Consider the following 66,455-nt stretch of genomic DNA (forward strand, 5'->3'; position numbering starts at 1 on the left):
ACGCTGAAGGAATGCGTGCCCGTCCGCATGTCCTCGAGTGCCCACCGCCCTGGTGGGGTCGTCAAAAGGGCCTTTCTGTGTGGAGTTTGCATGTTCTCCCCGTGCCTCCCGGGGGTTTCCTTCATATAGGAACCCCCTTCACCAAAAACATGCAATATCCTGGTTGCTAATGTGGTTCCTCCTCTGGTCGTTAAGGGCACCTGTTCAGAGGGAGGGGAACTGGTTGGAATAGTGTGAACCTCCCACGTGCTATGTCCTACCGGTGAAGCTTCCCCTGTCAGGTGAAAAGAAGCGGCTGGCTAACTGCCCATGTCTCGGAGGAAGCATGGAGCCAGTTTCGGCTCTCCCCAGATCGGCAGAGGGTGGAGTAGCAACCAGGATAAAGAAATTACGTTAGCACTAATGGGGGATAAAAATGGGATAAAAAATCGGGGAGGGGGAATATATAAAAAAGAAAAAGAAAACTTTGTTTGAGGTTATCAACGTTATTCACTAGTCTAAAGATAGTTCTACCATCAAGAACATCAAAAACAAAAACAATTTTTATTTGCAGAAGTCATCATTGATATTTGGTGTTAGCTAACGTTAGGTAACGTTATTATTTTTAGCTAAAGTTAATGTTATCTGTCTCCACAATTCTGTCAACTGACATATGCATTTGCTTTTGAAAATAAACAGCGTATAACAGCAATATAATATAACAGTAATATAATAGCGAGTTGCTTTCCCTCCCAATGAAAGACAAAGCACACAATGTCCTATGAATGTGTCCTAAAATGTGACAAGCCTTGCAAGCCCACCGATACAATAAATCAAGGCAAATGGGACAGCTTACAATTAAAAGCCCAAGACTGGTCAGGACTTGATAAATTTGATGATGTTTACACCACTACCTCCTGGGAAGATGGGGCAACCAATCGGTACATGCATTCATCATGTTATATTTCTATTTAATCTTCAGTTATGCTTAAGCAAGCCAGGCTGTTTATTTTCAAAAGCAAATGCATATGTCAGTTGACAGAAGTGTGGAGACAGATAACATTAACTTTAGCTAAAAATAATAACGTTACCTAACGTTAGCTAACACCAAATATCAATGATGACTTCTGCAAATAAAAATTGTTTTTGCTTTTGTTTTATATGTTCTTGATGGTAGAACTACCTTTAGACTAGTGAATAACGTTGATATCCTCAAAGAAAGTCTCTTAAAGTGTGTAATGTTAACATTAGTTAGAGAAAAAGCGAGCTCGCGCAAGTGCTGACACTGACTGCTTCACAGACTGACTGAGCTAATCTGAAAATGCTTGACTGAAAAAGGGCCGTTGCCTACCAACAAGGTCAAGATTAAAAGTCCATACTCTTAACAAAAACAAAAACTTCACTGAAAAGGGACATTGCACAACAGGGATTAGGACTAGACAGTCAGCTGAGTTCAAAGACAAGTTTCCTTTACTGTGTGCTGATGAAATTTAGTAGCCTAGGATTCAGTTTTAATTTCAAAGTTAATTTCATTGTTTGTTTTGAGTTGACCTTTAAATTCAGCTCAAGCAACTAACCTTGCTAGCTTTGCATACAGAATACTATTTTATGTTAGGCTATAGTGTAAAATTGTTTTTGGTTCATTATGAAAATGTGATGGGATGAACTGGACACCATATTCTCAGTAGCCTACCCTATTTAATGGGAAACCGCAAATCAGCAACTGTTGTTTACACAAAAACATTGACTTTATTGACCTCAGAGATTACTTCTGTGTACTTATACTGTATATTATTCAACTCATCATGAGAAGACCTGTCATTCAAGCCTAATATGAAGGCTCTATGACGATTTTGAAAAAACTGCCTCAAAATTGGCAGCCATCTTGGATTTGAAGGTCAAAAATAAGTCAAATCATTATATAAACACCAAATATGTATTCCTTGACCAGAATAAGCTCTGAAACCATGTATTGTGCATCATTGTAGGTCAAACCATTAAAAAGTTCATTTCCACGGCAGACATTTTGGATTTTGGTCTCTCAAATATTTTCCCCGCCTTTTTTAAAAATACACCCCGGCTAAATTTGTTTATTAACCCTCCTAGATGACAAATCCATTGAGAAACGGACCTTCGCTCTCCACGGTCACGGAAGTGCCACAGATGACCCTACTAACGGGTCAGTGCTGAGTCTTGATTCTGCTACTTGCTGTCAACACCATGGATCCTCACCACCTCCCGTCTCCAGCAGTTAAACCGACAACCTCAGTCTGTTTCAGTGACCAATTGACTTTTTTGGTCTCCTAAATTCCTCACAAACTTAAATGAAGATTATTTTTCAGAGGTCATACATACGCTGTAACAACAGAATAGCTACCCAGTAGTTACAAAAATAGCTACGATATAACAACAGAATAGGTTATATGTTATTTATACGTCCTCGATTTGTTACCCCCTTATTTCATAAATTCAGATTTTGTTACCCTGTACCTACCCTGTAATTGCGGTCTGTATTCTAAAGCATTACCATAACATCTAAACATGGACTGTGACAACAAACATCTCACACTTTGCTGCCACAGCTCTAATCTCTCTGCCTATCTTATACTGTATGGAGAGAGCTTAACAGCAGAAGGACGACTGGCAGCTCTCGTTGCATAAAGGGAAACTGACAAGACAAAGACAATAAATCAGAAGCAGCATCTTCGTCCTTGTTGCTCTGTTTTAGAGTCAGAATGAAAGCAATCACTAACAGGCGACTGGCTATGCAGCAATGCATAGGCTGCACTCGACCTCTCCAACTATGAGGGAGGCTTTTCTGCTCTGGCTTAAAGGATTCATTTGGTGTGTGCCACTCCAGTGTCCCCCAGGCCGACCTGTAAACAGGTTTCTCTGCCTCTGTCGCCCGGCGCCCCGTCTGCAACAGTGCCGAGCCAAGCGTCACCCATGTCACGCTCCGATAGCTCAATTTAAATGGAAATTGGATGAACTGCTTGGAAGTGATCCAGCCATCCAGAACAATTAACCCATATTACTGGCAGGCCTTGAAGGAGTAATTTGACTTTGAATGAGTATGGTAGGGGTGGAGGTGAGGGGGTGGGGGTAGTGGTATTTAATACCACTGGAAACACAATAGCCCCAAGTGCAGAGAACATATGATTTGCTGCCTGGGCTATCAGAGATTTAATGTCAAACTTTCTCTCCAAAATCTCTCTCTCCTTTTTTTTTAAAATCATGCTAACATTAATCCACTGTTAACGCAACAGTAAATAACAAATAAGATTTAGATATATGGGAATATTTATTTTCACTCATTCTACTTTGGCACGAATTGGTCAACACAGACTTCTGAACATTCTTTTCTTTATGGCATCACACATAGTGTGTGCATAGTACGTTATATAACTATTTTCTATCAATCTATTTCTAATCTTATTTCTATCACTATCAATCAAATGGCTCTTATCACCACTACATTAGCACAATGGATAGATGGTAATGGGATCGGATCGGATGCTTATCTACAGACACTACTGTCTGTAATTTACAACCACTAGAAGGGAGCAGTGCTTGAGGTAGTGCAGACAGTGCTTGACGGAGACCTTTGTCTCGGCTGATTTTACAGATAGACACGCCAGCATGTGCCATGAGAAAGTCGCCTGTGACCCACCAAGCTCAATCCATTCAGAATCAATAAACATCATACAAACTTGCAAGAAACTTGAGAGTTTCAAAGAGAAGTGTAGTGTATTGAGGCTACAGCTCAGGGCATCCTGACAGGCTGTGGTAATATATTTTAGAAATGGCAGCAGAGGAATATGACAGGACCTTCGTATTAACTCAACCCCAAGAGAAAATAGAGTCACCCATAGTGACTGAGATGTGATGATCCATAGCTCAGATTCGTTTCAGTTCGAATGCTGTTGAAATTCAAGCACCAAAGCAAATCTAAAGTTTTGTGGATACTGCTGCTTAGGCAACAGTTACTGGAAGTTTCAGCAAGAAGATGTTAGATCTTTGTATGAGAGCTGGCCTGAATATAGCAGTTTTGTGTCTCCATGGCTACTTATTTAAATCTGTCTGCAATACTTTTTCCTGCTCCCATCTCTTTACATTGCTTGTACGCACATTGTGGCCATATAATGTAGGCCCCTTTCACATTGTCATGGTAACAGCTTCCGCATTGAGAAACAGGTGCATTACAATTTCCTCTTGCCAGCTCTGGCCTTCGCTAAAACCCCCCACAACCTGCCCAAAATTAACACAGGTGAAGTGCAAAGACTATTTTTGTTGACTCGTGGTCGTGGATATAAACTAGAAAAATGCTACAAGTTCTTCACCTAAAGTTACCTCTTCTATTACATTATCTAGTAACCATGACAATGTTATTTGCGTGTTGGATTGAAGTGTCAATAAGTCGCAAAAAGAAAGTTGCCACAGGAAGTTGGAAGGCACCGGTTTCTCAATATGGAAGCTGTTACCGTGACGATGCATCGAGACTGCATAGAATTCTAATCACATCATTAGAACATGAAGCCTGTCAAATCTGCTTTTGAAGATCAGATACTGCAGCAATGGGGGGCAAAATCTGATTTGTGTGCATCCAGATCTAATGCGACTCGGCACGATCGGGTGATTAAAGTAGCATTGAAACGAGTGTGGCGTTAGAAAGCCAGTTTGTGGGATTTCACACACAAGCACACAAATGGAAGAACCATACTGGCAGGCACATGTAGTGAAGCACATACCAACTAACTCATTCCTACACACAGCACATCCCGTCGTCATTTCCGGGTGAAGAAGCACTAAGTATTCACTGTGGAGCTTGATATGGAGGCTGGAGATTGTCCTCCCTTGTCCTCCTGCAGTGTTGACAAGAGAGAGCCGGGGCAGGGAAAGGGCAGGAGAGAATGGCGAAGGAAGCTGAAATCACTACACTTTGTATGCAGGGGACTGAAGCGTGTTGGGCTTGTGAGTCAGTCAGGTAATGGGTGAAATTGTGTCTGCTGCACAGCTTCTAAATGGCAGTGGTGGCAGTATTTATCTATGTCTCAGACAATCCTGCTGGGAGATGGGAACGGTGAAATGAGAATCAACAGCCTGCTTCTCCTCCCGTCAGGTCATTTCATCTCGCCCCACCTCTCCACTGCTGCAACATGTGAAGAGAAACGGATAAATATAAAGCAACTTAAGAGCTGCCTGCCTCTGCTGCCCCCTGCATTTCACCACAATTCCTCGGGGTCATTTATATGTCTTTTGTCACCATAATGGAAAGGGACCTCACCTCAAGGTCACCTCAGGGATAAAGGGCCTAAGCTGCATCTCCATGCAAAGATTTGGTATGATAAATATTCATTCTTCTTCATTTTTAGACGAGTCCCTGTGACTCTGTCCACCACAACCACTTTAAAGGCCAATCAGCACTAATCCTCCACCACACGTCCGGTCAGATCTTGCACATTTCCTCGTTCCTCCCCCAATCAGAGGTTTTACACTCTGGTGACAGCAGCACTGTAATAAGGGGACAGGACAGGAGCTATTCATAGTCTCCCATCCTCGACAATTACCCGTTGGCTTTGTCTCTGACGGTCACACCCTGTTACCACATCTCCTGAGGACAGAGCGGATGGGACAGGCCAGGGCTGGAGCACAGGATGGAAAGAGATGGAGAGAGGATGGAACTCGGGGAGGTAACAATAACACACCATTTCAGGCTTCATTGTAATTCCACTCTCATCTCAGTCCCGAGTGACAAGCAGCGAGCCGCCCAGGATTCTAATCATTCCTGTTGTCAGATTGGGACCCCGAGTGAGATCGAGTTGATTGCTTGAACAAATTTGCAAAGTAACGACGCAATTTGCTGTCGTATGCCTTGGGTTTGTAGGTGATGTCAGATTGGTGGGTTCTATGGGGGAAGGGGGAAGGGGGGGGCTGACTGGAGACTGGGACCCTGCCGTGTTCTCAGGGGGAATTGTCTTCAGCTAAATTAATCTCAGTGTTAATGACGACACCTGTAAACCAATCAACAAGTGATTTATTCATGCATGGACTCCGTTTGACGACAGCAGCACTGCGATGAATGAGAGCTCATTTGAAATGGTTTATTTGAATGAAGAGCTGTACTCAAATGAGTGTGTGTGGAGCAAACTATTGGGAATGTTTCATCCTCAAATATAACGAGACATGTCATTTTCACTCACTCTAATCACTGGACATTACAGCCTGACAATGCCACTGACCAGGCAGTATGAATAGGATTTGTGTTCGGTCTGTCTGTCATCTCAGGTTTGATGATTAAAGATTCTAGTGACGTGGTAGTGCGCCAAATAAAGACAATTCATTTCCTGCTCGACAGTTGCTATTCTTCATAGCAATTTCTCTATTATGGGTTTTGACAATATTTAATGGAAATGACTGATTGGAGGAGGGGGGTGGGGACCAAGGTGCACAAGATAAGTATATTTGTCTTTGAATAAAAGGACTTTTTCTGATTCAGAAGAGATCCTTGCAGCAGGCTCTGAGGCTTTACCATTCATGCATTCTCTGGAAATGGCAGTTTGCAAGCGGGTGAATGACAAACCCAATAGAGATGCATTTGATGGTAAGTGGTAAAAAGATAAAGAGCACATTTGTCAAAGGCCACATTTGTTTGTAAAATGCACCTCCCCATTTATTTTTATTTGGAGGGGGGTAGGTATTGGCAGGGCCGATTTTACACTTCATGGGCCCTGGGGCTATTCATCTCTGCAGGGCCCCCCCCCTCAAGCGGAAGGGAGTGTTTTTTTTAAACCTTTTTTAGCCGTATTTAAAGGAATATCTCATTTTAAATCAACATTAGGATTATACTGTTGTGATGTCATTATTCAGTATCTTCTCCTTTTCTCACTAACTTTCATGTCACCACCTGCTCTCCTGTCAGCATTCTAACTTACAAACACAAACTGTAGGTTTAGCCATCATGTTCTTTCATAAACAGCCTGATTGGAAAGAAAACATTGCCACTGAGATGTCACAACAAGCACTTTTATTATTATTATTTAGTATTTATTATTGCTGTTATTATTACAGTGCACACACACATGGTTATTCAATTATTGCACAAATCAATCAAGCAGTATTCAAGTCTGTTCGTACCTGAAATGTCTTCTTCCTGACTTTTGCCGTGGCAAAGCGTTTGACTAGAGTGGTGAAGTCCAATGTTCTAACAATGTCACAATGTCAATTATTTTTTATTTATTTATTTTTTGGGCCCCTTGATGTCCCGGGCCCCGGGGCTTCAGCCCCGGTAAGCCCGTTGGTAAAATCGGCCCTGGGTATTGGGTAAGTTGAAAGATGGCAGTTTTCCATTTCAAAACATAGCTATAGTGAAATGGACAATATAAAGGCAGCAATCTCTGTCTGTATGCATGTCTGGATATCTGTGTTTACCACATACCTCGACAACCGTTAAGTCCGATTGACTTCATATTGGCGGGTGTGTTGCTGGGGACCCAAGGATGTGCAGTGTTGGATTTGGTGCATGGGGGTGGCAAAATGGCTCAATCATGCTCCCTACAACATTTCAACGAAGTAGCCAGGTTTCACCTGCATGTACGAAATGTGGTAGGCACATAGGTTACTACATGTATGATGTCCCCTTAAACAAAACAAAAACAGGGGTCTCTTGGTACCATGACCTAAACCCAACAGGAAGTCAGCCATTTTTAATTAATTGACATTTTTGTGTCATACTTTAACAGACTCCTCCTAGGAGGTTAATCAGATCCACCTCAAGACATGATCAAATCTGCCCCAAACTTCACGTTTTATGAGTCCTGGCCTGACATATACATGCCAATGTACTTCGGTTGTAGTCATAGCGCCACCTACTGGCAACAGGAAATAACATCTTTCATACTTTGATGTACTCCTCCGGCTGCTAGCGGGTTGCTAGGGTCTCCTAGCAGAAATGTTCATAGTGTGGTCTACTCTTGATACTGGACCATGAGACATACTTAGTGTGTGTTCTCTAGCACTAAACTTTGATACTGGACCATGAGACATACTTAGTGTGTGTTCTCTAGCACTAAACTTTGATACTGGACCATGAGACATACTTAGTGTGTGTTCTCTAGCACTAAACTTTGATACTGGACCATGAGACATACTTAGTGTGTGTTCTCTAGCACTAAACTTTGATACTGGACCATGAGACATACTTAGTGTGTGTTCTCTAGCACTAAACTTTGATACTGGACCATGAGACATACTTAGTGTGTGTTCTCTAGCACTAAACTTTGATACTGGACCATGAGACATACTTAGTGTGTGTTCTCTAGCACTAAACTTTGATACTGGACCATGAGACATACTTAGTGTGTGTTCTCTAGCACTAAACTTTGATAATGGACCATGAGACATACTTAGTGTGTGTTCTCTAGCACTAAACTTTGATACTGGACCATGAGACATACTTAGTGTGTGTTCTCTAGCACTAAACTTTGATACTGGACCATGAGACATACTTAGTGTGTGTTCTCTAGCACTAAACTTTGATACTGGACCATGAGACATACTTAGTGTGTGTTCTCTAGCACTAAACTTTGATACTGGACCATGAGACATACTTAGTGTGTGTTCTCTAGCACTAAACTTTGATACTGGACCATGAGACATACTTAGTGTGTGTTCTCTAGCACTAAACTTTGATACTGGACCATGAGACATACTTAGTGTGTGTTCTCTAGCACTAAACTTTGATACTGGACCATGAGACATACTTAGTGTGTGTTCTCTAGCACTAAACTTTGATACTGGACCATGAGACATACTTAGTGTGTGTTCTCTAGCACTAAACTTTGATACTGGACCATGAGACATACTTAGTGTGTGTTCTCTAGCACTAAACTTTGATACTGGACCATGAGACATACTTAGTGTGTGTTCTCTAGCACTAAACTTTGATACTGGACCATGAGACATACTTAGTGTGTGTTCTCTAGCACTAAACTTTGATACTGGACCATGAGACATACTTAGTGTGTGTTCTCTAGCACTAAACTTTGATACTGGACCATGAGACATACTTAGTGTGTGTTCTCTAGCACTAAACTTTGATACTGGACCATGAGACATACTTAGTGTGTGTTCTCTAGCACTAAACTTTGATACTGGACCATGAGACATACTTAGTGTGTGTTCTCTAGCACTAAACTTTGATACTGGACCATGAGACATACTTAGTGTGTGTTCTCTAGCACTAAACTTTGATACTGGACCATGAGACATACTTAGTGTGTGTTCTCTAGCACTAAACTTTGATACTGGACCATGAGACATACTTAGTGTGTGTGCTCTAGCACTAAACTTTGATACTGGACCATGAGACATACTTAGTGTGTGTGCTCTAGCACTAAACTTTGCGAGGCAGCTGGATTTGTAAGATCACGATCACATGAGTAATGCCGTGCTGCTAGATATGCGTTAGACTCCACAGCACCAGTGCTCTGTGCAGCAGAGCAGGGCGAAGGGGCACTGCACTCATAGTCTTAACTTGTCTACATAACTTGCAGCCTTTAGCCCATAGCTGCATAAATTAAACAGATTACTGGTATTATAATATGTCATTTTTGACATTTCAGTGAGGGGATGAGTATCAAAGAAGTACAAGCTGAAAATATATCCACAATGCTGTGCACTACTGCATATTATTTTAATGTTCACATACTGCAGGTTTCCAGAACAGCAGAGTAGACACAGGACTGTTAGCTTTGTGTATTTAACAGTTTTCAGACATGGCGAGTGGGCAGGCTGTCGCTGAACCGCCACTGGAGGCCCATTGGAGAAAGCATTATCAAGACACACCACTGGGCTGCTGGCTGCTCTGCTCCCACTGGCAGGGCAATAACTGTTATTTGGGGATAGAATGAATTACAGAACATTTTGAGATTAGACAGTTTAATCCCTAAATGAATAGGTCAGGGCATTAATACAGACTGTTTACAATTTTGTGTTTTGCCTTGTGCTTCATTCTGTAATCATGTCATTCCATGTTTTAATGTATGTTTAATTATTATGAATTACTAGTTTCACAGGACTATGTAAAGATAATTGTTTCCCCCTGAAATAGAATAAATCTCTTCATCCGGGTTCCCTTAGTAGTTGATGCAATGCAGCTGTCTCCACACATTTCCTGTGGCCATGTTTGATTTGCTGTGACCGGACGCCACAGTATCTTATAGTTACCTGGTTACCAAGAAGCACAGATCTCTCTCTGCACAACCCAGGAGGCAGGAAAACAAAAAGCAGCGGAAATGTAATGGGCTACCGCTGTTTGAAATAATGTCTCAAATCCTTCTACAAAGAGCTGTATTCCTGCAATATGAATCAGCAGCAGCAGCGATGTCCTGCAGGGATTTGTATCATCTCCCTCAGACCTTGATAGCAGGCTTGAGATGATGCTCACACCGGCTCCTTTTCTCCAGCCTGTTCTAGTGTAGATTGGTGATTAGATTGAAGAACCCAGTAGAGGAGATAGAAGTCCTCTCCTCCATACTGAGAGGAAACGCAATGTTCCACAAGACTACACATTCATTACTCAAAATAAATCCCCATTAAACAAATTCCGTATGCATAATTAGGCTATAGGAATAATTATAATTGTGATTAGTTTCTCCATGGGCTGAACTATCTAAATCGTGATTGACACGCAGCAAATGTGGAAGACTTTCATGCAATGGTGGAATGAATACATCTGGCTTCAAAGATAGAGACACTTATTGTTGTCAATGTGCAACAGCACAATAAGAAACCTTAGAAAATGAATCCAGAGACAACAAAGGGATATAGGGCACGGGTGGCCGTAAACATGCCACTGTACATTCATAACGCAAGCCAAAAAGCATAACGGCTGGACGTGTCTTGTACTGTATAAGGAACAGAGGTGAACACGAAAGGATGCATTCATTCACACACATACACAGAATGTAAACATGTGAACTATAATCTCAGTAATCTGCCAAACGATGCTGAAATGTGATCAGGAAGTTGCCCGGGTCTTCTCATACACGCTTTTAAAGCAGCAATTTCTGCCTTAAAGAGACGGCGATGTCTGAAGCACATGATGATGCAACAGGAGAGTGGACTGTGATATGTTTCATCTCTGCAAACATACGGCAAACAGTCACGTCGTAGAGGAGTGGGAGTCTCGCTCTCTCTCCATCACGTGGAGGAGTGGGGGTCTCGCTCTCTCTCTTCAAAAGGAACCGCTTATAGCCAAGGCCTTGATCTGTCTGGCTACATTGGGATCCTGCTGGCAGGGTAGTCTTGATATTTGTGTGGAGACGTGGAGGGCATTATTACCAGTCTGCGGCTGTAGAGGATTCCACTCGATGTGTACCTTTCATCTCCAAATCCATCTCCCAGGGAAACAACAACCAGGCCTACACCCCCTCCCACCCCTACTTTAACCAGGCCTACACCCCCTCCCACCCCCCACTTTAACCAGGCCTACACCCCCTCCCACCCCTACTTTAACCAGGCCTACACCCCCTCCCACCCCCCACTTTAACCAGGCCTACACCCCCTCCCACCCCCCACTTTAACCAGGCCTACACCCCCTCCCACCCCTACTTTAACCAGGCCTACACCCCCTCCCACCCCTACTTTAACCAGGCCTACACCCCCTCCCTCCCCCCACTTTAACCAGGCCTACACCCCCTCCCACCCCTACTTTAACCAGGCCTACACCCCCTCCCACCCCCCACTTTAACCAGGCCTACACCCCCTCCCACCCCTACTTTAACCAGGCCTACACCCCCTCCCAGCTCCCACCCCTACTTTAACCAGGCCTACACCCCCTCCCACCCCCCACTTTAACCAGGCCTACACCCCCTCCCACCCCTACTTTAACCAGGTCTACACCCCCTCCCACCCCTACTTTAACCAGGCCTACACCCCCTCCCACCCCCCACTTTAACCAGGCCTACACCCCCTCCCACCCCTACTTTAACCAGGCCTACACCCCCTCCCACCCCCCACTTTAACCAGGCCTACACCCCCTCCCACCCCCCACTTTAACCAGGCCTACACCCCCTCCCACCCCCCACTTTAACCAGGCCTACACCCCCTCCCACCCCTACTTTAACCAGGCCTACACCCCCTCCCACCCCCCACTTTAACCAGGCCTACACCCCCTCCCACCCCCCACTTTAACCAGGCCTACACCCCCTCCCACCCCCCACTTTTGATCTCACCAGGTGGGGGCAGCAGTGCAGATGTGATTTGAACAGGTGACTCGGGGATGTTTTGCATTTGGTTCATGCGCCACATGGCTCGTCTGTCAATACATATGGTAAAAGCAGCGTCAGCAGGTTTAATACATATGCAAAAGGCCCCAGGCATGTTGTGGCTTCTTTTACATTTTAATGGAAAAACTGGGAATGACAGATAAAGCCATTGATGGAAAATGAAACATTTCTATGCTTTCCCAAGCAGATAGCAAAGGAGACGTCTTTTCAGGCTATCTAATCCATAACTGCCCTCTGGAATCCAATCTTTCAAGACTCACCTGGCTTCACATAGCCAAGAATAGACAAACCGTATCCGTACGACGCATTCAAACTACAAGACAAAGACTACAAGACAAACTATTATGATATGTTCACATTTATTGTGCAGTGACTGTTATATACATACATTTTATACACCTAATTTACATGAACAGAAATAAATTAATCTACTAATGTTCCGTAACTCATCTTGCTTTAGTGTTGACACTGGACACACCAACAGAAAATGTTGAGGACAGAAATCAAACAAAGGAGCACAATTTCAAGTGACACATGAGTGACAAGGCAGTAATATATGAGAATTCAGTTTACTCTACTTTAAGTTAGTGTTTATTATATTACATAATATTTAAAGAAGCAGATGATAAGATTTTAAGCATTCAATTATCTCTCAAATGTTACAAACATCCAGAGGAATCCATGAATGAAAGTATTCTGTGAAAGGCCAGAGGTCACTACTGTGCCTCTCTACAAAGCTTTTTAAATCTGGTGACGAGGTCAGGCAATAAAGACAGCTCCATGCAGCTTTATGCCTGAAAATCTCTCTCTTGCAGAGATCACAGTCCCACTTGTGTATCCAGAGATGGCAGTTTTTTCTGCTGAATGCATTTCAAATACACATTTACTGTACTTGCATTTGTAATTTGCATTCTGCAGGTGCCGAAAACATATATACTTTGTACTTCTGAATATTCTTTAGTATTTTTTGCATTTAAAATACATTTTAAAAACGTACATCTAGGAGGAGAAGAGCTTTTGCACACCTAGAACGACAGGTGCGTAGGAGGACAAAAGCCAACTATAATAATAAAAAGGAGGAGTCCCACAACACTGTCTTCACTTGCAAATAAAGAGTTTAATAAACCAAAGAAGAAACAGGAAATTAAAATTAAGATAAAAATTCTAAAAACTATTTCAACAACTGAACAGACTAACAGGGCGGTCGGGTCACTTCAGTCCGATCCACATAGCGTTGTGAGGCGATTCTGCAGCGGCCGAATGCTCTTCAGGGCGTTCTCTTGGGGTGACGAGGGGAGTGGGGCCCATCAACAAAGAAGAGTCCAGCAGACTCCTGGCAGGCGTGATGACCACAGGCTTCCTGTTGGATCTGGATGTTCTTCTGATAGAGGTGTTCCGCTTGCTAACTGACAGAGCCTTAGCTCTTTTTGATGTGGTTGGTGGCGTCTTTGAAGTTTTCCCCTCCTTCACTGTGTTCTCGTTCTGGGTGTTCTCATCTTCTGAACTTGCAGCCTTTTTATTTGATGCTTTCTTGACTGATTTAGTATGCATGACTGCATGGTCCTCCACCAGGACACACTCAACCTTCGCAAGTTCCTCTTCTCTCTTTGAGTTTTCCACTTCAGGTGACTTGGGTTTCTCTGACCTGAAATATCCCAACCAGTTCAAGGTCCTGACAACCTTGGGGAGTTTGATGATATATAGCCATGTTGTAGCTGTTGTCACCGCTTTTCAACAGATGGTTTAGCTTCTCCTTCAGTTGCCCGACTCTGGGCTTCACCTCACCATGCTCTCAAAATCCTCTAGCAAGGCTTCCAGCTTGGCCACCCTGGGCTTGTTTTTACGTTGCTTGGTTGTCCTTTTCCTCTGAGCTATGTCTCATCTGATGTTTTCTTCACTAACTCGGAGTCACTAGAGCTCCGCTCCCTCCACAAAGCAGGACTTCAAATCTCCGCGCAAGGAGGAACCACGGTGCCACGGTTAGTCTGTTCAGTTGTTGAAATACTGTACTTGTTAGAATTTGTATCTTTATTTTATTTTCCTGTTTCCTGTTTTTTTATTTTTTGTTTATTAAACTCTTTATTTGCAAGTGAAAACAGTGTTGCGGGAGTCCTCCCTTTTATTTTTTCAAACAGACATCTACGTGAAAGAACTCGAAGGTGATAGTAAGCAAATGAGACTCGATGATAAACAAAGCCTCTTAGACCAGTTATGTTATGTACCAGTTAGGCTCAAAGGGAAGATTTTAATCTTAGCACAATAGGTAGAAGTTTATTTGGTTTTGGATGTTTAGAAATCACTGTTTCAACCTGTTCATCACTTGCCTATCAAGGAGGAGTTGAGAGCTGTATTTTCAAAATACAATCATGCATTTGATATACATGTATTTTTATTTCAACACATTGCTCTTCACCAATATTTTGTCGATATATATATTGATACGATTTTGTGTAGGGGGATTTGGAATTGGTAGCAAGATACATTTTAATGTAGTTTTGCCTATCTGTGCGTATACTTAGCCTGAGGATGCTAAGTAGGTAGCTAGCAATGTCTGGGGACACTGCGGCGGTGAACATGAAGACTACCTAAAATCTTACAAACTGCATCTTTAATATGTTAGAGATGACTATTACTATTGTGCTAAATATTCAGTACATACATACAGATAGCAAAGATAAAATACAACTCGACTAATCCATGTGTTCTTTATAAAAAAGTAAATCTAACAAGCTAATGCGGAAATTATCTCAATTGTGTACATTTTAGTGTATGCAAACAATACAAAATACATTACTTTCAGTGGCCAGGGCCCAAACGGGTCAAAATGTGGCAGGGGTGGGGGGGGGGGAGAAAAGAAACATGTAAACGATTGGAGAAATCCTCTCTAGGTGCCCCCTGTACATAAACTGTAAAGAAATAGAGACACTGACCTGCTCTCATCTTTTCAGTCTAAAGGAACTGACGGGGGGAAATCTAAATCTACTGCTAGCTTTATGACAAACACCGACGCTAACTAGAGTGACATGCCTAAGAAACACGAAACACCACATCAACTCCAGCCTCCCCTTACCATACAGAAGCACATACACAATCTACTAGGATACAGTAATGGATCTTAAGCACTCAACTATTCTAAGCTTTTCAAACATGCAGCCTGTGGTGAGCTTCTACAGTACTATTCAGTAGTGGTGGTGGTACATTTGCTGTGTATGTGTGTGTGTGTAACTCACTCTGATGGGAAACTCAGACTTTGCATGTATTACTACTATTATTTCCCTCACCAGATTTTCACCGTGTGGCACTGTTGTTCCGGCAGCCTGGCACCAAATTCTCCAACCACAACCCTCCACTTCAAGTGATAACCACCTCAGAGGCCCAGCAGCCATCTTCTCACCAGGCCGTACAGGAACATCTGATTATTGCACACTAGCACTGAACTTGCAAATGTTCATGCAGAATGTATGAGAAACACCACTACGCTCAAATCAGTGCTTGCCCAGATGTGGCAGATGATCGTACAATTCTTTGGAAGACTAAAAAGACATTATTGGGGAGGGTTGGGGACATACAACTATGTGGCACACTTCTTAGGCTCCTACGGGGCTAGTGTTACAACCTGGGTTGGGCAGACTGAGGTGTAATGATGGTTTAGAAAATCAATATTAGGACACTCCACATTCTGCCTGACAGCGGTTGCACTACCTTCTTTAGACAGTAGAAAAGGAGGAGGAGTGTTTGAGTATGATAATTGCACTGACGAGGAAAAGGGAAAGAGCCCATTTCTGTGAGGGAATCTAGCAACCTCTTGGTCAAGTAAATTCTAACTTTTGCTCGTAAAATATATTACATCCATAGCCGACATTCCTAGCATGGTTTCTGTTAAAACACAAAAATAGTTATTAGACTCACAGAAAGAATCCCAGCAAAGAAAGGATAGGTGCCAGGGCTCATTCATTTGGAGTTGAGATCTAAAGATAGTTACAGTTATAAAAAGCAAGAGATAACGATAAAATAAAAGCAATCTTACACATTTTCCTCAGTAGCAACTCCATGCACTAGACTAGTGACTAGACAAGTGGAAGGGTTGTAAGGCGAAACAGTGAGCAGGAGGACGAGACGAGAAGGGGAGACTTAGGAGTGAGAAGGGTCTGCCTTGATGGACCTGGTGCTTACTGGGTTGATTCATCTCCTCACGTCCTCAGGGGGACTGCGGGCCTGACCTGTAGCTCTTGAAGCTTCCCAGCAGACTCTGCACCCCCTTCTTGACCCGTCGAGCCACCGAGTCGGCAGGAGGCGTGGGCAGACAGGAGCCCAGGCTGGGGGGACGTGCATCCAGACACTTCTGGTAGCGAAGCTATCGACAGGAAACATCAACACCTTTAACATAATGCCTAAGAAACACTAGATCAAAGCCTGAATACTGGACTGAACATGTGAAACCACAATCCTGCCAAATTAACTTCCCGTTTCGGGAGAGGCTAACGGTGGGTTCACACCGACGACCCAAGCCTTGCCTATGCCTTGCCTTTACCCACGCTTTTTAATAGGCGTCCGTTTTAGTCAACGAGGCTGTGTACACCGTGCGCCTGAGCGTGAACCCTGCGTGTACCCACGCCTTGCCTGTGCCTTGCCGATTTTATCGAATAGGCGTGAGTTCTATTTTGAAGCCGACAAGGCGCGTGCAGGCAGACTTCTTCTGTCAAGCCATGAAAGAAAAACGCACAATATCCGTCGGAAATGGCAAAATCAACTGAATTTCAAAATAAAATGGAGTTACTACAACAGTGGAGCAGAGAGAGAGAGAGATTGACGGGTGGCTATCACGTGGGGCTTTCTCCCCGTCGGCAAACAAATCTTCATGAGAGAGAATAGCGACCGAAGAAGCAAGATGGACAATGTTGTTGTGCCAGCACATATTCTTGCAAGATCACCTCTCTAAAATGTCCGACTATAGTCAGACCTGGTTATACATATCCAGCATCAATAGAACATTAAATATATCTGATTTATTTTACCTAGAGGCTACCCATGACAATTCTGGACAACACGTGAAAAAATACAGTCGGGGGAGAGGAGAGGCGCTTGTGACTTGGCTCCAGGTTTCGGCGTGCGGTGTGATCGCAAAAGCGTGTAACAGGTTCACGCCCAGCTCGGCGTAGGCGTGGGTTGAGGCAAGGCAAGGCGTAGCTTGTCTGTGTGAACTAAGCGTAAAGAAGGAACCACTTGTCAGAATTGCTACACACGCGATATACATCTCTCCAGCGTCTCCTTCAGGGAACACAGGCATTTGGAAGTAATTTACATCCTTCAGAGAACACGGCCATTTGGAAGTCATTTACATCCCCTGCCCATCTTTTCATCTCTGCGTTTTACACGCCTTTGATCCCTTGGGTTTGTTTGGGACTCACCATGCAGGCGGCCTGGACGGCCTCACTCAGACTGGCGGCGTTGGGCTCGCACCAGAACATGTGACAGATGAAATCCCGGGGGCCTTCAGCCATGATGAAGGCAAAGCTGTGGACATCCTGCCCCACACCCATGAAAGACAGGAAGCGCACCCTGCACTCTGACAGCACCTCCTCAGTCTGGGGGTAGAAATACCAACCGTACAGAAAGCACTCACCGTTAAGTCATTTCTTCAATTAAATCGTGGCTTTTGGGACACTGTCTGCCACTCGGGTTCAGGGTGGCATTATAATGGATACAAAATGTATTAATTTCAGACATTTTCACGATTCACAATGTGCAACACAATATTTTTGTTTTACTGTTCCAAGGCTTGGCTACAAGTTACTGAAAAGTACCCCAAACCGGCAACACTACGGTACTTTATTTGTAGCCTTTAAAGAAAGTATAAGCCAACAAGAAGAAATTATATAACATTTTAGCTCATCAAATTGAGGTTTTTTTAAGCCTTCATTTTCTACTGTGCCCTTTCCGAAATAGAAGGTTACTGTGTCCATTATGCCATCAATAGCTTTTCATTTCATGTGGAGCGCTTCTCTCAAATGACTTGCCTAGCAGAGCACCTTTGACTGTTCACAACTGTTCAAGCACCATGTTGAGCCACACAATGTTAAGCTTTCAGCATGTTCTTTTGTGGGCTTCCTGCAGAGATGACTCAACTGGATGGTTATGTTACCGCCTGCTGAACCAATGTTGAAAATGTTTTTGAGCGATGTGTGCTGTGAGGAGTGACGGACTCGGCTAATCTGACTGAAGCCATTCCAAACAGCGGAAACAGTGGAACCTTTTTTGAAAGATTCTTCTTCCACCGCCTCTCCGAGCTATGTCAAATTTTTTGTTTATAAAAGCTAGGGGTGCACCGATCGATCTGCACGCAATCTGTATCGGCCGATTTGGACCTCAAATATGTGATCTGCTGTTTCCGATATTCCTTTAATTTTGCCGATCGCATAGCCGATCATGCTGCACGTGAGAAACATGAGGCAGCCCATTTTCATGTCTTCAAAGTCTATCGTTTAACTTTCATATTGTGCTCTAACGTTTATATCATTGTGTTGCAAAGCACACGCTTTGCTTTCATCAGTGTACTCACCTCCATGCACACACCGCACCAGACTGTCAACACACCTCTTGCGTCTTTGAATCACACAAATCAGCTGGTGATTACAGCAGACTCAGCAGAGAAGTTACCTCCAGTCCTCCCGCCTACCGAGGCATTTGCATGCTGTTAAATCCGTGTGTATTAAAGTCCCAGATTAACGTGGTAGTCGGGGTAGTGCACGCGCACACACAGACAATTTCCACGCAAGCATTGATGTTCCCGCGGGCACTTTGAAGGAAGCGAAAGTGTGCTGCTATGTGGATGTGCGCTCCATTCAGACGGATGCGCTAATTAATGCCACTACTCAGATGGAGTTTAGCTCGTGTGTAGCTTGTGATTCTGTTGTTTCTCCCGTCATGTAACCCTGTCACCATTATGTAGATCGCACTCATAGTGCTGCTAATTATAACACTGTAACTCGGCCTCGATGGGCGGGTCGTTTTGATGTTCGTTCGATGCGGATCCCAATGTATGACGGTTATTGTGCATAACCCCGGTTCTATGAGTGGGAGCTCTTTGGCTTTAGTCATGGTTCAAGACTGGTGTTTAAGAGTAACTGACTTACAGTTTACCTAATTATCATTTATATATTATTAGTTGTTAATTATCACTATAATTGGCCTATATAACAGCAAGCTTGGTTACTGACCTGTTTGTATATTTTATTGCCTCCTTTTTCCAGACCACACACAATCCTACTATTCCTGTCATAATGCTGTAAAAAGCCTATACTGCTGTACTGTACTGAAGAGAACTGACAACTAAACGGTTGAACTCCCATCTGTCTCATGTTGGCAGTTTCCTTTAGCCTACAAAATATAAAATAAATATATATATATATATCGGTGATCGGTAATCGGTAATCGGTGATCGGTCGATGATCGGTTGGGCAGATATTTCTCATAGGTGATCGGCAATCGGTGATCGGTGGCAAAAAACGTGATCGGTGCACCCCTAATAAAAGCCAAACTAATCTTCCCCGGCTGGAAGTAAATGTCACAGAGAAAAACGGACATGTCCATCACAGTAAGAATACATGCAATCTAGTTTTAATGTAAAGTTATGGTGAAACCTTTGATTGAAAATGACAATTATATCACCCACCCAAAGTCCATGTCATGTTGAGATTTGAGTGCCTCACCTGTCTTGAAAGTATTGTAAGAGTGGCTGGAGCAACATTAACAAAGACAGGAGTCCAGTCATGCTTATCTTTGCCATTCATTGCTGCCGCAAGCGCATCATTGATTGTGTCCATACCTGAGAAGTGCATAGGAGACAAAAATAAACAAACACATACATAAAAAATAACCTAAAGGTTGACTGGGTTGTAAATCACTGTCTTGATTAGGTCATGGAAAGCGTAGTGGTATTTCAAGGAACGTTGTTCACTTAGGTCGCTTTCACATATAAGCTGTTTGGTCCGCTTTAAATGCACCAGAGTTCGTTTCCTCGAATAGTGCATTTCGTTTGGGGTGGTGTGAAAGCGCAAATGAACTCTGGGGCGGAACAAACAAACTCTGGTCCGCTTGAAAACGTGGGTCTCGGTTCGCTTCCAAGTGAACCCTGGCACCGGACTAAACACAAGAGCGGCAGTGCATCTGATGCACTCATGCAGTGCATCATGAGTAGAAGACGGTAGAATGTAGAAGGGAGCAAAACAAACACTGCGGTGGGCACACACGTGTACTACAGCACGTGACGTACGTTGTCATAACAACAACAACACATCGTTTCTCAACAGCTTTCTCCTTCGGTACATTAGGCTACTCGTCTCATCTGCAGAATGAAATGTTCAACAGATTGCTGCCTCATCTGCTGCTCATATTGGGCACATTCTTGTCAAATATTTATTTGATAGTAACACCAATGTAAAACCAGAAATCCCAATATCGCAGGTGGAGTTGCTCCATGGTTTGTGTTTTGCGGATTCACTTGTGTTGTTCAGTCAGCCCTCAGCCAAGCAAGAAGCCTGCTCAAGAGGAGAGATTTCCCTTCTCAATTCTGTCCAATAGACGAGTGACTGTTTCGACCACGTGACATTGTTCAGAAAGTTTGGTGCGCTTGACAAATTGCATGTGTGAAAGCGAACCAGACCAAATGAAAATCGCAAAACAATGTTGCAACTTCACCCCCCCGAATCGCACAGAGTCCACCAGCTTATATGTGAAAGCGACCTTAAACTGTTACATCTCTGAAGGGCTTTTCCTTATCCATGCAGTCCTTACCGACTGGCTTGGCCACAGTCACATTACCAAGGTAATAAACATGGAAGCGCTGGAAGAGTTCATTTTTGGGAACAGGAAACTCTGGTAAAAGAGAAAGTAGGATTAAGTACGATATTTCCACATATGTTCACAAATACAGGGCTTTTACTGTGAACATTAAACATATTGTGAAGATTAAAAACATGTATGCCCCTAAAAGCATTGCTATACCTTCAACAGGGATGCCCATAGGATTACAGGGGTCAGAGTTGAGCCTGCTCACTCCTGGCTTGGCTGCCTTTCTCTCTATCATGATCTGAAGTTGGATTGGAGGTGGTAAGGTGATGATTATGAATGCTTGATGAAGAATCAAGGCATTTTCATGAATACATAATCACACAGAATTCACAATGAGCATGCGGTCTGACCTTTGAGCACATCTCATGCAGGCTGGTGGCGATGTTCTTGGCAGGCGAGTCGCAGCGGAAAACGTGACATTTCAGAACTTGGGTCAGGTTGTCTCGAGCCACATAAGCAAAATCTCTGTAGGTGAAAGAAAATGGACAGAAACCATATCCAGATACAGAAACATGAGTATCAGACACAAATACGCATAGGGGAACGTCACAATACACATACTAGTACAAACACCACATGTGACAAACATTTGACAAAACTTCTAGGCATAATAATCATTGAAGTATACCTTTCCCTGTTCACAATGGGAAATGCAGCATGGAAGAAAAACATATGCTTGTTAGAATACAGTGTCGCAGGAAACTATTTAAGAAACACATCAGAGGAAAAATCAGGACATGCCAGGATGGTGTTTTTTTATGAAGATCTGTAATACTCCAAACACTCCAGCAGAGGGCAGTACTTCACCAGGGATAGACTATGTTGGGATTGCCAAAGGGGATTTCTTAAAGAATGCCAAGCCTGTGCTATGAGTCATAATGACGGCTACAGCTGTCTGTGCATTACTTAAAATGGCAAAAATAACCGCTGGGTGCAAATTCAGCAGGTTTGTGGTGCAACAGCCAGAAGTGTGAGACAAAGACCATGTGTCCACTCCTGACACGCATGATCCGTACTTTTTAGGATATTTATCAAATGAAAAGGATTGCCAGATTTACTGTAGCCAATACCCTCACTTATGGTGTAAATTCACGCTCAAGCAGCTGTTACTAGAATAGTTCTAAGTGACTGTTCTCAGTTATTCATACCCAAGGAAGCAGAAGGAAACAATTTTCTGAAACAAACATTTCAAGCCCTTGTTCACTTTGATTGATGAGTTTTGGTTTGAAGCCATAAGAAAAATGTTTTGATAGAAGATGCTCTTATAGAAACTACAAAACTTTGAAATGTGAATTAAAAAACTCATAAAGCCCCTTCATGTCAAGTGAATGATGTGGTCATGCTTCTAAACCCCAAAAACATACTATTACATGGGAAAATGCAAGAAGCCAGAGCGAAGCTTTAGTGCTTCCTTAAAAACAAAACAGAGCCTCTTTTGATGCGTATTTTCTTCTAAGTACATTAAGAGTTTGGCACATAAAGCTTGACTGTGGATACTGACCTGCCATTGTCTCTGCCTACCCCCCACACGCGGATGCTGGCGATGGGCTGAGCATGCAACAGAGTCTGGCCCAGTGGGTCAATCAAGTTCATGGTGTCATTCTCCAGGACCATCAGCATATCCTTTCCCTGTCAAAACAGATGCACACACTCTTAACAATGAGGAGTCTGGCTTAGAAATCCTTGTGCAACAGAGTAATTTGTGAACTAGAAATAGGTAATCAAATGGTTCAGATATATTTAGAAACAGGACCACATAACATTTCACTTGGACCAAAATGAAAGAAAAAGAAAATTCAATGTTTGTTTGTTTTTAGGTCTGAGTGAAATGTTCTATGGTCTCTCCCGAGTTCTAAATATAGCTGAACCGTTTGGTTTGACCAAGTAAAACTATTTTTATAAGCATTTTACGAAATGTCTATGGGAAAATAAATAGCGGATGAAAATCTCTGGTACAGTGCTGAAGCAGGAAGTAGGCGGTCACTTTGTCTCTCTATACAACAGTTGCCAAGGCAAATTTTCACAACAGCTTAAAACTAAAGCTCAAGACACAATCACATAACCATACACCCCATTTACAACTGGTATCGAAACGAGATCTGTACCTGCATAACATCTAGATCAGGAAAAACGCAACATGAACACGTTTATGCAACATGAAAATGCACATAGCATTGTGATCACAATGTGATTGGATCTCAGCCCAGCCAGCTTTAATGCAATCCGTACGTACATTACTAACACAATATACATACAAGTCATCACATTTGTGAGAAAATACCATCCAGGGGGTAACAAAGTGATGACGCGCTGAAGTTTGAAATCTACTCAAGCATCATCTTCTCCCACCAGTCATGGCCTTTCCTTTCCCTCAGCCATTTCGTGAAGCAGTCATTGTAGCAGCCTTCACAGCAGCTGCAGGGTTTACAGACTACTAGTGCTGCAAAAACGCCTGGTCGTTGTTTCTGCTGCCTCCTACGAAAGAGTCGTAAAAGACGAGCCTTTCCGCTCAAATGAAACATAAATCCAGACTGTAGTATCGTGTCTAATGACCCTAAACCTGCCATGTTTGTTCTTGTTGACAATGCCTCCTCCCCACCTACTCATCTGCTTTGCATTGTGGGTGCCAAAAAATCTGATCTATTCACAATGCAGACAGAATGCAACAAGAACACATGTAAGTACCAGGTGTAACAAATGGCATGATCAGATTGTTCATATCTGGACATCTACCATATCTGGATACAGATTAGGGATGGGCACGATTAATCAATGTTCGATACTTGACCGTTAAGGATTTTGACGATCGCATGGAATTTGGTCGATCTAAACTTGGTATCAAATAGAGGTTGAATGAATGAATTTCACTACATGGCAGCAATGAGACATCTTACCAACTGCAATTTAACTATTTTTAGGAGACAGAGAGAACTGAATACTCAGCTGCCTACAGCCTGCCCTAGAAATTGAAAGAAAGCATGCGCTAGTCAAAGGAAGCACATCAGCCCACCAGAAACTTTAATATCTGCGCAAATAATCATGCAAAAGTTACAAAGTGTCAATATATTTTGCGAATGTAGATGCACAGGTTATGTAATTGGCTTGTCATAACTGGCATTCCAGGAATATCGCTACTCATGATCCTGCGGCTCATGGCACGAGGGGAACCGCAAGCCGGTTCCGTCCTCTGGTGCTGCGGGTAGTGCGCCAGCCAGGCACTGTAACCTGGATTTACACTATATTGTGTTTATAACATAGACTGTTATTGAAACGTGACTGGTATATATGGAATACGGATACTCTCACAATGCTGTTTCAGTTGGACTTTAAGCTGTCTATCACCATGGAAGTGAAGAGATTGTGTAAGGACGAAACCCCGCATTCCGCCGCATCCACAACATTGCCTCAAACAGTGGAAGCCATGCCATTATTAGACTGTCTTCTTTGTTTAACAAACTACCTTGTTTAAAATGTTTGTTGATGGAATATAAGTTCTTCGAATAAAGATTTCATTGAGGAAAAACATGTTTTTTTTAGTGTACTATTTTCTGCCATAGGCAATATACATACATACATACTGTACATACATACATACATACATATATAAAGATTAATTGATAATTTATCGTTAATTCACCCTATGATCAATTAAGGACATTTCTTCAAATGCCCATCCCTAACACCGATCATATTTTACCACCAGGTGTAAATGGGGCCATGATGCCTGAAGTCATGAGTAATACTTCAGGAACCACTTGAGATAATGGCTTAATATTCTGTTGAGCTGCCAACTTGCTCTGAGAAGCAAAGCAAAATTCACACAGACAGGAATAGTCAGTGAACTTCTTATGCGGTGCAATCAACTCCTCACCTCTCCCCAGATACCGGCAGTGTCGTGAAGGTTGTGTTTGTGATAAGAGAGCTGCCTGATGCAGTTGTTGACAGCAACACTGCTCTTGCCCGGTGCCATGTCCTCCTCAGACATCTCTACCCAGCCCAGGGAGCGCACTGCAAAACACTGGAATAGCACAAAGAGGCCAGTGGCCACATATTAACACAAGACTGAAGCGGGGTGGTGGAAAACATTCCAGTTAGGAAAGGGCGGAGAGTTTGAGGTTTGTTGACAGAAGGCCGAGCCAACAAACTGCCCACTTCCTTTTGGGATCGCCTATTTCAGTGAGCCACTCAGTGTTGGTGAACACACACAGGTTTTCTTTTATATTCATTTAGCTGTGTTGTCTCCCATATAACTGAAAGCACAATGATCCAAATATATCAAAATGACAGGAAATATTCATTCCATAATATCCAAAAACAAACGGCAAAGTGTGAATGGAACAGATGCTGAAATGGGTCCAAGAGCTAGCCTCAGTTCAGAAACAAAATTAACCTCACTCATCACAGCTTCAACAGGAAACAATGCTTTACCTTAGTTTCTAAGTCTGTGCAGAGTGGAGCAAGCTTTTCTTCCTCCTCAGACTGGGAGCAATTGTAGCTACAGAGACAGACAGAGACAGAGACAGAGAGAGAGGATGAGAACAGCTGAAAATATAAAACTGACTATAAAGAGTAAGACTTGCATGTAACTAGCTTCACCACCACCAGCACCTACTTCAGGTTAATGGATGCATAGCGTAGAGTTGCCCCTTCGAACTCCTTCAGGCTTTGGTCAGAAGCCCCCTCCCCCTCCCCCTCCTGCAAAGGGGACACAAGAGTTAAATGTATCACTGGTCAGCACACATCGTAGCCTTCAATGAATTGCATAACATCTATTCAGCAGCTGCTGGGATAGAGAACTCCACTAGGCATTTCTCAGAGATCCCCATTTTCAAATGTCAAATTTATTTTCACCCCAACGTATCATAGTTTAATAATTTTTTGTTTTTATTTTTCAGCACCTATTATTCTACGGTTCAGCATTTCCATGCACAATGAGAGACAAAGAAGGAGGTTCTGAAATCAATCTAACTGGTAACCTTTCAACAACACATTTTTGAATTAGTAACACTGAAAATGTTGGATTATTGGCAGGTAAATTGGTAATTTGTTTAACCGACTAGTATTTTAATTCCAATTTCTCCTGTTTATCTCAAGTAGGCTATTTCACATTTTGTAAAAACTTACCTTCCACAGTTCCCCATCACCAGCTGCTTCATCTGGGTTGGAAAGTTGAGCCCAAGATTCCTAGGAAAAGTAACAGAAGACATGATCGTCTACAGAAACATGTGCCGGTGTGCATGTGGGAGCACAATGTGTGATTGACCTCACCTCAACCTCCTCGCAGGGTGTCGTCTCCAGGGACATACTGGAGGACATTATGGAGTCGCCAACTTTACCCAGGGGTGACGGAGGCTCCCACTGGGTGGTGCCTGTGGGGATGTGCCAGTAGTAGGTGCCTGATGTGTCTCGCACTCGCATCCAGCCTGAGGGCAGGTCTGTGTCCGTCTCAAAGGCATTGGAATCCCAGAATGATTCTGAGAGGCAAAGAGCAAAGGAGAAGTTAAATTGTAGTCAGTATTTGGTTGTAACAGAAAATTAATACAACTCTGGCTGTGAATAAAGCAGAACAGAAAATGATGAGCAATTTTCAAACACACCTACATATAAAATCCATGTAGTTGCTCTTACTTACCTTTGTTACCATTTGGAGAGCTGTCAGCTGTGTTGTCCTGAGACAACGCGGGCCAGCTGGCCTCTTCATCACTTGGCGTGCCGTTCACATTGGAGAAGAGGAGACAGGCGTTCCTGCCCGCAACGCTGCCATCTTTCTGAGACTCCAGGTCACTCGTTTCCTCTGCCTCTTCTCTGGCAATACTCGACGTCTCCTCCTCTCCCTCTGATTTATCCTCCTCCTTCTCTTTGTCATCTTCATCTCGCTCTTTCTCTTCTGCAGAATCCAGAGTGTCGATAAGTAGTGGCTCATTAAGGAGGTTCTTGGACTCCTCAATGAGGCCCGGGGTCATTGCTGTTTTGGGAGACTTGTTCTGCTCCTCGTTTCCCTGTTGTTCTTCCTGAGTGGTGTTCTGATGAGGGAAATCATCCTTGTTCCCATTGTCGTCTATATTGCAGTTGTGGTCCTGGTCGTGCTGGTTCTCAGCTACTTTCCGCAGCTGGTTCTGGCCTTCCTTGACCCATTTGGCATTGTTGCCAGTGGAGTCCTGCTCACGCTCACCCCAATGGCTGCTTTCATTCAGCTTGTTCTTCAGCTCTTCATCTTGCTTTTGTTTATTTACTACATATGACATGTCATCATCGTCATGGCCACCCATGGTAACGTTACCATTTAACAGCTCTGAGGGAGAAGGAGGTTGAGATTTATTAGCGTTAGCTGGCTAAGTTAGCTTTTTGGCGACGATTCAATATCGAGATCAGAACCGTTATAACGCTACTGTTTGAACTAAATGGCAATACAACTGGATAAACAATAGTTTATATTATTAAATATCTGGGACTGTGTAAAGTCAGAACTGCAACCAAGCTTTAGCTCGATGCCACAGCGATAAGCAGCTCGGTTCTCGACACCGAAGACAGTTTCTCATTCGTCTCTTCCGGTTGTCGCAGGCACTGTAGATACGTTTCCATGGTTTTCAGGGCGAATAGGGAACGTACTTCTGCAGCTTCGTGCTGCATTTGCCACCGCGACCTTTTTCCGTTTTGATCATGACAAAATATATATCGAGTCCTGGGCTAAATGCCCCGTAATCTATCCAATCAGATAGCTAACAACTAAAATCTGATGTTAACAACGGGGTTCCTCTGCCTTTCCGAAGCCCTGCCACTCCGAACGTTAACTTCCATTATTCGGACTGGCGGTCGTTCACCTTAGAAGCCGCAATGCCGACATTAGGTTTAGGCGTGGGGGTGGGAGAGGTTAGGTTTTGGGTTAGGGTCTGGGGGAGGTTACGTTTAGGCATGGGGGGAGGTTAGGTTTGGCGTGGGGGCTGGGAGAGGTTAGTGAAAAACGGGGAATATAGACCCCCTTTCTGAGTGCCGATATTTCGGAGTGGCAGAACGTCGGAGTGGCAGCACGTCGGAGTGGCAGCATGTAACCGTTAACAACACACCCAGCAGTAAAACCAAGTGAAATATCTCGTATGGCTTGCTTCGCCTCAGCTGGAAATAACGGGCACCATCCGCCATCATCACCATCGATGTTAGCTGTTAGCTCGCTAACGTTACAGCTAGCTAAACTTCCAAACAGGGGAAACAACGCGTTGGCGGTGACAGCGATTTCTAGTGATAGTGTTAAAAATGCCAACTTACCAGCTCTGTCGATCCCCCCTATTTTCAAGATATAACTGCTTGTATCAGCTACATATTTCCCACAAACCAAAGAAGCTCGTTTGGTTTCTAGGTGCTGTTTGCTGCCAGTGGGCTCGTCTAGTGATGGAGGATGAATCTGCGTCACGGCTTCGTCACAGCCAGCAGCCAGCCAGCCCAGTGCCACACTGGTGCCACACTAGTGCCACTCGGGGATAGGAACAAAAACAAATAAATAATCACATCTTATCCCTTACTGTGTTTAGTGGATGTACCCCTGAAAAAAATGTTGGGTAAAACATACAATCAATGGTAAAAACATCACATCCTACTGTGTTTACTGGATGTAGTTACATTATGAATAAAAAGTTGGGTAGCCTATATGAACTCCAGTCTGTGATCACAAGGCCACAAATGATACCAAAATCTAGTAGTTCTACTTTCCAGTAGAACAAAAACAAAGTTTCGGCCAAAAGGCCTTCTTCGGCGTTTCAGCTGCTGTCTGTCCCAGATGACTTGATATTAAACTTTTGAAAGGACATGTGTGTGTGTAGGCCTACACTATTTCAATAAAATGTTCTGCTTCTGTCCTAAATGGCTTTAAGATTATTTAATCCTTGCTGCTTCATTACAGAGCGCATTTGACAATAAGTCTCAATGGCCACAGTATTGATAATTTCAGGAAGGTTGTAAGAGCAAAAGTGGGGATGACATGTAGCATAGCCTACACCCATGTCATTTCAATCAAATGTAGCCTACCACCTGTCATAGGAAAATGGGGAGGAGGAGAAGTAGGCAGGTGCCTTTGTTAAATGAGGCATTAACGTTGAATATGAATGAAGGCTGAAAAATTAAGTTCCCTAAAAGCCCCTGAGTGACTCATGTGAAAATATGTAGGCCTACAGAAGAATACCTGCAAACAATTAACATGATTATATTTTTATTGTGCTATGGAAGCCACATTTTATGGAAATATAGCTATAGCTATAGCTATATTTCCATAAAATGTGGCTTCCATAGCACAATAAAAATAGGCTATAGGCTATAATATGTATCCACATTTTCTTAAATTACCGTTAAACAAGTAAATGTAGAGGTAAAAACACTAACACTATATACGTATAAGTTCCCATCTCCCATCATACTATAGCCAGTGGAATAGTCGGCCCATGACCAATAAAAAAAAGTCTCTAAAGGTCTGACTGAGACCAATGAGTGAGCCAGGTTTTCGTGATTTGATTGCACAGTGAACTATTCTCATCAGTGTTTAAGGAGCGCGCTGTTGTAAAAGTGATTCTGAAATCTGTCACTGGCTTCTCTGTGGAGGCAGTATCCTTCTGTTTCCCCCAGTGTTTCCTTTCACATTTATTAACTGACAGCATAACATTTTCTGCCTGTATGGCATTGGCAAAAACATAAGCAATATACAAATAAGCTGTCAAGGAACTACTGGTAGCACTTTAGTAACAACATGATAATAGGGGTAATAGTGTGATAAAGATGTAATAATTATGATATACCATGTATATCGCTTTGTGAATATTATGTAACATTTTCTTGTTTGGGAAGGAGCACTTTGGACTGTTTGTTTGAGGTGCTTTTTGGAGAGAGATTCGCCTATGGGCGTGCTCTGTACTGGAGCTGGATAATATTGCTTTTCTTGCTGGGGACCCCCCTCAAGGACACCACTTTGAGAACCTTACTGATTTAAAATTATTCATTTGCATTTTTATGTTGTCTTTCCAAACTACCCAGTCATTACCCATTGACATACAATCATTAATCACACAATTTAAAAAACACTAGATTGTTCCACGTTGCTCATATTTTTCTTTTTAATATATATAAATACATACATTTGTGTATAAGACATGCTTGATTTTGGCTTTAACCCCTGTGATACAGCACATACAAGCAAGCTGGAGGCACAGAAACAATCCAGGTAGAAAAAAAACACAAGATTAACATGAATGAAAGATACAAGCGGAAATAATCCGGAGGACCAAAACAATGAAAATAGGGCAGGAAATAATGTGACAGCTTGCATAATGTTAATGCAATCCACGCAGTGTCCAAGTCACCTTCTGTGAAATGTTGGCAGCAGCTTGCGAGACCGCCACAAAAACTAAATTGGGGGGAAAGGCTGTTCACATGCTAACAAGACATCAACAAACAGAACTGTGCTCATGAATAAATTAGACAGGGTCCGAGTAATCATTGCTGATACTTGGAGAAAAACAGTTATCACTTGCTGGATTACTCAGATTGTTCAACATGAAAAAGAGAAAAACACTTGCTTGACAGATTATGGGCACAAATAACAAACATCTTGAAATTATGGTTGGCATTGTTCTTAGTTGAATAGTTATGCTAACACCATTCAATTAAAATACATCCTTTTTATTATATATTTTGTATGGAAAGTAATACATTTGGTTACAATAATACATTTGAGTAATCCAGTGGATTACATTATTTATTACAATTTACAGGAGGGAATCAGCAAAGGCCTACATTTTGAAAGTAACCTTCCCAAACCTGGAATAATCGACATTGGCATTTCTGCCTCACCAAGAAAACACGTTTGTTCGGCCAGATTTACGGCTTCAGCAGATTATAGAAGACACGAAACGGGGGAACAATGCTCTACACAGAACACGCTCAAGACATGGCTTCCTTCTCCACACAGCAGCCAAGATGAATGGCACAGCATTGTAAAACTCTCATGGGAACCACTCATTCATATCCACTCTCTTTACAAAGTTATCAATGCTTGGTCTCAGTCTTGTCATACGTCCCAAACTGCATACAATATGTTGTTAATACAACACAAACATGTTTTATCTCCTTCCACAAAACAAGCGCATTTAGCGTTTCCATTATAGGTGAGCAGGTTGCTTACAGAGTGACTTTTGGATAGTGAGCTCCCTCCAGAGGATAAATAAGGCTTGAAATCAAAGGAAACAACGCGGCAAACTACCAACCTCCACAGGTTCAGTCAGAGACAGAAGATTGTACTTAGTCCACATGATTATAACTTAGAAGTTGGAACAGTCGATACTTAGCTCCTGCAAAGACATGATGCATCAGTGTCAAAGATGAGCATACTAATAAAAACTCGTCTTGATAATGCAAGGTGTAAAAACAAAGACAACAAAATCATAATAACGTACAGTAAGTGACTGCTGCTGGATTCATTTCAGAAGCAGAAGCTACAGTGGCGTCGAGTGCAGCGGTAGTAAGAGTTTAAGGCAATACTGGTAAGCACCACACCACCATATCAGAATGATATCTGGGGTAAAATATCCTGCATTTCGAGGGATTCGTTCAAGGAGGCCAGAAGAGGTTTTTCACTTGTCCTGCATTTTTTCCAGAATTGGCACAATCATGTCAAATTTAGGCCTCTTTGCTGGGTCTTCGTTCATGCAAATCTTCATGAGCTTGCAGATGTGGGGCGAGATGCCGGGGGGGATGGTGGGTCTCAAACCCTCTAAGGCAATCTGAAGGAGAAAACAGAGTGTAGGTAGTGAGGAAAGCCTGTCTAGTTTAAAACACTCGTCATCAAATTACGGTAGGTTTTATGTTGATATCATTGTGTCTATTGAACTTAAGAGTAAAAGTTGATTTTGTCAAGTCTTGTCACCTTATATTACCCAGTTTGGAGACCTAATCAGCGATAGCCCTACTAACCTTCATGCCTATCTCCATGTTGGACAGGTCAGCAAATGGCACCTCTCTGGTCACCAGCTCCCACAGCAATACAGCAAAGCTCCACATGTCTGCTGACCGGCGATTGATCTCTTCCGGCTTCTTCTGCAGGGCTGGACACCGCAAAGAGCAACGAGTGAAGGTTACACAGAGCAAACACACAGAATTGGAGACAACAGAAACAGACTCTTTGGGGCTTTTTCTACCTTATCCAAAAAGCAAACCTGTGAAGAAAAACTATCATTTTCTTTTTAAAACCTTCTATTGGTGCCTGGTTAATAGTCGTATGTAATCTAATTCTGTGCTACACTACTTGCGTAGGCTAAACAGGCAGGTCTGTATGAAACATATTCACGAACATTCCTCCACAGCTTAGCCCCAAAGAATGGCTGAATTTCTTATGATGAAAAATAGTTTTCTAAACCAAGTAATGGATTTCAAAACGGATTTCATCAATGAAATCAATGCGACTTGTGCTAGCTAGCGTTTCTGTTACTCAGTGGCGTATTGATCGCACCGTAGCTTAGCACAGCAGGCAGCGGTCTTATCTAACGTAGCTCACAGCTAGCTAGCTAGTTAACATGTTGGTTCGTCCTCAGTCAGAATCAGAAATACACCCTTAGGTGTCTGATGTTTTGGCTTCATACATTTAAAACTTTAAGATGTGCAATGACACAGTGACTATGAATGTGAAATATCACATGCATTCATTTTTGTATTCTTTTTAAACTACTACAACAGATAAACAGTCAGGGCAGGCAAGGCCACGCAGCAGCTGAGCTACGCGCGCGAGAAGCCTTGACTATATAGTCCACTATTTCTGTAATAGGGAAGGGTTTGGAACAGGGCTTGTGTTTATATTTGATGTTCAAGATGGTGGATGGCATGGTGCTTGTGTTTATATTTGATGTTCAAGATGGTGGATGGCATGGTGCTTGGTGGTGTCTAGATGGTGGATGGCATGGTGCTTGGTGGTGTCTAGAAAGGAAACAAGATGGTGGATGGCATGGTGCTTGGTGGTGTCTAGATGGTGGATGGCATGGTGCTTGGTGGTGTCTAGATGGTGGATGGCATGGTGCTTGGTGGTGTCTAGATGGTGGATGGCATGGTGCTTGGTGGTGTCTAGATGGTGGATGGCATGGTGCTTGGTGGTGTCTAGATGGTGGATGGCATGGTGCTTGGTGGTGTCTAGATGGTGGATGGCATGGTGCTTGGTGGTGTCTAGATGGTGGATGGCATGGTGCTTGGTGGTGTCTAGATGGTGGATGGCATGGTGCTTGGTGGTGTCTAGATGGTGGATGGCATGGTGCTTGGTGGTGTCTAGATGGTGGATGGCATGGTGCTTGGTGGTGTCTAGATGGTGGATGGCATGGTGCTTGGTGGTGTCTAGATGGTGGATGGCATGGTGCTTGGTGGTGTCTAGAAAGGAACCAAGAGATTTCAGGAAGTGATCTCAGAAGTGCATGGTAACCATAGCTACTGCAGAAGAGTTCTGTACGCCTTTCCCCTGTGCACTAGCAGCAGCTGTCTGTTGCTATGGAAACATAATGTCTCATGGAGAAGCTTATGGCATTTATCAACCCATTTCACAATAACGGCAACTGAAGTGGAACCCCCCCATTTCAAAATGTAATTTCAAAACATCTCTGCTCATTTTCACAGAGCAATTTACCCTACACCCTCCATGTAAATGCATGCATGCAATTCTCCAAATCAATGACAATGCAGTAGACAAAAATATGTTAACCATTTATACACAAATCATATGCTCAAATCATATGAGGAAGATTGTGCAGTCAGGACATGAAGGTTCTTATAATGACTATATTCTATTCAGTAAGAAAACAGATTAGTTATTACTCCAACTTAGAAATGAGTTATAATGTTACTTAGCTGGTTTAGCAGTCAATCTCTATCTATCCATGTAGGTAGGTAGCTCCTGGTGGGAAGTAGTGAAGTTCTTCAACAGAGTCAAATCTATACATGTCCAATATCAAGGCTCTCTGCGCTCTGCTTTTCATGCTTGCCCAGTGGCCACAGTATGCACGTCTGACTTTCCTGAAATCTCCTGCAGCCTTTGCAGTCACCACCATGATGCTCCAGATGTTGGCCTCACGCATGAATGTTATCTTCTAAAACCCCCAGGAAGCCCATATAACAGCAGCAGACTTCAGCACTGTATGCACACCAACAAACCTATACAGTATATCTTTGGGAGAATGTTGTTTTGGTATCCTATCCTTAGTGTCTCTGTTGTCACTGCTGCAATGTGTCAACATGTGTCAAAACACCACCCTTGTATAGTGCCCCAGGCGAGCTGCATACTTCCCAGAGTTACCTCATGTTATTATTATCAGTCTCTGTTTACAGCTTGCGTGCGATTCAGTGCATCACTGAAGGTAATCAGTTGTAGATGACACTTTGCTCTGAATGAGACAGTGTGAAGTTCCCTGTGTCTATTCATATATCTCATAGATGTATCATTCACGCTCGAGCTTCTGAGGCTTCAGCTGTCGCTTTGGATTTGTGCTTCATGAGTGACGCCTACAGTACCTTCAGGGGCTACCCATGCAGGCGAGTACATCCTGCCATGACACTGGAAGGAGAACTTGACGTCTGACATGCTGATCCTGGCTGTCATGTCCTCATCTATCTGTAGAAACAGATTAAAAAAACACAGGATAATAAGATGTAAATATCCCTTGTGCAAGCACTTACTAGAGAGTCTTTTGATGGTATCTGCAACACTGAAGTGGCTAATGATGGAATTTGACACAGAGGGGCGAGGGTTAAAAGAGTCATTGGAGTCATCAGGTGGTAACCCCCCTTCACCGGCATTTCGACGACAAAACCACTACACCTCTAGAGGGCTCGTCGGCAACACCTGGCGTCCCAGGTGTGCCCTCCTCTGCTTTCAACCCTCCCCTCTGTGTACCTACCTGTACACTATTTTCACAGGAAACACATGATTCCCTTTGATCTGTCAGTTATATACAACAATGTGCTACATTATTAGACATATTGTTCTCCAATACCTTGCTGAAACCGCCTGCACTGTATGCCTTACCATAACACTCTTGCTGTTGAGATAGTGGCGAGGGATCATGGGTTCGAGTGTGTGTAAGAAGGCCATTCCACAGGCAATGTCCAGGGCAAACTTCACCGCCTGTGTCTGGTCCACCACAAAGTCTGATTAGAGCAAAGTAGGAACAAAAGAACAACGTTTGAGCCTCTCTGACTCACCAGACAGCACAAGAGTGAAACAGCTACTTGTAGAGAGTGATGAAACCATCATGACAAACCCTTAAAGGGACACTCCACCGATTTTCAACGCTGATTTATTTTGCACAGAATCTCACACATATCTGAAAAGTGTAAACCGTTTTGCAGACAATCATTTTGTTTGACAGTTGTTGAGAGTTGCTTTGAGTAAAGTTGTGGACCAGTGATGTCATGCACGCACAAATTCAATCAGCATTGAAAATCGGTGGAGTGAGTGGAGGAGGAATACTCACTGGTGCCTTCATGTAAGTGAGGACTTTGTGAGTGGAGGAGGAGTACTCACTGGTGCCTTAATGTAAGTGAGGAGTTTGTGAGTGGAGGAGGAGTACTCACTGGTGCCTTCATGTAAGTGAGGAGTTTGTGAGTGAAGGAGGAGTACTCACTGGTGCCTTCATGTAAGTGAGGAGTTTGTGAGTGGAGGAGGACTACTCACTGGTGCCTTCATGTAAGTGAGGAGTTTGTGAGTGGAGGAGGAGTACTCACTGGTGCCTTCATGTAAGTGAGGAGTTTGTGAGTGGAGGAGGAGTACTCACTGGTGCCTTCATGTAAGTAAGGAGTTTGTGAGTGGAGGAGGAGTACTCACTGGTGCCTTCATGTAAGTAAGGACTTTGTGAGTGGAGGAGGAGTACTCACTGGTGCCTTCATGTAAGTAAGGACTTTGTGAGTGGAGGAGGGGTACTCACTGGTGCCTTCATGTAAGTAAGGACTTTGTGAGTGGAGGAGGAGTACTCACTGGTGCCTTCATGTAAGTAAGGACTTTGTGAGTGGAGGAGAAGTACTCGCTGGTGCCTTCATGTACCGTAAATTCCGGACTATAAGCCGCGGCTTTTTTCCCGTTTTTTGGCCTTTTTTGGCCCCTGCGGCTTATATAACGGTGCGGCTTATCTATGGATTTTTTCAGCAAACGGCCACTCGGGAACCTCCAAAATCTATGGATGTTGGTATGAGGCAGAACGAGAGCAAGACAGACATTACGAGAGCGAGACCCTGATTGGATGATGTTGCAAAAAATGTGCCTCGCGACCTGATTGGAGCACTGTGCCACTACTCTCTCTCAGCCACTACAGTAAAACACCCTCCCTCCTCCCTCGCTCCGGGGGGAAAAAGGCAGCGATTGAGCCTGAAAGACAGTCTGAATGAAATTGAATGTAACATTCCCAATTCTATGTATTACATTCTAAAAAACTAATGGCAACATTTTGGAAGGCTAAGCCACACAACTAGCTCGTTGTAATCTAACATCATGCTTCAAAAGATGGAGAACTGGCTGTGTTACGACGATGGCGGCGAGAAGAAGAAGGAAAGAAGGAAATCGAGCAGCAGCACGTAACCTTGGCATCAGGGTGTTGACACAGAGAGCAGACGGCCGAGGTGCCGTTCAGATCCGACTGAAGGCTCAAGTTTGCCAGTGGATCCTGACAGCGTGGAGGAGTGTCAAAACATCCACGATCACCAACGGGTTCCGAAAGGCTGGACTGCTGCGTGATGAAGAGGAGGACGCCGCCACAGCTGAGGGCCTTCAGAGGCTGTTCGATTCCGACAGTGACGAAGAGGAGTTCATTGGTTTTGAGAGCGACAACGAAGGAGAGAGGAGAGTGGCTGACGAAGCCACCCTGAGCCTGTTCGTTTCCGACACTGAAGATGAGGACTTTGGTGGTTTTAGTACGCAGGAAGAAGACGAAGATGAGGATTAATGACTTGACTTTTCTGGTTACAGCCGTGTAGGCCTACTGCACCTTAGCCTAAAAGATGAAGACGAGGATTAATGACTTTTCTGGTAGGCTGATTACCGTATATTTTAAGCAGCCGTGTTACTGCAACTTTAGGCTTACGCGCTTACTGTCGTGTTACAGGCACTTTATTTTGCACTTAAAAAAAAACACATTTAATTTAGCCATTGATATTGCCTCGTCAAGCGCTGTAGGCTTTGTTTTTTGTTATGGTACTACTGTAGGCTATAATGTAGATCAGTGGTTTTCAACCTTTTTCATGCCAAGGACTCCTAAATTTACACAGCACAGTACATGTTCTGTAGCTACTATTGCACTAAATGGTAACACTTGAATACGTTATGCAAATATGCAACTTGTTTTGTTGAAATGTTAATAAATGGGAGCTTCCCCAAACAGCCATCTCTTTCCCGACAATCCCCTCTGTGCACGAAACCTTACATATGGTAATTAAACATCAAAACACCCGCGGCTTATAGTCCGGTGCGGCTTATATAAGAAAAAAATAGTCAACTTTGAAGGTGCGGCTTATACACCGGTGCGCCTTATAGTCCGGAATTTACGGTAAGTGAGTAGTTTGTGAGTGGAGGAGGAGTACTCACTGGTGCCTTCATGTAAGTGAGGAGTTTGTAAGTGGAGGAGGAGTACTCACTGGTGCCTTCATGTAAGTGAGGAGTTTGTGAGTGGAGGAGGAGTACTCACTGGTGCCTTCATGTAAGTGAGGAGTTTGTGAGTGGAGGAGGAGTACTCACTGGTGCCCTTCATGTAAGTGAGGAGTTTGTGAGTGGAGGAGGAGTACTCACTGGTGCCTTCATGTAAGTGAGGAGTTTGTGAGTGAAGGAGGAGTACTCACTGGTGCCTTCATGTAAGTGAGGAGTTTGTGAGTGGAGGAGGAGTACTCACTGGTGCCTTCATGTAAGTGAGGAGTTTGTGAGTGGAGGAGGAGTACTCACTGGTGCCTTCATGTAAGTGAGGAGTTTGTGAGTGGAGGAGGAGTACTCACTGGTGCCTTCATGTAAGTGAGGAGTTTGTGAGTGGAGGAGGAGTACTCACTGGTGCCTTCAGGTAAGTGAGGAGTTTGTGAGTGGAGGAGGAGTACTCACTGGTGCCTTCATGTAAGTGAGGAGTTTGTGAGTGGAGGAGGAGTACTCACTGGTGCCTTAATGTAAGTGAGGAGTTTGTGAGTGGAGGAGGAGTACTCACTGGTGCCTTCATGTAAGTGAGGAGTTTGTGAGTGGAGGAGGAGTACTCACTGGTGCCTTCATGTAAGTGAGGAGTTTGTGAGTGGAGGAGGAGTACTCACTGGTGCCTTCATGCAGCACATTGTAGAGGGAGCCGTACGGCATCCAGGTTGTGATGATAATGGGGTGAGGGGCGGGAGGAGACTGACATGCTCCCAACATGGGTAGGACATTCGGGTGGGAAAATATCCTGGGATGGAGCCCGAGTGGGAGGGACGGGAGAGAGGAAGACAGACAGACAGACAGACAGACAGACAGAGGGAAATCCACAGGATTTGATGTAAACTACAGGCTTGTGTGAGGTGCAATCCCCAAAAGAAGAAATAATACAAAAACGTTTGAATGCAAACAGACAAATGAATGATCACAACAGCAGAGGACAAAATAGACAATACAAAGTTGAATCCTAAAATAATAATAACCTGAGTTTGGGATACTCCTCGTTGAAGTCTCTGCTCTTCCTTGTGGTCCAGTCACGAACCTTTAGCACTTTAACAACCACTTCATTTCCTTGCCAACGCCCTTGCCACAGCTCCAGAAGAGAAGAGACGAAGTGAAACAAGAAACAACAGAGAAATTCTTTATTAACGGGACTGCTAATTTAACTGCTTCTTGCAACTCGACAAGAATATTTGCTACAATGAAACAATGTGAAATCAGAAATAAATAAAAAATACCTCTCCAGACTGGTTCTCGTTTATTTTAGCCAGGAGAGAGAGCTGTTTGTAGTCAATGCCTGCATGTTTGTTCAAAGTGCCATTACCTGAAAACATAGGATTGAGACAAGACAAGTTCAAAGACTGACAAAAGCCCTACTATTTATGTGCTATTTAGCATACCATTACACACTGGAAACCAAAGGAAATGTGTTTTTCAGTGTATGGCACACATAAGAAGGTGCCAGTATGGATCCCCCCCCCCCATTCATGCAGTATGATGTCCCATATTAAAAACCAAGTGATGGAAACCAGCCAGCTAATGAATTGGTTTATGTGTCTGTGGGACTTACGGGGTCGGGTTCTAGTGGTGCCTTTCCAGAAGGTGTCCTTGAAGGGAACCTTAGTCAAGTTCTGCCCCATTTTCTCCGCTTTTTCTGAGGGATGGGAAAGTAGAACGCAATGAGACAATTAACACAAACCCTACAAATGGATAGGCGGGGAGTAACGGGCAGCGGGGATACCTCTGAGGAGATCACGCAGGTGAGGTTTGGCTTTGTCCAGAGGAGTTTCTCCATATTTGTTACAGATGCTCACCTGGGCCCCGTTACCCACAAGGTCCTGGGGGAAGAGTAAGTGTAAGTGGGATTTCAAATGGTTATCATGGGATTACAAATAAACAGAGACATGTCCTGTGTAAGACCACCAGAGGGTGCACTAACCTCAGCCACTAGGTCTTGGCCCCAGAAGCAGGCATAATGCAGTGGTGTGTTGCCGTGTTCATTGGCAGTGTTTGTGTCTGCTTTGCATTGGATCAGCTAAAAGACATGAGGAACACAGGGTTAGGCAGAAAACAAGGCTGGTCAGATCTTGTTTGGGCTATATACAGTGATGGGTGTTAATGCTACCTAGGACAACCATGGGGGTTTGTGATGCCTGTCTGTGGCCACATACCAGAGGTATTGTGACATCCCTAATATTAAACTGAATAACTATGGCCCGCAGCAATTCAGAATCAGACACCCTGGAGCAGCACCCTCATATTTTGGCATTCAATACTGTGGGCTACAATGACAGTTAAGATATCCGCGTATTTGTTTTTCGAGAAGAGCAGCGCATTACCTTTTGCCAAACATGATTACCCCAACTGGCATACTTCCAACCGATTTTGAAAAACCAATAAATAAATTATTAAATTTCATAAGTAAGTAAAATACTGGTAAGCAAGATTTCTTAGGGACCCTGAAATTACTATTTTTTCCACATCATAACCCTAAATAGTCCATTACCAAACATCTTTTTAATGATACCCACCCTCAACAACTAGAGAGATTTATAGCCATACTTGCGTAACAGCCATCAAATAATCCAATTTCCCCATCATCAGCACTGACAAATTACCAAGCATTCCCTTCTCTGCTAAACGACTCATATGCAAGAACAGACAAGACTTTTCTATCTGTAGCAGCTGTTCAGTTAACATCACTTCAGGTTTCATAACTTAAGGATATAACATCATGTTGTCGAGGAAGGTTTGATCACCGTTGTATGACCGATAGATAGTTTTCTCAGGAGAACATATTTAACCTTTAGCACAGTAGATATATGTTGTGGAAAATGATATTTTTATCATCTTAAAATTCAGGAAATCGACCAACGCTGGATGTCTAGTCATAATGTTCTATGACAGGGAGGCAAGCCAAGCTGCCTTAAATACTGACAATGAATGTAAAGAATAAACTTGATTGTGGAGTTACAGGCAGGTTTAACCAAAGACGATGGGATTCAAGCCAAGACGGCCCAACTTCGACTCACTTCCTGTCATTTTGTCACGTGGGTTTTGCCCATGGTTTTCCATGGACACACCCACTTGCGGCAGGTCTGAGTCAATGGTTGACCACGCCCATTTAGGAGACTTGCTGCTACCATTTGTTAGAATTGGCGGAGCCTGTGGTGACCCATCTATAGTAATATAAAATCTATGGTTTAACTGTCTCGTACTTTTTGTGGTGATGCTAGTATCATTGGCAAATACGTGCAGTGTGCTAAAGCATTCATGCATAATACACTGCAGCAAATCTTATGCCAGCGACACGAGAGTGCAACTGGTACACATCTTTTCACCGCACAATAGAGAGGTTGATCAGAGAGCTTAGGTTTATTTGCCAAAATGTAATTGTTGTAATAGCCTTGGCTGCACATCGTAGATCATACCGGCTTGATTTGCAACAAGTCTCACACGTGTGGCAAAGTGCAGCTTATATCTTAATGTGACCACCTGACAACCTAGTGATCCTAGATCTGCACTCCTTCCGTCAGGTTGAACCATATGAGCCACATGTGTGCACGCCTTGACTGTTGACACAAAGCCCACCTTTCCCACGATGTCGCGATGTCCGTGGCTAGAGGCCAGGTGCAGAGGCGTGTCGTCTCCACGGTTCATGACGTTGATGCGGGCGCCTCTCATGATGAGCATGTCCACCACGCTGGAGCGGCCCTCCCTGCAGGCCCAGTGCAGAGGGCTGAAGCCGTGGTCATCCCTGCAGGGAGGGAGGTATAGACACAGAAACATTCAGCACAGCAAAGGAGTCTGAATAACGCAAACGGGCAAACTTTAGACTTGGAAGCTAGAAAAGAAAAAAATAAACAAACCTCAGCACACTTATGGCTGGAACAAAATATTGAAATATCGCGATACTTCCTCTTGCGATATATTATCGATACACTGGCACCCATATCGCGATACCATATTGTGATGCCATATCGTGACATTTTATGCTGAAATGTGTATTTTTTGCATTCTTTTTGCGCGGTTTTTTTCTGTAAACTTAATTTACACAGATTGAAAAGATTTTAGTGAAGCATTATTTTGTATCCTTTAAACATTTTGACTTCACACGTGGAGTCGTGGACAAGTTGCAAAGAGGCAATATGCAGTCTGCACTTTGTCGTACATAGTTTCAAGTCAATTCTATGAATAAATACATAATTCCTGCTGTTTGCCTTTTTAGGGCTATTTTTTCCTCTTTAGTTACACAAATATCGTGATGTATCGCAGATGAGATTTATTGCAATGTATCGATTATCACAGAATCGCTGTATCGTGTGATACCATCATTATTGAAAGCCAAGTATCGCAATAACATCGACGTATCATCTGCGATTCCTTCCCACGCCTACTGCTTCTCCTCATTAACTCATTGAGTGCCAAGGACGGACATGTTCGTCATTTCAATTAGTAACGTAGAGTGCCAAGGACGGACATGTTCGTCAATTGCGTTTTTTGACGGTGGGGCGTCGATCAAAGCCTTCTGCCTCTGATGTACAAATATTATAGCTATTGGATGTGTCTAACCTATTTTACAGAACCCTTAGGTGGCGACAGTGCTCTCCACATAACAGAAAGGCAAGGAAAAAACAAAGAAGAAGTCGTTATGGAAACGGAAATCGCATCGCATCCGTATGCATCGATATGCTGAAGCACGTTACTGCAGCTGTGCCTGCAGCAGCCAATCTGCTCCCACAATTGAGCCGCTCCGTGTCGGTTGCGACAGCAAATCCGCACATCCACACCGTGGAGTTGTTATTATTCCCAACTGGAAGCATCGTTGCCGGTGACAAACACACGCGGAACGCTGTAAAAAAGCAGGATGTCTAGCACCCTTCACTGTGCGCACAGCAAACTCAGCAGAGAGCCACCACAGACAGGAGGAGGAGTGTGCAGTTGAGGCGAGGCGGGGCGGGGCGGGGGGGGGGGGGGGAGGGGGCACGCAGAGCAGCACACACACAACACCCAGACAGACCCAGGCAGCAGGACAGGATTGACAAACGCAAGCCAGAATATCCGATGCCCACCAGATGACTCAGTGAATGTGCTTGAAATGCTGCATTTCACAAAAGGCGGAATAACTCAGCTTCTAATTTGAAAAGTGTCTTTTTGCTCAAAACAGCCTATCTTCTCCGGCTCATAACTAAAGAACGGAAAATGGGATCAATAAACTTTTTTTTGCAGATGATAGAATAGAGTCTCATCGTTCTTTGTGCGTGTTCAGTGTTTACATAGTAATATCACACAATATTCTGTGGGCCTCGAGAAATCACTGAAAACGCTCTGAAACTCTGGCACTGGGAGCATCCGTTCTCCAAAAGTGGCTGGCACTCAATGAGTTAAGCTTCTGGCATACTCTTCGCGCCCAGCCAAGCGCATAGGGCGCACGGCGATTATGACGACATCGCACGGGGCGTGTCGGGGGGCGAGGCCTGAGCGCAGCGCGGCGCGTCCATGGAGATTTTTCTATCAGCGCGTCGGTTTTGCTGCCTGTGCCTGTGAGATCTCCGTGGTAGGCTATCAGCGGATATCTGCTGTGATTGAGTCCTCACCGTCGTAAAGTCGCCTTCAAAGCATGCTGTTCGATTATAACGAACTAGTTGTGTGGCTTAGCCTTCCCAAATGTGGAGGGGTCGTTTTTTATAATTTAATACATAGAATTGGGAACGTTACATTCAATTTCATTCAGACTGCCTGGAGCCTGGAGCTGCGCACTGAGTATGTTCTGTTTTGGCCCGCGCAGAGTGCGCGCGCCCTCCTCTGAGCCCCGCCTCCAGCGCGTGCGCGAAGAGTATGCCAGAAGCTTTAGGCTCAACAGCACTGTAACAGTCTAGTTCTTCAATTGAGTTCTTTCTTGCAAACAACTCTGTGGTAAAATGAGCACGAGCACAATACCAAGTTGTACAGCTGGAGAATGTCCTCTGCAGCAGCATATCCATTTAAGTGTAATAAGTATAAAAACGTCTGCCATTTGCTCATGGCTAGTTGCATTAATGTCTGCGCCTAATGCATGGGTTTGGACAGTGAGTGCCCATAAGGAAGCCTTCAAATAGTTTCTAGGCCTGACAAATGGAACACAGATGACAGCATTAAGTGGGTATGGGCAATTTAGCGCTGTGAACTTGAAGCCCAGCTGAGGGTGCATAAATGGGACATTTCTCAATGTGTGTGTGATATAGCACTTCTGTCATCCTCTACCACACAAAAAAGGGAAGTTGATGCAAACTCAAGACTGCAAACGCAGACTGGGGAAAAGTGAATATGCCTCTGGCACACATGTCAATGTCATTCCTAGTTTTTCAGTAGCACTGGCAGTAACACATGTAGGACCGTGGCCTCAATTACAAGACAAAATGACTGACGGCAGGCAGCCCTCCTCAGAGAAAGAGATGAAGATACAGCAAGAACTGAGTGACAAAAAAGCTATCGGGAAAAGGGAGTGAAAAAGAAACACAGTAGGCCAAGCATTTGCTGCAGTCCTTATAAGGTCCAGGGAGACTTCCTTCACTGTGCTATACAACCCCCCCCCCCCCCCCCCCCCCCCCCGCCCACACACACACACACACACACACACACACACACACACACCAGCTGCTGTGTGTGATTATGTCATTCTGCATTTCTTTTTCTTTAGTCCCTGCCTCCTCCCTCTCCTCTGCCCTCTCTCTCCCTGGACACGGTCAGCTCCTCTCCCAGCAGGTCTCTCTGCCCCCTCTCTCCCTGGACGCGGTCAGCTCCTCTCCCAGCAGGTCTCTCTGCCCCCTCTCTCCCTGGACGCGGTCAGCTCCTCTCCCAGCAGGTCTCTCTGCCTCCTCTCTCCCTGGACGCGGTCAGCTCCTCTCCCAGCAGGTCTCTCTGCCCCCTCTCTCCCTGGACGCGGTCAGCTCCTCTCCCAGCAGGTCTCGGACAATGACTCAGCCTGTCTGGAGAGGCCTGAGAGAGATCACAAGCTACAAAGCGTCTTCTCCGTGCACTCCATTGACGAACCTCATCTAGACAGCTGCTTGAATGAGTTATATTGCCTTTGACAGACAACGCAGCCCTGACCCCAGTCACCCCATCCCCTGTGACACCTCTCATCTGTTCAACCAGGCCACCAACCCCACCCCGCCTCTTCTCCTCCCCTTCCCCTGTGTTGTGTTCACTGACATTTTCAACACCTCATTGGAGACATGCCACGTTCCAACCTGCGTCAAGACCTCAATCATCATCCCAGTCCCCAAAAAGACCAGGCCCGCGGCCCGTCAGCCCCGTCGTCGCCCTGACCTCTGTGGTCATGAAGTCCTTTGAAAGCCTTGTTCTGTCCTACTTAAAATTCATGGACCCACTCCTAGACTCCCTGCAGTTCACCTACAGAGCCAATCCATCCTCATGCACCTGGACGCTGCAGGAACCTACACCGATCCTGTTTGTGGACTTTAGCTCGACCTTTGATATGGTCATCCCGATGCTGCTGCAGGAGAAGGTCTCCCAGCTGGACGTGCCCGACTCCATCTGCAGATGGTCCACAGACTTCCTAACATACTGTACAGGAAGCAGCATGTGAGGCTGGGAATGCACATCACTGACTCCCGGACCATCAGCATCGGAGCTGCCCAGGGCGGCGTCCTCTCTCCATACTTCTCCCTGTAACCCTAACCCTAACAGCTGCACCTCCAGTCATCAGTCCATCAAGCTCCTGAAGTTTGCTGATGATGATGATGACACCACCCTCATAGGGCCCATCTCTGATGGAGATGAGACTGTGTACAGGCGGGAGATCGACCAACTGGTGACCAAATCAACCAAAAACCTGGAGCTCAACAACACTCAAAAGACAGTGTAGATGGTTGTGGACTACAGGAGGAACGCAGCCCCGCCCTCCACCATCACCCTGGGTGACTCCCCAGTTAACACAGGACTCCACTTCCTGGAGACCATCATCAGCTGGGACCTGAAATGGGAGCTGAACATCAGGGCTCTCACCAAGAAAGCTTTCTGAGCCAGCTGAAGAAATTCAAAGTGCCAAAAGCAAAGATGGTGCTTTTCTACACCTCCATCGTTGAGGCCATCCTCGCCTCCTCCATCACTGCCTGGTATGCTGCTGCCCTCAAGGACATCTGCAGACTGCAGCGTAGCTGCTGTGCTGAAAAGGTGATCAGATACAGCCTGCCATCCTTTCAGGACCTGCTAGGCCCCGCCTGTACACAGTCTCATCTCCATCAGAGATGGGCCCTATGGGACCTGCTAGGTCCTGAGGACCTGAGGATAATCACAAAGGAATTTTTGTGATTACCTTTCTGTATTGTTTTTGTCTTCTTACACCAAGTCAAATAACTTGTTTGTAATCTGATGACTTACTGTGGCAATACAAGTTCATCTGAATCCGCAAGACTCCCTCCCTCATTGGAGCCTCTCCAATCCCTCGCCCCTCCTCTCCCTCTCTGTCTGTCCCTCTGGAACAGCTGGCCTTTGCTGCTGATGGATTCCCATTTTCCAAACTCATTCCTCCTCCATCCTGTGTGACTCTCTCCCCGGCATCCCGCCTTGCTGTTTGTGCCAAGATGCAGGTCAGCCCTGTGGCCTCTGCATGTAAAGTAAAGCTGTACACTTGCTCTGAAATTATAAGTAGGCAAAAAGAGAATAATAATTTGATCTGAGAACTGAGGGAGTATTATGGCACTGTGCAGGGGAAGGAATCTGAACCGAGTCTGCCCTCATCATGAATTCACTGGCTTGTATTCACACACACACATACACACGCACACACACACACACATATAATATACACACGCACACGCACACTGCGGTGCGCCACTGAAAAGACCATGAGAGGCCCACAGAGACCCTCAGACCCACAACACACATCATCACTGTGTGCATCTGTGGGACCTGCCGCAGCCACACACACCAGACGCACCCTGGGTGCAATTTCCTCTTTAGCCCGAGAGGCTGAAGCTTCCAAGCTAATTAGCCTACGTTTATGAGAGCAGAAGTCCCCACAGTAAGTGTGCATAAACACAGACTCATTTCCAGTTTCACACATGCGGTTTGAGGCTCCTTGTTTACTGTAGGGGAGGGGGTCGATTTACAGCACGGCTTGTGTTTATATATACAACTGAACTAAGCCCCAAAAAAGGCAAGAATGCGCACAATTCATGTTTCATGCTTCAAATCTTAGAACAATCGCCATTTGCAATCACAGCCAATTCTCTCAGCTGTAAATCAGACTCATCGAGACTCAGATTCAGAGTTGCTCTAATGCCAATTCAACCAGAGTTTGACTCAGAATATTTGCTATGAACAAAAAAATGTGTCCACACAAAACTGTGCTACACACTTTCACTGACATCATCATCAAGTGTTGACCCAGCCCTCAAGACTGCCTGTTCAAGAGAATGTGTGCTAATCCTATGAGATGGTCAAGTGCGTTAGTTGAGTGGTGGCAGGAGGAGGAGGGATTTCTCCCACCCACCTCTCTCCACATTGGCTGGGTTCATTTATTTCAGGCACTTCCACCTGCCAACAGCGCTCAGTTGGGCAGACGGAAGAGCCCCTGTCTGCACCCTGTCTGGTCTGTGGTGCCCTGACCCCCCTGCTAGGTCATATAGCATGGCACAATGCAGGGAAAGCAAATCCACTTTCAGAAGACCAGGGTGAGGATGGTAACATCAACCCAATAAAAAAAAAACACCATCAGCATAAGCACGGTCAAGTTCCCAATTGAGAATGGCCAAAATGTCTTATGATCTATTCTTGATTAGTAAGACCATGTAGTGTTCTACTGAAAGCTGTATGATTGCTAGCAGCTGGCCAGAGGGATCTGAGAAACCAAGCCTTCATATAGATGCAATGTTACTGATGATGACACCATCCCATCTGGCCTCAAGACCACTGCCGACCACCACAGAGCCAGGACCAGAGGCGCATTTACACTGTTAAACACCCCCTGCCCCCCATGGGGTTATATATAAACAGTAATCACCCTGTCTGTCACTCCTTACCAAACCAGAAGCCTCACACTTAGCAACATGGTCAACTCAAAAAAGAAGTGTAAGAAGTGTAATAACGTTGATTGTGTAATAACAAGTGTAATAACATTCATTGGTGAAATAGAAAATGATCTGGTCAAACTACTAGTAATATTCATAGAAGGCTTCACTCTTGGTTTGACTTTGGGAGGAGGCTAAATACAGAGATAGCCATCTAAGCCATGCATTACACACTGCTATGCCAAACAAAACAGGGGAGTAGAAGATCCAAGATTCAGTCCACTATTGGAGACCAAACACAAGACAAATGGGCCATTGTGAGGAGTGGAGGCTGGGCAAAGAGACTGACTACCGTACTCTTAACTTTGTTATGAACACTACTTTCACACAATATTCAATGGCCTAAAGTGAATCCTGCAAAACCAATGCCCTAGAACAAAAGCAAATCGCTCTTTCTGCTCTAAAATTCCGCATTTTGTTCAGTTAAAAGGTACTCAATATATCAATAGTGCTTAAAAGAGACACTGAAGATAAAAAAGATAAGTAGACTTCATTGTAAACAAATAGGGAAACTCCTTTCAAACTCTGCAATTAACTCTTTCTCAACTAGGGGGAAATGGCGGGGGAATGTCTGGCGCTATCTACAGTAATACCACTGGGAGACGAATACCGGAAACACAAGTGGAGGAGGGGAAGAAGGCGATATGCTCTGCTATGGCGTTTTGTGCATTCCTTCTGTGAAAAATTCAGTCAGTCGTTAACCCCCCCCCCCCACACACACACACACACACACACCCACACGGATCCCCCCTCCCCCCCATAAACTCATTGGTCCGGCCCACTAGAATAATCTCCTCCCCTCTCCCTCATTTTTGGTAGGTGGTAGACTGTTCCCTAGAGGCATGCGTGTTATTCCTTGTAAGGAGATTCGGCATTCCACAACTACTCTTTGTCTTGCAGTTACGTTTATGTAAACGCCACACAGACACTGACGTGGAGGAGCGCACAAAGCTAACACACCGAGTCAGCCTATTATTGATCTATTGGCCTATCCAAATAGGAAGGGCAGAATTAGAAGTTGATTTGGCATTTTTTCACTGCACCCTGCAGGGAAATGGAATGGCAAGAATGGATGTTTGGCTCAGGAGGAAAGATAGATCAAGCAGAAGAGGGAACTTGACATGCAATCAGCTAATGGAGAAGAATCACATGTGGGGATGATGCGTACAAACCACACCAGCTCAATGCATTCATACGCTCTCAATGCATTCATACGCTCTCATAGCCATGGTGGCAAAATAAACACAAACGGATCAAAACAGAGCAAACGTGTCTCCCTTGATGTTCTGTACATTTTGTTGTGCTACAAAAGTATCTCAAAAAGACTAGCATATTATATTATGGACAGTAATATGGATACGGTACTCTCTTATTATATTGAAAACTAAAATAGAATTGCAGACATTTATGGGAACAATCAAATGGGAATAAATCTCTTCAACCCTTTTATAGCAAAACAGCCTGAGTAAAATAAAATAAAAGCATAAATACTCCTCTCAACCAGATTAAAAGCCCAATTTGAAAGAGGGAAAAAACTCAGGTGCAAAACAGAAGTAATGCATCTATGTTACTCTTACATTACGAATAGGTTGTACTTAGAGAGCTAGTGTTGTGAATAATGTTTTCAATCGAAAGTAACTACGGTATTGGCTTTCTTTCTGACAAATGTCTGACAAATCACTCCTATATTCTGTGCACATTTTTCAGAATACTTGAGCAGTGTGGAATAGATATTTTACTCATGGGTGTGATCAGAGTCAAGTCCAGAAGTATGAGAGGAAAAACAAAAATCCCTTTCTCTCCATTGCTATATGTTAAATTACAGGGTTGGCAGACTTGGCACTTTCATTGCACATTTCCATGTGCAACTTGCTGGACTCTGGTTATTATGGAAGCCAAGAGAGAAAATGAAAATGCACTCAGTGAAAAGTGCACCCTGTGGATTTTCTTTTTTCACCCTTTTACTTTTAACCTAAGAAATTGGACACCTATGTCATAAGTGAATCATTTGTTCCATACTGGTGAAGACGGTCAAGGGGTGGGGGTGGGATACTTTTTTTCAGTGAGTATATTATAGTTATAGTATAGTTTACAAAATAAAATCACCGGGCTAAGACATGCTGTGCTCAACCTTCTGACTGTAAAGGTACTACAACAAAGGACGGAACGAGAAAAAAAAAGTTTCAAACCAGGCCCCTTACCATGGCCAAACCGAACCCCAACTGCGAAAGAAACCGCTTGCCGATAAAAATACATTTTGATCAAACAATAGATTAACTGATTCTCTCTCTGGTAAATCCAAATATAAATATTCTAAATCTAGGACAAAAAAGGGGTCCAAAAGACACACATTTGCTGTGAAAAGTCTGGGATAGTCATCAGTACTTGCTCTGCCAGGTTTCTCTTTACAGAGTCAGCCAAGGATACAGAAGAGGGGGCCAGCCCAGGACTTATGACGTGGTACATTATCAGGCTGAATATTCTGTATAATGCTCTAATGAATATGGTATGTCTTATTGTCTTACTTACATAAGTGTGGTGGACTTGAGTATTTTTCTGCACTTAAATCCTGCTTTGGTAGAATATTTGGGATCTCTTTAGTTCTCATCTCTTAAAGTCGAACTGAACCCGTTCGTCACGTGCATATGAGTCCATTTCAGACTGAAAACATAGTTTGTCTAAGATGACAGGTTGAGAGGCGGGTCATTGTATCATGTCGATGATTTTATTTGACAATTCTGGGGACTGGATTGGGCTTTGGCCAATCCTGGCGTGTTCCGCCTCCAAATTGAGTGGGATTCAGTGTGTTGTGGCGCTCCCCTCGGGAAGAGCCTTTTGACGGGAGGTTACTGGCTGAGTGGAGCTCAGCGAGCCACAGGCAGCCAGCTGCCTTCATGTTGCCGAGCGGAGAGTGCAGCACGTCGGCCTGGAATCTCCGAAGTGCGACCCCTGACAACCAAGCTCTCGGATGCGCGCGCCATTATCGCTGCTGTAAATACGATATCCCTGGAATGCGCGTTTTAACAAGCCAGTTACATTTCTTTGCATTCTTAGAGATTATAGTTTTTGTTTTTTGTTCATGTTTCTAATAATTGGCCAAGTTAGTAGTTAGTTTATGGGATAGGAATTCTGCCAGATGACAGGCACTAGGCGCCATTTTCTACTTCATTTGGAAGAGAAAATTATCCTGAAATGAAGATTTGATTGACAGCTGCAAGTCGTGATATGATTGGTTGAAATGGGGTAGAAATGTGATAGTACTAGGTGATGTCAGCAAACTGTCCATTACTGTTATCAATGAAATCTTGAAAAATGAACTTTTGATGTGAAAAAGTGTGAAAAACTAAAGAAATTAGATTGTTGTGATTTTCTTTGCATACATTATTAAATAGGTGCACTGCATACCCAGGTATTTGAACTAAAAGAAAAGAAAAGTCATTTTTGGGTTCAGCTTGACTTTAAGAGGATAAGTTAAAATGCAACCAAGTTCAACAAATGCAAACATGGCAAACTAACAACAAGGTAGTGGCCATGAGGAAAACAAGACAGCAGGTTTCCTGCTGGGAGATGTTTGTCATTACACTTTGAATGATTCCAGACACACACCCCTAAGGAAATGGGTTCAAATCAGAGGCCATGACCACACTGGGAATTGGACAGACGTGCTTTTAGCCAACTAGACAACTGTTTTCAGAACACGATATAAAAGCAAAAGACACTGCAGTTTAGCTTTGATAATTTGCATTCAGCTTTCGATCCATGTTGTGTATGGTCACATATTCATTCATGTTGCAACAACTGTTATGCAGAGCCGTGTAAAAATAATAATCTGCAGAAAGATTACGGCACAGAACAGAGGAACTCACAATGAGAATTCACTATCTCAAAACACAGTTGGTCAGCAACAGCCTGCTATTTTCATATTGCACTCTTGAGTTCAACTGAGCTGCTACTTTTGATTAGGTTAGCTGGCCACAGATATACAGGAAGTGCTTTGTGAATCTGGGACAGCATTAGTTTCACATCAACAAGAATATAAACAAAGAGATTGGAAATAAACTGATGTTGACCCTTGGCTCACCCTTGATTGAGGTCATTCTCTGTGTTGTCCAACCATAAGCGGACTGCTACTGCATTGCCTTCCCGGCATTGTGTGAAGATGTCATCCATGATGGCTGGCTTCCTCTGTTAAGTTACACTGGTACTCTTGTGGATGGATACAGCACTGGACTGGGAGGACTGGGTCAGACAAGGGAGGCAGCCAGAGGAATTCAGTAGTGTCCTGGCGAGCATCCGTCCCTCATGTGGGACAGTGCGGGACAACCAGAGGCGCTCACTGGCACTCACACAATCCTGAAAGTAAGACCAGGGACATTCAAGGTTTATGAGTCTGTACTACCTGTATTTACCTTATACAGTAGCACCAAACTTGATTTAATACAATATCATTTTCAATTGGCTCAACCTCTGTTCAGGCCAAGAGTATTCCCTCTCATGAATGATATACCACAGCTGTACACAAACCCAAGAGAAGAAAGCCAGGCAGTTGAGCAATTCTGTCTGGGTGTACTGTATATGTGGTGGTGAGCCATCTAACGTTAATACACACACAGTGATTCATCTCTCGGTTGGCCGTGACTAGCACCCAGTATACTGGACAGATGACAAGTCAAGTCAAGAACTATGATCCCACTTTAACTTTTAAATACAAGCGCAACTAAATTGACAAGATGTTGAACAGAGTAGCGTTACCCAAACTGGAGAAACATGAGGAATGCTAACACCATACAGTAGCTCACTTGAACATGCCACTAGTCTGATGAAGTCTAGAAGAAAAACTTTGAGGTTGTCTTTTTAAAGTATATGATAAGTAACGTTAAGTCGGATATCGTTCATTGATTATCCTTGCAACAATTTAGCATGTTAGCTAGCATCTCATTGCTAAGTGGAAGGTTTGCTACTGTAGCAAGCTAACGTTACCAACTATCTTGACGCCACGGTTCTCTCTCATTTGACGCTCCCTGAGAACCCGACGCACAAAACCTTATTTTTGTAGTTTAATTGATTAAACAGAATAATAGATAGTAAGGCGGATAACTTACCAGATGTAACGTTATCCAGCTATGTGTGGTTATCTGGTTAGATGCAGCATAAATTATTAGCAATGTATGTTATCTCCAAAAGATTGAATGCTTTGGTAGGTCCAGTTGTCCACACCCTCGCCGTCGTCACGTACGTGATCGTTGCTGAAGAAAACATCCCCCCTCATGTAGCGCCCTCCACAGGGAGCGAGCCGCAGTGCAGCCGGCATGATCAAGGTATTCACTCCCCTAGGCTATGTTTTTATATTAGATTTAAAATTGCATTATTTTGGCAAATGTACAGCCCAGGTTACAAGTGACTACTTGCATAATGGAGTAACGGTTTGCTCTAGTAGGATAAGGATTACCGTCATCTGACGAGAAAAATGGGAATTGTACTGACTGCTGAGCTCTGTGTAAACTGTTACATTTGGATTAAAAGACAATCAAAGTAACCTAATCAGATTATAGAAATGTGTCAGAGGAAAATCTATGCTTGTTGAGAGACCAATTAATTAACTCATACATCCCCTCATTAGTTAACAGATTAAATGTGTTCTTCTCCCCCTTTCTTTTTTCTTTTTTCTATCATAATCTAATCTAACACATGTAACACATAAAGGGGCAGACCTAGTACAACCTACGTATGTATGTATCATGTAAGTTTTCTTGGACACTGTCAGCCTGACAGCATTCATAAGCAGACAGTGACAGGGCCAAAACATTTAATTAGGTCATTATGACTGATTGAATGAGTCATTTCTGAGGTTTACTCATTCATTCATTCATTCATTCATTCATTCATTCATTCATTCATTCATTCATTCATTCATCGATTCATTCATTCATAACCATGAAAATAAATGTAAAATGCGCATTAAAAAGTGATACTTTCATTCCAAACAATTTGATATGAAAAACTCAATATCCCATACGTTAAATAGTGGAACTAATAAGTAGATTGAGAATTGGTCACCACAACTTGAATGGAACACTTTATATAAGAGGAAAGCATCCAACTGGTCATTGTAATCAGTGTCAGGAAAATGAGACAGTGGCGCATGTCCTGATTTCATGCAGGATGTATGAAGAGGAGATAAGGAATATGATGACTGGATTGCAGAGGCTGGGACAAGTGGAGGCCAGAGTGAAATATATAATGGGGTGTGTGGGATCAGTGGAGGGGAAGAAACTGTTCATTACTTTCCTGATAGACTAATTACAAGACTGTAATAGGAAACAGTGGATGGATAAGTCCAGAAGGAGGCAGTAATGCCACTTAAAAGATGCCAACTGCCGTAAAACACCATAGAAGAAGACGTAATGTGCATTGCGTCATTCACATGCGCCTGTAGTTTTGTTTTGCTTCCTTCACGCACCTTAGCTTTTCAACAAACGTGGTTTGCGCGATTGACACATCGAATTGACAAGAAATATATGTATAGCCATAGTTAACCGGTCACTGCAGAAAAAATAGATATACAAACACCGTCCGTGGCGAAAGAAGCCGTTTGACAGGTGAATCAGCTCGTTTTGACAGATTAGAAGTCTTGAATCACTGAACCCTAGCTAGTTAGCATTTAATAGCTGTGCTGTTCAGCCAGCAAACTGAACGTCAGTAAAAGATAGCTCCGAATTTTCACTAGCAGTTTGCAAAATCTATTTAACGTTACATAGAAAACTGTCCAGTAACGTTACGTTATGCTACATATGCTTATGGTTCAGCTATGCCTTAATTAATGTTATTGTGTTCCTTACAGTCCTGGATAAACATGTTTATTGAGGAGGAAGAATGGAGCGATCAAGCAGATGCTCAAGACCTGAGTGAAACGGTTCTCAACAATACTCAAAAGGCCAAAAGCAGCAGCAATGTCAAGGTAGATTTGATTTGATTTACATGCATTCATTCATTACCAAATGCAAGCAATTTGTATTAATATTACACATTTAAATCATTGTAATTTCTGGATAACAAACTGATTCTGAACAGCTCAAGGGTGTTGGGAAAAAGAGCCTGTTGCGGACCCTCCAGACACTGGGATCAGTACCAGCCTGGAAGAGTGATGCTCCACAGCCGGACAGTGACAGTGAGACAGACGCAGTGCCATCGCCAACAAAGAGAAAAAAGAAAAGAAGCAAAAGGCGAAAGCAAGTAGCGAAATCAGGAGAAGATGCAGAGAATCGTGACATAGATCTGGGTGTCAAGGAGGAGAAAACTGTAGCAAAAGAGAAGAAGAAAGACAACAAACCTGGTGAGTAACAAAATGGTTGAAGAGTTTTCTACTGCATAAAAGACACCTGCATTAGTACATAATTTTTCATTTCTCCTAAAGGGGCCCCAAAGGGGAAGAAAACAGACTCAGCCAGGATGGAAGATAAAGAAATTACAAACTCTGACAACTTGGAGGGAAACAATGCAGACGATGCAGAGAAACTAAACAGAAAACAGTGGAAAACCAAGATGAAGAACAAGAGGAAATGTCAAAATAAATACCGCCCCGATAAGCCAGAGGAGGAAGTAAATAAAGCAGACACTACAGCGCAACACAGCCCAAAAGAACAAGTAAAAAAGGATTCATATAGCAACAATATCAACATTGAAAGAGCATTAACCCAGGCACCAGCCCTGAAAAAGAAAAGAAAGGAGCATAAACCACAGAAAAGGAAAATGGTCAATGATGTATCTTCCGCATTGGACACACAAACACTCAAAGAAGATAAGGAATCAATTAAAATAGAGAATAAAATGAAGAGAAGCAACCATGTTAAAAAAGGTGCACTTGAATCTTCTGGTGTTGAATCAAAACAGGAAGCAGGTGAACCTCATGGGGTGATCCCAGGTGAGCAGCAGAACCCAGGACCCAGCAAAAGACTAAAACTGGAGGTGAGCAAAGAACAGAGTCGCAAAAGAGACCACCTGCGGAAACTGCTACACAGCCAGGAGCCAGACAAACCGGAGAATCCCACAGAGGATAACGTGCCGGCCACAGAGGAAAAGGTCAAAGATGCTCCAGTGGACCGCTCCGCTTCCCTCAGATCCCGCATGGAGCAGCGGCTGGAGGCAGCGCGCTTCCGCTACATCAATGAGGTTTTGTACACCACGTCCAGCGGCGAGGCCAAGCGCATGTTCAGACAGGATCCCCAGGCGTTTGGGGTCTACCACAGGGGCTACACCGCACAGGTCGAGAGGTGGCCGTCCAATCCAGTGGATGCTATTATCTCATACATTAAGCTAAAGTGAGTGATTTTATAGCGTCTTCCTCATGGATAATATTCTGCATAATGTGTTCTGTTTTGGGGTTCCTACTTTACTAGAATAGTTATAATAATAGCTATGCACTCCCATGACAGTCAAAACTCCATTTAAGTTTGTAGGACCACCAGACACACAGTTAGCCCCAGTAGTTCCAGCTCAGCCTTTTCCCTAACTATTGAAGTTAATGGAGCTATCTATTTCCAGCTCCAAAAAAAGTATAAAATGTCCCTAAAATTTCTTCAAACATCTTGTGCAGTATAATCCGAGTGTATTGTAGCCAAAGGTTTGCACTCCAAATACCGGACATTAACTTGACTAATATTTCCTATATTTTCTCACTGACGATGCTCTGGTTGCAGACACCTTACAGCGCTCTGGCATGAGACTAATTTTCAGAAAATATTAGATTAATGCTGCATGAGCAGTTCTTAATCATTTTGTGCATATTTTTTTTATCCATGAAATGGTCAAAATGACCATAAAAATTGGCCCCGGTAACTTCAGTAGTTTGTGGGAATGGAGGTGGATCTAGAGGGGCTAAGTCTGTGTTTGGTCAACTGACATGGAGGTGTGTAGATAACTGAACTTTCATTTTAGGGTGAACTATTAATATAATTGAGGTTTCATGTTGCTATTTATATTAAGTTTCTTTATTGTTTCAGACCTGCCTCTCTAGTGGTTGCAGACTTTGGCTGTGGCGACTGCAAAATCGCCCGCAGTGTGAACAACAAAGTGCACAGCTTTGACCTGGCACCTGCCTGTGATCTTGTTACTGTCTGTGACATGGCCAATGTGAGTGTGTTGTGTTGTTTGTAATGTTATTCTGTGTGTTAAATACTGTACAGGTCTGTGATTGCCATAAAACATGCATTCTCCCACTCTGCAGGTCCCTCTTGATGATGACACTGTGGACATCGCTGTGTTCTGCCTTTCTCTTATGGGAACCAACCTGTCAGATTTTTTAGTGGAGGCCAATCGTGTCTTGGTGATGGGGTAAAATAGTTTATCTTGATTCAGTATACACAAGTATTCGTAATATACTAGTATTTTGTTTTAACAGTTCTGTACAATTATTGCAGGGGTGTCCTTAAAGTAGCAGAAGTGGCGAGTAGATTTGAAAATCTGCGGAACTTCTTGTCTGTACTGGCAAGTCTTGGATTCAAGATGGAGTCCAAGGTAAGGCAACATACTGTACAAAGTGTCATAACAGGTCACATAATTATCAATCTGGGAACCCAGATTCTATTTCGGCATGTAAATAGACTCTGGAACAGCCGTACCTTTTGTGAGGCTTCCTGTACAGCGCAAATCTTCCGCCTCCGCACAGTGCCGCTCTGTTGTTGTACCGCCAAATATAAGAGTTCCGGCCCCGAATGCTAGTGAATATATACGAATGTTGACGTTTAGCATTCAAAATAAACGTGAAGCATTATGTTTTTAAAAGGCACCGCTGTGCGGAAGTGGAAGTCCCGGCCGGGCGGAAAAGATCCGTAATATCTCTACTGTGCACTTTAGATCGTTGCTACTGTTGTCATTTGCACTTTAACTATTGTGTCATTTGCACTTTAACTATTGTGTTGCACTTTAAACTGCTGCTCTAGACTGCTTTTACAATGTTCTTTTTGTCTTATTTGTTTTTATGTATGTACTTCGTACTACGCTTCCTGCAATCCAATTTGCCCTTTTGGGACACTTAATAAATCTTGAATCCTTGAATCTTGAATGCTGTGCGAGCCTGATATTTTTCAGCTGGACTATGGCAGGAAATTGAACCTGGGTTCTCATATTCAGAGTGTGAGGAAGAACATAATTATGCAATCTGGCAATCGAGTGTCTATTTCGGCACGTAAATAGACTCTGGGAGAGTCATACCTTTTGGTATGTCATACCATCATGTACATGTACATGATGGTACATGTTGGCAAAAAATTCTTTACTATTATTTTAGGGATCATAATCTATTTATTATAAGTTATCATTCCTTGCTGTTGGTCAAAGATGGAGGGGGAGCTGTCAGCTGCACCTTTTTATACTTTTTTGGAGGCAGACTGTCTTATCTGTGGGCGGGACACCCCAGGTAGACACGGATATTCAGTTAACTGGTTTATTCATGGCAACACAGAGACTCAGTTGCAGGTATCAAAGGTGCATGTAAAGTTAAAAAGCTTAACCCTAGTAACACCTTAACCGGGCTAGTAGCCAGGTTGCTCTGTACATGTAAACCTAGCCAGTGAGGCTATGTAATGCATGTTTTTTAATTGTTTTATTTCTATTTTGCTCTATTGTATTTCTTTAGGACACAGAGAACAGTCACTTCTACTCATTCGAATTTGAGAAGACAGGAAACGCACCAGAAAACGTGAAGAAATCAGGACTGCAGCTGAAGCCATGCGTGTACAAGAAAAGATAAGGACAAGTGAAAGGACTTAATTTGCAAGATGTCTGTAAATGTGACATTTTTCACACAATTTATGTGAAAGGACTACAAATTTTGTGTTCACTATTTTTGAAAGACATGCTATATTTTCCAGCCTATATAATGTACTTTCTTTCTTTTATCAAGTTTTTTTAGATTTTTCATCCCAATTGGCTAATTCCCCCTGCTGCCCCGGTCATTGCTCCACCCACTCTGCTGATCTGGGGAGAGTTGTAGACCAGCACATGCTTCTTCCGATACATTTACAGTCGCCAGCCTCTTCTTTACACCTGACAGTGAGAAGTTTCACCAGCAGGACATAGTGTGTTAACCTTGCAAGGCAGCTGGATTCACCCGAGATCATGAGATCACGATCACACGACAAATCCATCTTGCCACGCAATCTTTTGGTTTGAGTCCAAACTACCGTGGATTCGCACCAATCAACCTCGTATGAGGCAGGTATGGGTGGGATTTAGGTGTGACGCCAGTGAGAAGTGAGCACGCGATAGATGGTTCATCCAATCACCTGCCAGGTGTAAGATAAAAAAGAGGTAGCTGTCCAATATGGTTGCAGGGAGTTCCTCAGGTTTTGAAGGCAGCAAAAAGAGAAGACATCCGAGGCACTCTGAGTTATATTAAAAATTATTCATTCTACAGGGATACCAACGCATTTCGACTCAAAGAGTCTTCATCAGGGTAACACCTGCCAGGTGTTTTTGGAAAGTGTGTGCCCTTGAAATGCTTTCCCGAGCGACTCATTCCCAGATGGTTATGTGAAAACAAACCATTAGGCAGCGTCAGCCAGGTTAGTAGCATGTGGGAGGATCACACTGTTCCCTCCAGCTCCTCCCCCCCCAAACAGGTACCCTGGCTGCCCAGAGGAGGCGCTAGTGCAGCGACCAGAACTCATACCCCACCGGCTTACCACCCGCAGACACGGCCAATTGTGTCTGTAGGAACCTCTGACCAAGCCAGAAGTACCGCTCCCAGGAATTGAACCTGGGTCTCCACGGTGGTAGGCTACTGTGCTTTTTATCAGCAGATTGCAACAGATTTATTGATCACTGTTAAATAATATGTTATGTCTTTCATGTAATGTGAGAGCCAAGTGTATGCAGGTTTGAATTCCAACAAAACTACTACAGCTGATTTCACTGATCAGGTCGTCCTCTCTGGTTGATGTTGAGCGAACAAGTGAAATCAGGGTAACATTTACAATAAGGGTCACTAACTAAATTAACAGTTAGTTAATGCTTAATAAGCATGATCTAACCCCTAGTTAATGTTTATTAACTAATTTATTAACTATCCCAACCATTAACTAACCCTCACCCTAAAACCATTAACTGACCATAAACTGTTAAAGAAATGCATAAAGTAATACCTAGTTAACATGAACACCATTAGTAAATATTCCTTGACAAATTTGACACATTAGTTGACTGTTAATTATAGGTTAGTTAACGCTTTTAGTGGCCCTTTTTGGAAAGTGTTATCAAATCGGTAGAAAACACACATCTTAATGTTTGTCATCATGTTATGTTTGCATATTGCAGGCACAAAACCATGCACAATTTAACCAGTCTAGATGGCCAGCAAAAACATTATTAGTTTAATGAACAAGCATAAAAGAAAAGCAATGGGTTAAAACAAAGTCAAATATATCAATCCACAAAGAGAGAGCTATCTAAATTTGTCTGGTCAAGATCTTCTTTGGTTTCTTGTTTTTCTTTTTCTTCTCTTTGCCATCATTAAATAATGAGAACTCAGGAACGTGGTGTCACTGAACTTCATTTTACAGCTCCTTATAACTGACTTGAGCATTACATCTCCTTCTTCGCCCTTGCCTTCCGATACCTAGGGTTGTAATGGTGTTGGTCAGCGATGTTAGGCTTGGGAGCGCCACGGTGGTTCAGTGGTTATTGTCGTCTCACAGCGTGGGTTCGAATCTCCACCCTGGTCCTTTCTGTGTGGAGTTTGCATTTATCCCCGTGTTTGCGTGGGTTTCCTCGGCTCCCACAGTCCAAAGATATGCTATGTTTGTGTAGTATCATAATGTAATTAGTAAAATGTTGTCATGACTGTGATGATGCTATGTAGAGCCCTTTGAGACATGCTTGTGATAAGGGGCTATAAACACAATAACTGAGATGTAGTGTTTAGTTGGAATGAAAACCTGCACACACACGGCTCAAGATGGCAGTGGCACATGCTATGCAGACCACAATGATCTAGAACCTTGTTATAAAATGTTTTTTTTAATAGAGATATATAAAAAAAAATAAGATTATTAAAAAATATATATTTGGTCATTGATGCAAAATATATTTTATAAAATGTGTCTTTCTGCTGTCTGTATAAGCCATAGAATGAATATATATATATGATTTCACAGCACTTTATTCTCATTTATATGCTTTATATCATCTCAACTTTGTTACCCACCATTAGAAACACTCCACCTCTTACTCCTTTCCTTTTGTGTTTGGCTGCCATTGAACATTTACAATTACAGTTTACATTAATAAAACATGGAAACTGAGTATAGTACACTTAAGCTAGAAATAATATTGGCCACTGATCTTACATATATGTATATATATGTATATATACATATACGCACATACACCAACCAACTTTTTTCTCTGATGACAAACCATTTTCTCTCACTTGTGTGTTTCATCATTTGCCACAAGAGGGTGTAATAACACTGCAACCTTATTCTGTCTGCAATTTTAGAATGATGAGAGCTGCCTGCAGTTGAGTCTGTCTGCATCTTGATCATACTTATAGAGAGTTTAACAGGATTTCAGGATCCAACTGATCACTAAAAAGTAGACAACAAAAAGGGATAGTTGCTGTGAAAGTCACATCATGACTGACTGATGCAATGTGGTTTACTCTATTCGCCTAGTAAAAGTGTGCTTAGGTCAGGTGTGCAATTTATATGTAGATCATACTGAGGAAATACATTTTTATATTCATATATTTTTATTGTCATAGAAAAACATCATCACAAAACAAAATGTTACCAGAAAATAAAATGCACGTAAAATTCAAGTAAAAGGAAAAAGTGCAAAAGTTGTGTACGGTATTTAAAATCATTAATGCAATTCTATAAAAAATATCTAAGGAAACAGAAGATTAAATGCCTCACTAGATAAACAGAAAATCCTTCATCTGCAGATTCTGGCTTTTACTGCACCAGCTGTGCAAGTCGCATAAAGAAATAAATGATGTACAAAGCTGTTTTCTAAGTGCCACCAACCAAGCCTTCAATTCTGCTCTCTGAGCATTGTTAAGCTGTGTGTGGGATCCAAAGCACTGCTGTGTTTTTCAAACCGTAGTCTTCTCATCAATGACTATGGAGTAGCTGACCAGCTGGGCATATTCCTGACTCTCTCCCCCTGGCACTGCTGCTTTCTTCAGCTCAGGAGAGCAGGGGTCCGGCATCAGACTGGTCAGGGGGGATGAGAGGGACTCCTTACGCTGAATTGTACGTGCAGCCACAAGAGGAAAGGGGGGGTGGAAGAGAAGGAACATGCCCGCAAGCTGTTAATGTTTTGCTTGCTGAAGTGTGTAATAATATGCTGAGCAAGACAAGAGAAAGGGCAAGGTTATGATGAACATCTTCCTGGAGGACATTTATACATTTGCATGACTCAGTCTTACCTTAGATTGACCCACATCGTTCCTTTTGCTGAAAAGCAAAACAAAAAGTATTTTATTCCTCATGAATAACCCCATTGTGAATTATTGTATGGTTTGTGATTGAGCACTGAGCAGCACCCCTAGGTGGCACTGTGACTTAATCCAACAGACTGAGTCAACTCAAGTAGGCTGGCTACATTGCAAATGTGAGTGCATTATAGAGAAGACTGGTGACCCCCGCTCATCATCACTGATCTCTCTGATGTCAGAAGCGGTGGCTCACCTCATACATCATGACCCCAGTGACATCAACCATGCCAATGAAGACCTGCTCCTGTCAAAAAGTCTTCCTAGCGTTGGCGATGCAAATCCTAGAATAGCTTTTCTCCTGGGGCGCCATGTTTTCTCAGTGTGTGCCGTGTGACTGACCTTCCCCAAATTAGCCTGACAGGCCCCGCCCCTCCCACTGGAACAAGGGATAATGGGACAGAGGCTCGCTCCCCCAATGGCACCTTGACCAAATGTTCTGACCGGAGAAACGAGCCTATTGAAATAGCCTCTGAACCAGGAGCGGTTGTGCTGCAGTGTGCCTGTATATGTATTCACCATCTCTGCACACTGAGGCCTGACCTGGTCTTGACATACATACTTCAGAGACCTCGCATGGAATGTGGAAATGTGGAAACTTCCAGAAGTAGAAACCATAAAAAGGTCCCGTATCGCGGCAGGTATCCCATATCAGTCGTAAAAGACAGTTGATGTTTGCGATTACTTCCAACAACAACAAGGGTAAAAGGTGAATGTGGATTTTTGTTTCATTTATTCGCGAATAGTAACTCAACTTTCATGATAGATATATATATCTTCAACAGATGTGGAGTTTTGTTTTTATCTTATTGCATTGGTAAGAGTAGATCAACTAGATCAAGAGTAGACTGAAATCACAACTACCATCGCTACTAAAAGTCAGACTACAGGAAATTGGAAAATAAATCTGTTCTTACCACACAGACAGAGGGAACAGACACTATGTACCTGCCTGCAAGAGCTGTGGTGGCAGATGCACCTGTCTTCCTGCCACACTGCTTCCTGTTTGTGAATAGTGTGACGATACTTTGGGTTTTGGTGAGATGGGGTAGCGATCCACACATCCTGTTTGTGTCGTTTCGTACAACTGTCTTTTTAATTTACGCATCGATGGGTCACCTGCCGAGGTGTTAGCGAGGCCCTTTAACTCACCAACAGCACACCCAGAGAGTGACGCCCAAGATGAGAGTGATGGCCGAGGCTGAAGAGAGGCCGACCATGGCCAGTGTCACTGCAACACACACACACAGCACACAGATCAACAAAGGTTAAGAAATGTCTGCGAAAACCAAGTAGAGGCTCATAACCTTGGTACGTTCGATACGTGTGAAGAATGGCATAGCACTTACAAATCTGTTCATCCTCACAAACCACCTCCACCTGAATGTGGACTGTGGCCTTGTGGTGGTAGAAGGAGGCCTGGCAGGTGTACAGGCCTCTGTCCTGCTCTGTGACCTCTGACGGGAAGACAACTGCAGCCCCTTCCATGTGCACAGATGACCCATCACTCCTGAAACACAAGTGTCTTTATAAGGACTTTGTTATAGCTAATCACACCCATCTCATCGGCACAACCTGCTGTATAGGCTATTTCTTCAGGAATTCAATGGCCAATCTTTTAACTAGGCTTATTGCACAACTCCAGACAATCTGTATGCATTTATCAATGACTGCCATAAAACATTGGTTCCCAAACTGGTCTGCAGGCCACAGCTAGCTTGTCAGGAAGGTAGCTAAATTACACAAAATTTTGGTCAGGGATTTTTTTTTCTTCAAAGGGGTCCTCTTTTTCACAGCATACATATTGGCAGGTACGTACATGCGTGCGTGCATGTGTGTGTTGAACCAGTGACCTTATGTTGTTATTGAGCCTTTCTGATACTATTGCATGGTTAAATCATGAAAATCTTATTTTATTGGGCGAAAAATGCTGGTATTCGCAGTTGAAGTGGTACCTCGGAAATGTGGTTTGGTACATGATACTTGGTCTAAAAAGTTTGGGAACCCCTGCCCTAAAATATAGAAGTATCTTGAAAGTCCTTTATGCAGAGGTTATCTTCTCTGAAAAGGCTTCTTTGGTACCAGTGCACACTGCATCTCCCTCACAGCAACTCACGCAACGCTGTGGTACTCCACTTATTCCGTGTTAAAAGCTTAGATAAAAGATAAAACCGATATATAGACCATCTGGTCAGGAAACATTGCTCTCACAAATTAGCACATTGTGTATTGGCATTTAGTAAGGACAAATCCACCATACAAAAACAGCTGTTGGTAATCGTAGTTGTAGAAGGCAGAGAAGGCCAACTAATTTCTCCGCCGATAGGAATCTTAATAGACCAGAATGCAATGTAGCCACAGACAGGTCGCGTTGAGTAAAGAGTGCAACTCTTACTTTTTCTCAACTAGAAAAAACTCACTCTCTTGCTCTTATCACTATTGACATCACTCTCTCCCACCTACCTAACCCTCAGCTAAGCTTAATATGGAACAAGTTCAGGCACGCTCTTTGGGGCCGAGGCAGGTTGAGGGATAGTGGCTCCACCAGAAAGTTAAATTACAACACTTTATCACACTGCTAAGTCCTCCTAGCTCTTTTAGTTTACCATCCCTTAAGGCAAACTGGGATGTTGCTTTAGGATGAAAGTGGTAGATCGGAGAGGCTACAGCACCTTTGACAGGCCAGGCAGTATGTTGGCACATTGCCGCTGACATGCAGCAACATCCTCTGGTTGTGAAGCTTCTCTTGGAGAGCCAGTCTGTGTATGACTTTGCCTCCATAGCGACTTTGCAGAGGAGTCGTGTGGTTGAGCACGGTCACAGAGGAGATAGCTGTGGAGAAAAGCTGCACGGGTCAGTTGAGTGAAAGATTTAACTTCAGTGCTAAAACCTCCAAAATGAACAAAGCGGACTAAACCTGGCTACCTGACAACTAAACATAAGATTTCTAAATGAGTTCAAGTTGTCTTATTATGGCTGCTTTTGATGGTGTCTAATAATGTTTTGATTTTCTCTCACACTCACAGTATCTGGGGATGTGTACGGTCCTCTTCTCTGTTCTTCCACGTTGATAGTGACTCACACAGACCAGGTCCTGCCCCTCATGAAGGGCGAGTGGAAAATTATAAGTGAGCTTGGTTTGCACTATGCGGCCTTCATACTGTGAGTGCAGGGCCGTGTGGCCAGCTGTGGTATTGTCAGGAAGGATCCAGGCGAGGCTCGCCCCCACACCCTCCCCTCTGTAGTCACACACTGCCATCCAGAGAGAGGAGTCCTGCTGTCTCACTACAGACACACTCAGCACCGGGGTTTCTGAAGGAAGGCAAGGGGGGAGAGGAAGGGGATGAGTGTGTGTGTGTGTGTGTGTGTGTGTGTGTGTGTGTGTGTGTGTGTGTGTGTGTGTGTGTGTGTGTGTGTGTGTGCGCGTGTGCGTGTGTAAGACAACATGGGAGGATGAAAGGGCAGAGGGACAGACAGTTACAAACTCAATGCCCGATGGAGAAACACAAATATGGTAACACTTTCTATGAAGGTCATCTCTATAATGAGCCCATTCACAGGACATTATAATGCATTTATAAGGCTTTATGAAACTCTTTATAAATGTTTATAATCATGCATGGAAACTTTGAACTTCTAAGGTTTATTATAAGTGATGGACATAATGTATTATGTTCAGCATTCATGCTTTATACCTCCATGTCAAAGTGACAACAGTGTTTGAAAGAATTATCTTTTTTGTTTTACACTTTACTTACAGCCGGCAAATACTGCTCATAAGTCATCATAGCTGTGTTATAGTATCGTACAATTGCTAATAACCTTATAGTGCTGTCACTTTACGTAAAGCTCACAAAGTTGTGCTATAGCGTATGATGATTATAATATGTCCACCACTTATAATACCTTATAAGTTGCCATGGATGATTATAAACATTTATAAAGAGTTCTATAAAGCCTTATAATGTCTTATGAATGTGCTCATAATGCATTAAAGACATCATGAGCTTGAAAGTGTTGCCACAAATATTTCAAGGAAGTGCAAAGCTCTACTGGATAGCCTGAAAGTAACGTACTGCACTCTGGTATGAATATCTCTCTTTTCTCCG

At 43.4% G+C, this 66,455-nt stretch overlaps 4 protein-coding genes and 1 pseudogene across 5 annotated transcripts in view; 1 reads left to right on the top strand and 4 right to left on the bottom strand.

Annotated features, from left to right (window-relative positions):
* Window positions 1-12,620: 12,620 nt before the first annotated feature.
* Window positions 12,621-15,206, bottom strand: LOC310776501 (borealin-like; annotated as a pseudogene). The gene is made up of 2 exons: window positions 15,197-15,206; window positions 12,621-14,137 (listed from the first exon to the last, which is right to left on the bottom strand). The product of its transcript is annotated as a borealin-like (transcript).
* On the bottom strand, window positions 14,318-28,484 carry apbb1 (amyloid beta (A4) precursor protein-binding, family B, member 1 (Fe65)). The gene is made up of 14 exons (XM_083636925.1): window positions 28,380-28,484; window positions 26,749-27,408; window positions 26,385-26,590; window positions 26,241-26,300; window positions 25,729-25,811; window positions 25,545-25,611; window positions 24,988-25,134; window positions 22,618-22,745; window positions 21,467-21,581; window positions 21,270-21,354; window positions 21,060-21,140; window positions 19,976-20,091; window positions 17,675-17,851; window positions 14,318-16,620 (listed from the first exon to the last, which is right to left on the bottom strand). The coding sequence occupies exons 2-14, from the start codon at window positions 27,383-27,385 to the stop codon at window positions 16,465-16,467; spliced, it is 2,058 nt and encodes a 685-aa protein (XP_083493051.1). The 5' UTR covers window positions 27,386-27,408; window positions 28,380-28,484; the 3' UTR covers window positions 14,318-16,464.
* Window positions 28,485-30,204: 1,720 nt separating this feature from the next.
* LOC310776226 (scaffold protein ILK) lies at window positions 30,205-53,055 on the bottom strand. Its single transcript, XM_083636422.1, has 13 exons — window positions 52,955-53,055; window positions 51,934-52,205; window positions 41,368-41,533; window positions 39,716-39,811; window positions 39,518-39,614; window positions 39,347-39,430; window positions 39,015-39,100; window positions 38,760-38,869; window positions 38,400-38,527; window positions 35,152-35,273; window positions 34,638-34,737; window positions 32,067-32,197; window positions 30,205-31,876 (listed from the first exon to the last, which is right to left on the bottom strand). The coding sequence occupies exons 2-13, from the start codon at window positions 52,020-52,022 to the stop codon at window positions 31,727-31,729; spliced, it is 1,359 nt and encodes a 452-aa protein (XP_083492548.1). The 5' UTR covers window positions 52,023-52,205; window positions 52,955-53,055; the 3' UTR covers window positions 30,205-31,726.
* Window positions 53,056-54,330: 1,275 nt separating this feature from the next.
* rrp8 (ribosomal RNA processing 8) lies at window positions 54,331-60,743 on the top strand. Its single transcript, XM_083637087.1, has 8 exons — window positions 54,331-54,451; window positions 54,694-54,810; window positions 54,924-55,185; window positions 55,267-56,170; window positions 56,852-56,981; window positions 57,076-57,182; window positions 57,269-57,365; window positions 58,486-60,743. Exons 2-8 carry the CDS (start codon window positions 54,706-54,708, stop codon window positions 58,597-58,599), a joined length of 1,719 nt encoding a protein of 572 aa, XP_083493213.1. The 5' UTR covers window positions 54,331-54,451; window positions 54,694-54,705; the 3' UTR covers window positions 58,600-60,743.
* Window positions 60,744-61,587: 844 nt separating this feature from the next.
* Window positions 61,588-66,455, bottom strand: part of LOC310776244 (uncharacterized protein) — a 14,881-nt gene continuing 10,013 nt past the window's right edge. The window contains exons 11-17 of the mRNA XM_083636450.1: window positions 66,423-66,455; window positions 65,371-65,658; window positions 65,019-65,178; window positions 63,696-63,856; window positions 63,499-63,577; window positions 62,281-62,308; window positions 61,588-62,097 (exon numbers count right to left, since the gene is read on the bottom strand). The exon at window positions 66,423-66,455 is cut by the window's right edge and continues 285 nt beyond it. Coding sequence (XP_083492576.1) covers window positions 61,945-62,097; window positions 62,281-62,308; window positions 63,499-63,577; window positions 63,696-63,856; window positions 65,019-65,178; window positions 65,371-65,658; window positions 66,423-66,455 — 902 coding nt within the window. The 3' untranslated portion in view covers window positions 61,588-61,944. The remainder of the gene's footprint in view (window positions 62,098-62,280; window positions 62,309-63,498; window positions 63,578-63,695; window positions 63,857-65,018; window positions 65,179-65,370; window positions 65,659-66,422) is intronic.

Source organism: Poromitra crassiceps, assembly GCF_964638095.1.
Source record: "Poromitra crassiceps genome assembly, chromosome: 5".
Taxonomy (NCBI): domain Eukaryota; kingdom Metazoa; phylum Chordata; class Actinopteri; order Beryciformes; family Melamphaidae; genus Poromitra; species Poromitra crassiceps.

Coding starts and splice junctions, on each gene's coding strand:
- LOC310776226 (XM_083636422.1), bottom strand. CDS start 52,022: ATGGATGACATCTTCACACAATGCCGGGAAGGCAATGCAGTAGCAGTC. Junction 38,870..39,014: donor ACGAGAACCAGTCTGGAGAG/GTATTTTTTATT, acceptor TCTCTTCTGGAG/CTGTGGCAAGGGCGTTGGCA. Junction 34,738..35,151: donor TCAACAGCAAGAGTGTTATG/GTAAGGCATACA, acceptor CTGTTTCTACAG/ATAGATGAGGACATGACAGC.
- apbb1 (XM_083636925.1), bottom strand. CDS start 27,385: ATGGGTGGCCATGACGATGATGACATGTCATATGTAGTAAATAAACAA. Junction 26,301..26,384: donor CACCCTGCGAGGAGGTTGAG/GTGAGGTCAATC, acceptor TACTTTTCCTAG/GAATCTTGGGCTCAACTTTC. Junction 25,135..25,544: donor GCACAGACTTAGAAACTAAG/GTAAAGCATTGT, acceptor GTGCTATTCCAG/TGTTTTGCAGTGCGCTCCCT.
- rrp8 (XM_083637087.1), top strand. CDS start 54,706: ATGTTTATTGAGGAGGAAGAATGGAGCGATCAAGCAGATGCTCAAGAC. Junction 54,811..54,923: donor AAAGCAGCAGCAATGTCAAG/GTAGATTTGATT, acceptor GATTCTGAACAG/CTCAAGGGTGTTGGGAAAAA. Junction 57,183..57,268: donor AATCGTGTCTTGGTGATGGG/GTAAAATAGTTT, acceptor CAATTATTGCAG/GGGTGTCCTTAAAGTAGCAG.